The sequence below is a fragment of the Prinia subflava genome, chromosome 2 (genome assembly GCF_021018805.1).
Source record: "Prinia subflava isolate CZ2003 ecotype Zambia chromosome 2, Cam_Psub_1.2, whole genome shotgun sequence".
NCBI lineage: Eukaryota > Metazoa > Chordata > Aves > Passeriformes > Cisticolidae > Prinia > Prinia subflava.
The window spans coordinates 38,680,281-38,752,369 of NC_086248.1; positions in this window are offsets into that span (position 1 = coordinate 38,680,281).

A 72,089-nucleotide genomic window follows, 5' to 3' on the forward strand; every position below is an offset into this window, starting at 1 on the left:
TGACACAGTTGCTTTCCATTTGTGGAAACTGGTTGCTAATCACTGCTGTTTTTCTGACTTCACATCATTTAGATATCTTATCCTTTTACGATAATTTCCTACCTATGGAAAATACAGCACATAAAGGAATAAAAAATATTAACGAGAGCAGATGTAAAACCTATTTGGAGTACTTCAGGAAAAGTTGCTGAAGAAGAAAGAGATAGTTACATTGCAAAAAAAAGAAAAAAGTTTCAGTGATTTAAATTGTAAACTTCCTCAAAGTTCAATAACATAGAATTTTAGATTTCTTTTAGGTATCAGTCATTTTCTCATCTAGTACTTCATGGGGACTTCATACTCCAGGCTAGTATGTAGAAGTATATCCTGCCCTGATTCCTGGCTGTCACAAGCAAGGAAAACAAGCTTGTATTAAGGAAAAGGTTTCAGACAGTTTTTACTGGAACATTGCGTTACTTATAGCTAGTGATGGATAAGAAAAGATAATCCTCATTTGGAAATTCAATCAATTGACTCCATTCTTGATCAAGGACGATAGCATTACACTCTAGTTGTCTGACACAAAAATAATTGATGGACTGGATAAGTATTCAGTTGTTTTCCTGGAACATATCAAGAATGTTCAACGGAAACATATTCTGTATAATGCCAGCCTTATACCTTTGTGGCTCTGTGGATTGTAGCTGCTTCAGGCTATTAAATATCAACCTTCACATTCTTTCATTTTGCAGTCAGCAAGAAATGTTTTGCAAAAGATGTAATAGATGAGAGAGCCTCAAAAGGTCTCTTTCACTAAACTTTTAGAAAGTTCGTGGTTTAAATCATTAGAACATATTCCTTAGTTTAATAATGTCTTCTTTTCCACTGTACTTTCATTAGGTAAATTCTGTAAATTTGATATCTGTTTTCTTACACAGTGTTCTCCTTCTGCTTCATTTTTCTGTCTCTTGTTCCTGCTCTTTTTTCATTTATATTTCATATGAAGTGTAAGGTTTTGTTGTTTGTTTGTTTTTTTTTCCTTTTTCTCACATTTCAAGATTACATTTTACATTCTAATGCTGGGTGTATTTGGAGTTTGGGTACAGTTACAAAGGATTACTTGGAAGTTATTATCTAACTAATACAATCACTCATTGATTATCTCATAGAATTTTACAGAAAATAAGTAATTATTGAGTCAGTACTTGAAATCATTCTCAGAAGTCTGTGAAAGTGTTGTTTGTTAATTTATTTATTTCCTTTTGAATTAATCAAAGCTTGCTGAGTGAAGAAACAAAGATCCACTGACTTTTATTTCTGTTGTGAAGTTGGTTTGGCTGGTTTGGAAGGTTTGGAAGTGTTCTTTTTTGTCTCCAAGGTTTCCAAGAAGATACATTTCACAAAGGGTGAAGGTATTGCAGAAATAATTAACCAAAGCAGAAATAAGTATTAATTATTGCTCTTAAAACAAAATAGAATAATGACAACAATTTAGGGAAAAACAAAGCATAAAAATAACAAAAAAACCAGAATATTAATCTTGTCCTGAGGGTAGCTGGCATTTGAGCTTCCTTTTGCTATTCTCAGAATTTAGTAATTCAAACTAGATTTCCAGGAGAAATCAAGTTGTTTCTGTTCCAGCTGTATATCTCTTCTCTTTCATATATTGTCCCAGGAAGGAAGGTGCGGAAGGAAGGAAGGAAGGAAGGTGTGGAAGGTGTGGAAGGTGCGGAAGGAAGGAAGGTGCGGAAGGAAGGTGCGGAAGGTGCGGAAGGTGCGGAAGGTGCGGAAGGAAGGAAGGAAGGAAGGAAGGAAGGAAGGAAGGAAGGAAGGAAGGAAGGAAGGAAGGAAGGAAGGAAGGAAGGAAGGAAGGAAGGAAGGAAGGAAGGAAGGAAGGAAGGAAGGAAGGAAGGAAGGAAGGAAGGAAGGAAGGAAGGAAGGAAGGAAGGAAGGAAGGAAGGAAGGAAGGAAGGAAGGAAGGAAGGAAGGAAGGAAGGAAGACCTTCAATAAATATTTAGTTGGAATTTTTGTAAATCATTTATATGGTGAAAAATAGTATTTCTTTGTTTTGATAAAATGAACACCCATTATAAAAGTGACAAAATCTGAGACATAAAATGTCTTTTCTACCAGTGTTAAATATGTAAAGAAAAACTGAAATACCAGAAATATTTGCATTCAGAGGAAAATAAAATAAAATGAGGTCAAACTTGAAGTTCCTTTTTTAATTATGAGTATAAGAATGATATGCCTCACAATGAACATGTCTGAAAGTAACTGTGACTAGGCTGAGAGCTGCAGTAGTTATTGCTATTCCTCCTCTATCCAAGCCTCTCCATGACCTTCAAAGAGCCCTTCATGCTCCCTATCAGCAAAACAGAGACAATTATATTTAGAGAAGAAATCTGCAGCCTACAGCACTTCAGCTGTCGATCTCATCCTAAGAGGGACTCCCAGGCTGAGAGTGATTATAACTGTGGGAACACATTTCTGGTAAAGACACCACTATGATGAGACATTAAGCTCATCTCCTGCCTTTAAAGATCTGGTGCATGTCCCTTTTTGTGAGAGGTGTTAACAGCTGAGTCCCAGCCATGCTCTGTCTCTGTTTAATGCTCTCCCAAATCCACTTGCAGCTGGATAAAAGATTTATTTCCTGTGACCCCTGCAGGGAGGGCAGAATGCGATACTGAGCTGTCAGCATATTCCCTGCACTGGAGTGTGACTTCCACATGGGGTCCTGGCAGTTGTCCTGTGTGCGTGCGCACATGTAGGCATGCACATCTGCAGCTTGGTTCCTTGATCCTTTATGGCTTATCCAGTCACTTGTTCTTCTAAGCAAAAGCAGGGTATGGAAAAAAATTGCTGTGGCAATGTATTTGCTATAGATGGAAACAACCGTACACAGGGCAAGGCAAAGGCAAAGCCAGGGTAGATACTAGGAAGTGTTTCATGGAGTCAGCCACTGTGTGTGCATAGAATTCTTCACCTAAGCATTTTGTTTTTTCTTTTGTAACACATTTTTTCAACCTATGCATTGGTACTGACCTATCTGACCGCAAAACACAGCTGCCATTTTGTGTTCTGGAGTGATAAAGAAGACTTATTTCAGGATATCTGCAAGAGACTTCACTGTTCTTTGTAGGTTTTATTAAAGCTAATCTAAAGCAAAAATTAGTGGCTCCAAGATCTTTTACATCACACTTTGAAGTACTGTCTCTTACAAATGCTGCAAAGACTCAGGGAAGGGGTAAAACAAATGAGATGCAGATATAGTTTTGAAAATTAATTATGAGGAAAATTCCAGTATTCTTGAAGACTGAGCTAATTAACAAGGGATGGACAAAAAAGATGACAAAATGTAAAAAGCTATGTCAGAGACTCAGTGTAAGTACATTGCTTAGCTAAGCAAAACTGCTCTTCGATGGAACAGTAAACATTAGCACACCTTCAAAGAACAATAATAAAAATTTTTGAAGCACGGAATTGTTCTTAGTAATTAGAAGCACAGATGTCATTTGCTTCAGTCCTCTAATACTCTTTTCAAAGAGTAATTTTTTCAGGTAGCTGAAAGCATTAAGAATTCTGATGGAGCACAAGAGGATTGCTGCCACAAAGGTTCACTATAGATATTCAATGGCTTCACTGAACTGAACTCAAACTGGGAACTTCTAGTAGAGAATGAGTAAGTGTTCAGAACTAAATATATTCACCTTTCATTTAAATTCTGTGTAATTTTTTCACCCCAAAAAAGTACTTCAGCCTTTCCACTCTGCATCTCAGTATTTAGTCTGGACTAGGCATCAATCTTTATCATCTTTTTCAGTTTCCATTTAGCCACTAGTGACACTTTTAAAACCAACTGTAAGACCCTGCATACACAAGGTGCTGAAGCTGAATCCTGCCAGGAGCTAATTAGTTACTCGAAACTCTTGTTCAAGTTAAAATTTCTGAGAGTTTCAGACTGTGCCAGGAGAAAAGCTTTCTTATTACAAGCACATAATCCTTTTGTTTCAGAGCATGCTGAGAAGAAAAGCCCCCACTAAACAACAAACAACCTGATTACATAGCAGTACAGACCTGGACATCTACATTATGGGAGTGGTCACCAGACAATGCAGCATGTTTGTCTCTTCCTCCCAATAATTAAAACTTACTTGTATATTATATAGTAGCTCCAAAGGAACTTTGAAGGTCAGATTTGTACCAGAGTAGCAAACAGATCATGGTGAAAACAGAAAATTATAAAATATTCAGGATCAAAAATTCACCCTTTAGCTTACTCAGGACAGTCTTGTTATAGAGATGCTCTCGAAGTTTTCTGCATCCACATATTGGATTTAAGTTTCCTACAGCACTGGTGGGTAACCTGCCAAGCCACTAACTTTTCCCGCTCTCGCTCTTCAGATTTTTGTTTATTTTTTACTATTGTCTTTTCTCAAAGGAGAGTAAAAAAAAATATCTTGCCTTAACAGGGAATTTTGAACAGGAGCTTAATTTCAGATTATGATTCATAGTTCAAAAACCCAAAAGAAAGAAGTTACATATGAGAGATGCTTACTCATCTCTGCCTCCTTTTACCAGGTAATTCCCAGCCTTTGCTCAGCACATCAGTGATAATTAGCTCAAATGGTGCCTTACATAGATAGTTTCTAAAAATTCTTTCCTCAGATATATAAATCTTATCAACTAATCTAGAGTTAACTGGTGGTTAGGCATGAATTATTGAAGTAACTAAATATGGTTGATGATCTGCCTCATAAATCACAAGCTCTAAAACCCTCCACAAAGACTCTCACCTAAGCCCACAAAAATAAAGAAGGACAACCTAGGGACTTGCCTAAGAAGAATTCACCATGCCATGAACACTTCTTGATGTTTTATTTCTCTAATGCTCAGGGAAATTCGTCTTTACTTGAAATTCTGCAGCTGTGCTAATGAACCTGGGCACATGAACTGTTTTCTTGGCCCTGTTTCTTAGAGCACTGTAGTTGAAAGTATTTACAGTCTAAGGGAATCTCTTTCTTCTAATCTAATTTTCTAGTGAATGCTCTAGAAAACAACTCCTTTATCCCTTACAAATTCTTAATGGCAGGGCATGATAACATTCTTCTTTTCTTCTGTGCAGAAAGGAGGCATTCACACTGGAAGGATATGTGGTAGAGTATGATAGGTGAGTACATCACACTGCTTAAATATTTTATATTTCCTTTGTTGCAAAAGGCTCAAAGGGATCTATACTCAGCTCCTACAATAACAACGCTGTAGTTTAGGGGCTCCTTGCAAGGCAGGCAGAGTCCTGATTTCATTGCACTGCATGAGTCTGGTGTTCAGTGAAAAAAAAAATTAAAGCAATTTTTATTTTGAAAATCCCATCCATTTAGTACATGCCAAACTAAGATAAATAATTTCAAATGTGTTCTGCATATGTTTTGGGGTGAGAAAAGATATTTTAAGACAGGAAAAAAGTCAGCTATATTTTCAAAGCATAAATCAAATATGGAACAAAAACCAGAAAGAAAACAGAAATTTTAAATTTTTAGAACACAAGTTATATTAAAATGCATATAGTATGAAAAGAACATTTTTACATTTTTTCAGTGCAATGTGCAAGAGAGATTTGCTAGGAGATGAAAGGAAATGTACTACATGATTCTGAAATTAATTTTTCCCCTTAATGGTTGGGTCTCATAGAAATGCACTAGCTGCTGAGGCTGGCAGACTTTTAAAACTCTATGGCTGCAGTTCAGAAATAATTTTTTGGAGAGAATAATTGAGAATATGACAGTTTCTCTACAAATATGTCATTATGTGTTTACTTCACCGTGCGTCAATTGGATTAGTTCCTTATTCAGGGAGAAGAAGCTGAATCAGCCGTTGCAGATTTCCTGCTGCCTCGTCTGCCTCTGCAGCCTGGAAAGGACCCCTCCTGCTACCAAGGAAAGCAGGGAGTAAAAATCCAAATACCATGCCCTTGACTTGGTTATGGAAAAAAACAGGTTAGTAATGAATTAAATAGACCTCTATGGAGACGGCTGTTAGCTGTATGCCTCAATTTACCCATTTTCTGCACAATAGTTTGTGTAGGTGTCAGAGGAATCTCAATAGTTCACCAGTTACTGGAAAACTCTTTGAATTAAATGTTTAGCTGAATGATGGCTGGATTTTTTTTTTTTTTTAAATTCTGCTTTTCCCTTTGCAAACAGCTGATGCCTGCATTAAGCTAAGATCAAATGAAAAATGTATTCAGCATTTCAGAGATACCCAGAAGCAAAATAGCAATATCAGGAGCTAAGCTTTCTTACGCTTCTTTGTATATGTCAACTTATATTATCCCAGGCGATGTATCATCCTACCCAGTGAACTTAATATTATAATGAAAGTGGGTTGTTAATATGGAAAGTCATGAGACTATTTCTTTCATATGCAAAATAAATCACATGCAACCACACCTCTGATGTGAACTTTTGAACGCAGAAGCTGCAAAAATTGCTTTTTACACAGTCCTGAGAGTTTTGATATGGCCTAATACTTTTTTTTTCCCCAACAGATGAAAAATATTCCTGTTCATGGTCAGAAATTACCACAGTAACCTGTGATAGCTGAATTATGGATGGTATGTATGACCCCTTCTTAAAATGTTTGCTCTGATTTCTTTTAGTGTGAAGATGCGGCACAGAAGTGGAAAACTCATTAAAAATATTCCCTAATACCCTAAGAGGGATAAATATTACTGTGAAAAACAATTGTATCTCTCTTACTGTTTCTTTGTCTTTAACTGTCTCTAAGGTACAAATCCTTTTTTTCATTTCTCTAGCTGTGACTTCTTTTTTGCCTCTTTTATATTGGTATCTCCATGCCCTTGTGAAGGGTTTTTTCATTTTTTTTGTGCTTTTTTGTCTGTTGATTTGTTTGTTTTGTATTTATTTAGTTATATCTATTTAATAAAACTAGAATGAGAAAAAAATATAAGCAAAAAATCCAAATAAAGGGGCACAATTAAGCACTGAGCAGACCATGCAGACTCTAGGTAGTGCTACAGGCTCTAAGAGGCTAATTCTTCTTTCTTAAAAGCCAGTTAGTGTTATTAGAGATGTCTGACCACAGAGTAGTAGTTAGCTTTTCTAAAATGATTTTATTTGGGAGGTTTTGTTTGGGGTTATGTATGTTGTTTATGTTTGTTTTTCTGTTGACATTTAAATTCTAAATACAATACTCAGAGTATATACACAGGAAGAGCAGTTTAGTTCCTTATGCCAGATATTTTGCCTGAACTATGTGGAGCAGCTAAGATAAGGTTGCCTTCCTCTCAGCTATTTTGTGACAGTGTTTTTAGGAAAATGTTTCACCCTAGGGTAGTCTACAAACATTTTAAAGAAAAATTCAACCCAATTATGAAATCTGCTCCATATATCAATGTAGATTAAAGTTAACATGCTACGGTGTGGCAACAAAATCTTTTTGACAAGTAGATAAAAAGGAGGAAATTTCTGTGAAAGGGGAGGAGAGGTTCGGAGAGGAGAGGTTCGGAGAGGAGAGGTTCGGAGAGGAGAGGAGAGGTTCGGAGAGGAGAGGTTCGGAGAGGTTCGGAGAGGTTCGGAGAGGAGAGGTTCGGAGAGGAGAGGTTCGGAGAGGAGAGGTTCGGAGAGGAGAGGAGAGGAGAGGAGAGGAGAGGAGAGGAGAGGAGAGGAGAGGAGAGGAGAGGAGAGGAGAGGAGAGGAGAGGAGAGGAGAGGAGAGGAGAGGAGAGGAGAGGAGAGGAGAGGAGAGGAGAGGAGAGGAGAGGAGAGGAGAGGAGAGGAGAGGAGAGGAGAGGAGAGGAGAGGAGAGGAGAGGTTCGGAGAGGTTCGGAGAGGTTCGGAGAGGAGAGGAGAGGAGAGGAGAGGAGAGGAGAGGAGAGGAGAGGAGAGGAGAGGAGAGGAGAGGAGAGGAGAGGAGAGGAGAGGAGAGGAGAGGAGAGGAGAGGAGAGGTTCGGAGAGGAGAGGAGAGGTTCGGAGAGGAGAGGAGAGGAGAGGAGAGGTTCGGAGAGGAGAGGAGAGGAGAGGAGAGGAGAGGAGAGGAGAGGAGAGGAGAGGAGAGGAGAGGAGAGGAGCAGTGTTACAGAAGGATCCACAAATCACGTCTCCAGATCTCTCAGAAGAATCACCCTGCATAGACATCATCACTTAGCAAGCAACTGAAGGTTTCAGTTTTCAGTATAGGCCCTTAACTGACTTCCACTTACCCAGGAATTGAACAGAGCCTGTAATATCAGACCTCAGAATTAACTAACCTGGTTTTTTTTTACAGGTATGGCAAGATTTGGCTCTTCTGACTATAAAGCTCCCCTTCTAAGAGAAAGAGGAGATATACAGCCCAAAAGATATACAGAGCCCCACGTTTAAGGCTGAATTAAAATAAATGTCCTACCAGACTCAGATATACAAGATATACAAGATATACAATCTCCTGTATTGGTGATGATTTTAGCAGTTTACAAATGTACACTTCAAAAAGAGGGTCCTCTCTGAATGCCTTAATATTTCCAGCATATCCCATAATAAGCCTAATGGTTTACCACATAATTGCATCATTAGTAAAATGGTGTTCTTGTTCAGTTACAACTTTCTATTGGCTTAGAGAAAGGATTTCAAATTTGCATTTAAATGAAATTGAGAAAGAGTGATAAAGGCTTCAATTAAAAGGCCACCTGTTTTTGTTAATTCATTTTTAATAGGAACAGTAAATATTTTCAGTTGATGCACTTTCTGCTGCAAGATTAGTACATTCTTCTCTTCTTTATCTCCAGTGTCAGACACCCCTCATTAGAGGAGTCTGTCATTTTCTCTGGCTAAAGGAACCTGTCTCAAGCTTTATGAATCTGTTGGTACAAGACAAATAATAAAGTAAACCAAAGAGCTATTTAGAAAATGCAAGCAAAAACACCCCAACGTATGATCAAAGTAAATTCTGTAAATAAATTATTTCAAAAAATTAATTAGTTTGAAGGCTGGGGGAAAGCTGCTTCCTCAAACAATACATTCAAAGTCTTTCTCCATTGACACTCTTCTTACTGATCTCACTTGGGCACACTGGTATGAAACAAAAGTAATCTTCCATGTCAAAATTATGTAATGCAATTAAAACTTAAGGATTACAAATATGTAAACCACAAATCATGACAAGAAGCTTTTGTGGCGTATAAACCCAACTGGTGTTCAGGGAGTCTGAGCTTCAACTGGCATCTGGAAACAATGAATCTTTCTATAAAATATCTTCCTCTGATGCTAATTTTTCACTTTTTTGGTCTTGTCTTATAGGTTTACAGATCTAGTTTTGTTCAGCTGCCATTAGAAACATAGGAGCTCATCTTGCTTTTCTGATATTTTTGAAATAATTTGTTGTCATAATTGCTTCTGTTTTCCATTTACTGTAACCATAACTACTAATTTGCTAACAACCAGTACACATCTGTTGCAACCAAAGCTTAAAATCCAAAATATCCACAAGAACAACTTGCAGTGGACACCCTTCTCTTTGTGGAGGCAACATAACATTAAATAAAAATTGAAGCATTTCATTAGTTTGTGCTTGCTTACTGTTAGCAGGACATCAGAGTAGTAAATAAATGGATTAAGTTTCTTGTAACACAAGCCAGGAGAGATCTTCACAGTTGCTTTTCACTCTCAGATGCCTATTAAGGGAAACACAGGGGTCCAATCCCACTTTTAAAAACTTTATCTTTGATTTAAATTATGACTGTTTTTTAATGCTATGTGGTTTTCCACAATGAACTTAACAGGAGATTATGTTTTCCATTTCTGGTTGAATAAAGAAATAAATTAACAGAAATGTAAATAGAAGATATATATGTGAAACTGCAGGTTAGGAGATTTACCCCCTATTTGTTAAAAGTTAAACATTTACAAAAGAAAATAAATACTCCACAACTCTCTCTCATTCCCTCTTCTCCTCTCTTGTTTCCCTTCCCCTGTATGTATTTCTGACTGACATACTCATATAATTTGTTTGTTTTTTGTATTTGCTGGATGTAGGAATATATCAGGAGTTCTAAATAATTGATTTTTACTTGACTCAGTTCTACGTCTTAACTGGTAGCTGCTGTAGTTGTTTTCTTTTAATGCTTGCAAAGCTGAACTAAAAATATCTCTTGAAGTCAAGTTCAGCATGACTACATGTTACAAATGGTTTGGACCTAATGTTCTGCCATTAAATAAATATTTCAGTACTTTTCTTTAAAGCTAGGTTTATTGGGTTTGCGTGGCAAGGCTTTAGTAGTTGGAGGGGCTACAGGGGAGGCTTTTGGGAGAGGATCCTAGAACCGTTCTCCATGTCCCACAGAACAAATGCTCCAGCCAGAAACAGAACAACCTGCACAACGTCAGAAAAAATGGGGAGTGAGACGATGTGAGAGAAACTCTGCAGACACCAGGGTCAGTGCAGGAGGAGGGGGAGGAGGTGCTCCAGGTGCCAGAGCTGAGATTCCCCTACAGCCCCGGTGCAGACCATGGTGAGGCAGCTGTGTTCTGGCAGCCCATTCAGGCCCAGGGTGGAGCAGAGATCCACCTGCACCCCTGCCATGCATCCATCTGGACCCTGTGCCAGGGCAGTCGGGTGCCTGAAGGAAACTGGGACCTGCAGGATGCCCATGCTGGAGCGAGCTTCTGGCAGGACTTGTGACCTGCCCACAGAGGACTCACGCTGGAGTGGCTCATGGTAAACTGCAGCCTCTGGGAAGGACTCATGCTGGAAAGGTTCATGGAGAACTGTATCCTGTGGGACTGACTCCACACTGGAACAAGGAAGGAGTGGGAGGACTCTGCCCCCCTGAGGAGGGAGTGTGAGAGACAACTTGGGATGAATTGACCACAACTTTTCCACCTCCCCCTGTGACATTTTAGGGAAGAAGGTAGAGAATGCAGGGGCAAAGCTGAGCCCAGGAAGAAAGGAAGAATGAGGAAAAGGTGTTTTTAAGATTTGTGTTTATTTCTCATTAATCTATTCTGATTTGTTTGCTAATAAACTAAATTAACTTTCCCCAAGTCGAGTCTGTTTTGCCTGTGATGGTAATAGGTGAGTGATCTCTCCCTGTTGTCATCTTGACCCACAAGCCTTCCTTTATGTTTTCTGTGCCCTGTCCAGCTGGGGAGGGGAGAAATAGAGTGGCTTTGGTCAGCACCTGGTGTCCAGCTGGGGACCAACCACCACAGAAAGCTAAAGAAACTTGAAAAAAGCATATCAATGATTGATTTCAGCTCAGCTCTAAGGGTCAAAAGACTATAAATAATTACTATGCCTAGAGAGCAGACTGTTTTATGCTCTCCAACCCAGTTCAGAGGACTCAGTGCTCTTTCTCTTATTCCCCTGGTAAAGCAGTGTATGAGTTAATTATTGCTGTAGCTGTTACAGTTTAAACCAAATGGGGAAAAGAGACAGCATGAAAGTCAAGCTGAAGTAGTGGGAAATAGCAGCTTTTTACTCAATGGCCATCTGCAGCCCTACAATATTGACCTGATCACTGGAAAGGTCACAACATGCTCTGTGACTGAAATGTCAAATGCAGAAGAATATGTACTCATCTAACTCGTGTAGAATTAAATATCTAGGTATATGCTCCAATTTTAGAAGTGCACATTACCTTTATTTAAAGGTATTAAAGGGTGGAGCCAAGTTCATTTTTTTTCAGTAAAGAACTGGATTCAATAAGCAGATAGGTTTTCTGTAGCATTTACCACCTACCTAAAGGGAAAAGAATCTATCCTATAAAAACATAATTATGGATATCACCAAGTGGAAAACTTGTAAACCTAAAGGCACATTATTCTATTCCATTTGCATAAATATTTATTGATTTATTTTTTAAAATTGCTTATACAAATAGGTTTTAACATTTTTAACTTTCAACAGAAATAAACAAGTTTTGTTGACAAGCATTTTTTCCCACAAAGAACGCTTTATAAACCTGTTCTCAGACACAACTCTACTATCTCAAATTCTAAATAACTAATTTTTACCAGTAGAAAAAGACAAGTATTTTGGAGATTAATCCTCTTTTTTTGAGGGGAAAAAAGTTTATGGCTATCACATAAAATATTTAGATATTTGGATAATGGTACATTATTCGTAGTGGGGACAGTGAACTATTTTTAGGAAAAAATAACTGGTAATGAATGGAATTCATGTGCTTCTAATTGTGACACCTATTGACCAACAGAGGAAAATATTTAAACATCTCATTTTGCTGATTTCTGAAAAAAAATCTGAAGGATAACTTGTAACAAATTGTTTAAAATGCTGGAAAATTCTCTGTCAATGAAGACTAAAGTAAGTTCAGATCTCTGTTCCTTGATTTTGGGTTAGGGTTTTTTTTGTGGTTGGTTGGTTTGTTCATTCATTTATTGCAGTTTTTTATTTGTCTGTTTTGTTGGTTGATGACTGAGGAATCTTGTTGTGGATTTGATGTTGGGCTGAGATCCCTTTTGGGACTGATGTTCCCTAATGTTACAGCAGTGAATTTGTAAGCCTCGCCTGAATAACATGATGGGATAGGAATTTATCCTGGTAAGTTAACATGACAGATAAATCTACCATTCTGTGGCTCTGCCAACTGCTGCTTATCCCATTCCATGGAAAAGATAATCCCACATGTAGTAAGCATGCCACTGTCATTGGGTTGGTTGGTTATCATTGTACTATTCTTCTCAGCTTCTCTGCCCTGCTCTAAATCAGCAAAGAAGCCAGGAACAACATATGACATTGAAACCACCCTTTGGGCATCTGTCCATCTCAGGAGCAATGCTAACTAGAATTGGAATTCTAACCTTACTTTTTTCTGCTTCTGATGACTTCTTGATTTATCCTTGTCACACAGGAGGTTTAAAACATCTGAAGGTTGGTTTAACATACTCTTAAAAGTAGTGGAGGGCAGGACCTAGGGCAGGAATCATAATATTTTGTTAAATAGAGGTTAATGATATTTTCTTCTGCGAACTATTTTTCCCTGGAAACCTTATTTTGTCCTGCCATACTGTTCCCATTTTAGCTCAATTCCTTGCATATGTACCATTGAAACTGTTCAAATTGATCCGAAACATGGGTGACCCCACACTTTTCTTTGTTCATGTAGTGGGAATAACACACACCAGAAGAGTTATAGTTCAGCCTGCTATTGAATTCATAAGAAAACTTTACAAAGAATTTATTTAATTAATGTAATATCCTTAAGCCCAGTTTCTGAATATGTCAAAAACATGTTGTACCTGTAGATGGTTCAAAAAAATTATGAGAGAAATGATTTGCACACTGTTATGTTTTAATTTTTTTTTAATAGAGCTTAGCTCCACTTTTTTTAACAATAGTTTATTATATCCCTGATTTACATCAAAGGTGCAGGACACCTCATACATCCAGTTTGGGATTCAAAGAATCTCATTATCACTTCCAAATTGTGTTGCTTGCTCAAAAAAAATTTAAAAAATGAAAAAAACCCAAAACATAACATTTTTCCTTCAATAATATGGGAAGTAGATAACATAAATTCTTTAAGGTCTGGTGAATCTTCAGAAGCTATTATGATAATAGTAAAGGAAAATGGTTGTCAGTTACACAAGCAGTTTAACATTGATGGCAATTCCAAGACACAATCCACTTGTACAAAAACAGGCTCAACTTACATTTGAAAAATTATGTGATGGAAATAAAAGGAGAAGTAAATTTTAAGCATAAAGCCATTTGCAAGAAAAATACTTAGATATCTAATCAAAGACAGAGCAAGGGAAGGTGAACAAGAGTATGGATGGTATTGTATGTGGATATAAGACAGAAGATATATATAGACACATAAAATTATTAGTTTATATATATATATATACATTCCATATAGGTGAAAAAATATGGGATTGTCATATTTTATGCTGTCATAATTCCAGCATAATTCCATACATTTTTCTTGAAAATCCAGAAAACATCTCAAGTATAAAAACTCTTATAGCTAGTGCAAAGTTTATTCATTACCTATAGGTGATCAAAATTACACAAGAAATTAATTTAATATCATGATTAAAATCGACTTTGGAAATAAGATTTGCTCCTGAGCTCAGTGAGAACTTAAAGAGTGCAAAGATTTTGGTGGAGACCTTGCCCTAGTAAGCATCATTTAATGTATTGCAAACAAGCCCTCTTTTCCTGTCAGCTTATAGTGTGGAATATGCACAGCATTAGTCAGCTTCTGTATTAAACTATCTACTTTTCTGCACTTTTAATCAAATTCCCTTCTCCTCAACATCCCTTTCGAAAAGGAGATGTTTTGTTTTAAGCAGCCCTGAGGTTGGAAGTGTTGGTCTTTGCCTAATATGAAGGTCAGTTGAAAATAGTGCATTATCTACTCTCCTGCAGCATTCATAATATTTTGAATTGTTGAATAATTTAAATGTTTTCTTAACACAACCAAATAATTTATTATTAACACATACACACACATTTCATGTATTTTTTAATCAAACATTTAATGCTAAGAGAAACCTCCCTTCCCTTACTCCACACATAATTTTTTGGATAAAGGAGATGGTTAAGCTTTCTCTACATAAGATTCAATCTAAAATTACTTGACACAGGTAAACATTTACACCAGTTTAGGACCACACCCGATACAGATCTAGGTCCAAAATGAAAGGAGAGATGGATGGAAATTATGTGATCTTGGATTTATTACCTGTTGTGGGAGTGCCTGCTGCACTGGATACTGTTAATGGAATGGCAAAAAAGTCCGCTTAATCTCGCTGGTAAATCTCCAATTTATCCCAGTCGTTGAGGTTGTCATTAACTTTAACATTTTACTTGGGGGTGTCTAAAGGTTCAAATGAACTTTCATGTAGAATAAAGTCAAGTGAATTTATGAAAAAATGATACATATATATGTATATATTTTCTTCAGAGTCATCAATATCAGTCTGTAATAGCAGGAGTTACTAAAAAACTGTATTTTTCCGTGGAAATTCATAGTGAATTTTAAGTGCAAAGTTCTGATAGTTATCGTACTGAATTTAACTGAAAGTGTAAGAGGGGTCTTTGTGTTCATTTTTGATACCTGGTACAGTACTCCTGCCTACTGAAGTTCATTTCCTTTCTTATCTTTATGATTTACAACCATATAACTTATTTTCTATTAAGGCTTTTCTAGCAGTTGATCATTTTGTATCCTTAGTTCATGATGAAGTAGAACTTAATTTGATCATCACGAATTTTAATTTAAGCTAAAATAAAATTTTGCCTTGCTAATATTAGTTTCCTTCAATATTCTCCTTTAGATTTAATTTTAAAATATAATTTTAAATATAATTTTAAAATAAATTCACTGTAGAAAAGTGGTGTTTGGAAATGATATATATGTGAAACTGAAAGCTTCGAGAACTGCATATCCTCTCTGAAACAGATAGATCTAGGTTCCACCAACTTTCCTAGGTCAAAGAAAAAACAGAAAAAATGGTTTTCTTTTCAGAGTGGAAAAATATTTTTATCATATTACATATATAGTTGCTCACCTACTTATTGTTGTTATTATTGCTCTTACATGCATCTGTATGCTACCATATATTCCATTTATTGTTTTAAAAGATATTTTTAAGTTTTACTATATTCCAACATTTTTGTAAAAATCAGTTCATGCATATTGGACATTAATTTGAAACTTGGCCTTAACAGATCCATTACTAAGAAGATATCTGTAAAAATTATTCAAATGATATTTAAAATCTGGTGAACTTGTCAATGGAGATATTTTCACCATACTTATAAAACTTCAAAATAAATGTCTGAGAGTACAAAACTAACTTTGTATAGAAAGCATAGAATACTTTCAATCATGATGATCACTTTATAAATGTGCCTCAATGTTTCAGCATATTGAATGTTGATAAAGTGAAATGCTTTTCATAATTCTGAAATTGCTTTGGTGGATGAACACAAAATAATTAAAAACTTTTGTTACACAGCTTTTAAAACCAAACAAATTTTTTTCAATATTGTACTTTACTGCATTATGCAATATATGAGGCAAGCAATTAACTTCAAGCAAATACTCATTTTCATTTTCTATTAACTCTGTAGTCATAGGGATGTTCTCCAAAATTAATCTCAGGGGTACTGGTTGCAAATGATGATATGTTGTCAAAGTTCAAAACAGTTGATTGCAGTATAACTTTTCTTTCTTCAATACTACTAACTCAGTTTCATTGATGTCCTGAAGATAATCAGGCAAAATGTGGTGTTACTCTCTTTCCAAGTGTGCATCATGGAACAATGATCACAAACTTCATTGTATTTCTGCTAGATACAGGGCAAAATATACAGTTTTCAGCAAATTAACTGGGCTTTTTTCATATTAGAAAACGTTGATATATTGTTTTCAATATACAAAGCCTTTGATTTCTTTCCTTCTCTGGATTAATCTTGGAAAATGACAGCATCCAACTTTTTAATCCTGAAGTAAACATTATGAAATATTATTGGCAGATTCTGTTGCATCTGCTCAGTTTTCTTATTTCTAATTATTACTAAAAAAAAAAGCTAAAATATTCTGTTCCTAGAAGTTGTGGTAGAATTACTGTTAGATGAAACTGATTAACCTATTTCCTTGCCTCATTACCTACATTACCTGAAAAGCAGTATTCACTAAACTTTGCAATAAAACGTATGAGCAGCATAAACAGAAATAATTTTCTGTTTCTTATAGCTCCTAATATACTGGTTTTTAAATTGTACTTCTTCTTTAATATGTCTATGCTTTCATTCCAAATATGTAATTATGACACACTCAAAATGATGGTAGGTTTTTTTTGCTTGTTATTTGAGTGATATATAATTTTACAACAGACTCAGTGTTTATATTAAAGACTACATTAAACACAAGGCATGGATGGCCAGATGCAGAGCAAACCTGCCACAGAAGCAGAGTCTTGTTCAAATCAGAGCAGGCATTCCTTCAAGCAGTGTGACAAAGTGCTTCTGTGCTTCTGAGACCAACAGCAGAAAATGGGAGGATTTACCCTGTGTCCCAGCCCCCTCAAACTGATGAAGTAATGCCCATGTGCACTGAGAAGGACAGACAGATCCCTTTAGCATAAATTTGTGATATAACTTTATTTTAAACCTTTGGGTTCAACCCAAAACCCTTATGACCCCTCTAGGTCTTCTGAGGCTGTGCTTATGGTAGCAGTTCTGCCTTGTCAAAATCTGAATTTTAACAGCATCTTCAGTTTTTATTGATGCTATTGTTATCCTTGGAACCCTGATCACAGTTGGTTTTAGATATTTTTATTTTGAAGAGGCTTTCCAATATAAATATTGTTAAGTGATCAGGTACACTCACTAGGCAAATAAAAACCAAAACACTTTCCTTTTTTCTGAGGTCCTTTACAGTGGAATGAGAAAATCTGACAACAGTGCAGGGTCAGATCCAGCTGCTGTCTGTGTAGAGAAGAGCAGTACATTGTCTCCATGAAATCAGAGGGCCAAAAGCCTTCCTCAATGACATGAGATACTGGTGAGGATATAGTTCCCTTCCTCGTGCAGTGGCCATTGCTATTTCCCCTGTTCCCATGCAAACAACAGAAACAAGTTTTGTACTGGAGAGTACACATTCAAATATAAGGCAAATAAAGACTTCATTGGATAAGGAAATGACACTGTGGTGATTTTTCAGCTTAGGATTTGTAAGTCATGTGGGACATTTGCATCTCTTCTATACGTTCAGATGAGTCAATATACCACTAGAAACACTGGAAAGCTTGCACGTGTGAAATCATGAATTTTTACATCAATATGAGGACAAGAAAGACAAAATAATAGTGATCTGTGTCACAGGAACTAAATATCTGTTAAAATATTTATGACTGTGGTTTTTTTAGTACTCATTATCCTGTTTTGCTTTTTATATTTTTAAAATATATTCATTATGAATTATGAGATTTTTTTCTCATTTTGCAAGAGTCCTAGCACAAGATCTAGGCTCTGGCTTGGTCCATTTTGGCTCCAAAATACAAGGATTGAAGTTATGAAGTCCACAAAATGGTATTTTTATCCAGGCGTGAATTTTATCCTGTATAACTAAATGTACAAAATACTAAGAACAGAAAAATGTCTTCCACTCTGAATTACCAGCAGTAATATTTAGAATTACAGTCATCTTCTGCAAATATAAACATTTCTATCACAATATATTTTAAGTAATCTTTAGGGGTTTTTTAATGTGTGCTTTCTCTTTCCCTAAACTTAGATTTTGAGAATTTTATCTAAATGAAGAAAATTATATCAGTGATTAGATACGTGGGGTTTTTTTGGTTTTCACTTTGTCATTTATTTTGTAATTCTATTGTGTTGAGTTACATGTATAAGATGCTCTCTATCCACTAATAATTTATCAAATGTTTTAATTATCTATTTATTATTTATTACACTTTTTTAACCAATGGAGAAATTTATTAAAGCCAAGAGCGTGCCCTTGTGGCCAAGAAGGCCAAGGGTATCCTGGGGTGCATTAGGAAGAGCATTGCCAGCAGGTATGGAGAGGTGATCCTGCCCTTCTACTCTGCCCTTGTAAGGTCACATCTGGAGTTCTGTGCCCAGTTCTGGGCTCCTCAGCACAAGAGAGACCTGGAGCTCCTGGAGCAGGTCCAGCATATAGTCCAGACTGAGGGAGGGATGCCAAGCCATAGGACAAGAGGCACTGAGCAGAAGCTGGTGCACAGAAACATTCACGAGAACATGAGGCAGCCTTCTTAATTGTGTGAGTGACCGAGCACTGGAACAGATTGCCCAGAGAGATTGTGGAGTCTTCCTCATTGGAGATAGTCAAGAACCACAATCCTGTGCTGTAAAACAACTCTCCTTCAGCAGGAAGTTTGGATCAGATGTCCCACTTTGATCCCTTCCAACCAGACCCATTCTGTGATTCTGTGATTCTTGAAATAACAGTTGGCTGTAGCCTGTACAGATCTTCTTAAAATCTGTGAAAAAACTCCCAGAACTTTAGGGCCCTGATTTTTAGCACAAAGTACACAGCATTCATAGCTTTTTTGGGAAGTTTCCAAGAAACTGAAATATTCAGAGCTTTTCAAAATCACCATATTGTTGATTTAGTCTTGAATTCTTTTGATCAAATTGACAGTGATGGAGTAGAAACTTTGCTGTTGATAACATATTGAGATATGTGTTTTAAATTTAATTAAGGCTTGCTGAAAACTACAGATAGTGGGTTATATGAATTTCATGAAAAAAATAGAAGTTAGAAATAAGGAATAAAATAAAACTGTAACATGTTCTCATTCCTTTGTCAAGAACAATCAACAAAAACAATTTTGGAAGTTAAATTAAAAACAGATAAAAATATAACCTTGCTACCCCCAAAAAGCCAACCAACCTCTCCTCCCCCAAAAAAAACCCTAAAAAATTAAGCAAGAGAATGAAATGTCTGTCAAATAAATAATCACATGCATTGAGCCCTTTGTTAGGAAATACCAAGAAAACCTCTTAGAGGACATCAGATAATGTAATGAAGCTGATAATGAATAAAAATTATATCTTTCAAAAGTAGTGAACTATTTTTATTTCATAAAAAATAATTTTAAAATGCAAGGAATAATTTTAAAAGCCTAAAAGTCAACATTTACAATACTGACTAATACTGTACTATTAAGGGCTTGTGTTTTGAAGCTTTGCAATCAGCAGTAATTTAGATTTGCAGCATATAAAATAATGAAAATGTGATCTCAATTATTTTTCCATATGTAATTTAAGTACAAATCCAGAAAGGCACTTAATCCCTTCAAAATTAATGATAGGAGTATAACTGGGATGGTGTTTGGTACAAGAAGCAGCAACCTGTGTTAAGGTTCCACAGCGGTGCTCGGGTGGGGAAAAATCAATTGTCTCAGAAAAGAAGGCCCATAAATCCCATAAATCATCAGGTTGAGTGAGGTACAGCTTAGATGGACTGGAATGGGTGTGAAGACCTGTCTGAAATTCTATGGACAGGTGTTTCTTGAAAGACTTGTCAGTGCTTGCTGAGCACTCCACTGCTTATTGACAACTCTGTGTCCTTCCTCAAAACATGCTCTTTAACCTATTTGCTAGGGTAGGAAGTGTAGGTTTTAAGTAATTAGTGAAAGGATAAATTTCAGAACCAATTTTCTCTCCATTAATATTCTAAGTGTAGGAATACTGCATCAGGAAATGAAAATTTTGCTGTCATTGCTTTTAAATGGATACTGCCCTAAGAGCTGTGTTTTGACAATTCAAGGAATAAGTTCCAGGATGGTGAACTTAGAAATTAGGTGAGGAATGTGTACTGCCAGAGTGTCAGTCGAGGCTGGGCATAAAATAGTATCTAAATTGTCCTGGAGAGTAACTATGAAAAAAGCTAACTCTTCCCCGGACAAAAGCAGCACAGTTATCCACCCAAAAATATTTCTAAGCATACAGAGAAAATTGTGGTATCCATACTGAAACCAGAATACCAGTAGAATCAGATTTTTTTTTTTAAATTAAGCAGTAGTCAAGCATAAGTTTTTAGGATAATCATTAAACACAGTGAAATGCTTTAGAGATGCGAATCCTTTGGGAAAGATTTCTCCTTTTTTGGACAGCTTTGCCCATAATCCTACTGAGCCAGCCAGATCAGTGAACAGATAATCATCAATTATCACTGGTAACATTTTTAGAATTCCCTTATGTTGTCTCATTAAAGCATTTTAGAGGTAAATTACATGTAGTATGGATGTAGAAAAAATACTTCAGTGCTGCAAATTTCCATGGCTTGATTTCTTCCGAGTCTTGTGTTTGCTGTGCCATGTTTTGCATACTCCTTCTTTTTTCCATACGCATAACAATTCACAAAATCACAGAATATACTGAGTTTAAAAGGACTCACAAGGATCACTGAGTCCAGTTCCTGGCTCTGCACAGATCCATCCTCAAGAATCACTCCATGAGCCTGAGAGCACTGTAACCAAACTTTTCTTGAACTGTGTCAGGCTGGTGCAGTGACCATTTCCTGGGGAGCCTGTTCCAGTGCCCAAACACCCTTTGGGTGAAGAACATTTTCCTGATATCCAACCTAAACCTCCCCTGATACAGCTTCAGGCCATTCCCTCTGATTCTGTCACTGGTCACCACAAAGAAGAGATCAGTGTCTGACCATCCTCTTCCCCTCATGAGGAAGTTGTAGACTGCAGTGAGGTCTCTCTTCAGTCTCCTCCAGGCTGAACAAACCAAGTGACTTCAATCAGACATTAAAAAGCTTCCTCTCAAGTCCCTTCACCATTTTGGTTGCCCTCCTTTGGGTGGTCTCCTATAGCTTAATGTATTTTTTATACTGTGGCACCCAAAGCTGCCCCCAGCACTCCAGGTGAGGCTGTCCCAGCTCAGAGCAGAGCAGGACAATCCCTTCCCTTGCCCGGCTGGTGATGCTGTGCCTGATGCCCTTCCTGGCTGCCAGGACACTCTAATACATCTGGGACTGCTCCTGGTTCCTTCATATTCTTCCTTTCCTTTCTCTTTTCATTGTCTTTTTATGACTTTGTGTGTCTTTTTGCTTTTTTGTATTTATCACTCCTTCTTCCTTCATCCAGACAATTCTTGTGATATTTGTACAACAGTTGACACTAAATGATATACAACAGTCAAACTTCACTTGAAATTCAACACTGAATACTTCTGAGATGTGCTCTGCTCATACTAGCTCAATGTTATTGATCAATGACAGCAAAGAACTGTAGAACAAAAGGAATGAAGGAATGACAGAAATCACACAGAATGCCAGCAGAAAGCTTCCTACAGACACACGAGACATTCAGTGCCAGTGAGCCCAGGTCACTACAGTGTGCATTTCTCCAACTGATTTTTGTATATATAGGCACAAAATTACAGGTCCTGTTGAACAGAAGTCTTAGCAAACAAGTAGAGAGTTACATGGTTGTTATTACAGTCATCCATAAGCAGAAAAAAACATTTGTAGTATTTGTCAGAATATTCTACTGTATATTCTTCTATATTTCATTTCAAAAATTATATTGGTTCTCTGGGGATAAGCATGTATTATTAGAGTTTAAATATTTCTTTGAGTGTCTTCCTTCATATATTACCACTTCTGTTAACTTTATAGGTATTTTTTAAACAATTTTAAAGGAACCATATGCATTGAGATCCTACTAAAAAGGGTGCAATATTTTCAAATGAAAAATTAGATCCCCATTCTGAGATTATTCTGCCTCAGCTTATGGCATGTATTGAATTTATAACTGCTTTTTTTTTCTGTCAAGCTTTTTTCCAATAATGAGTATTAAAATGATTATATGAAAATAAATTGCATTACACAGTATTGTAATGTTTTCAAAGATGACATTACATTAGTCTAACACAGGTCAATTTTCTTTGGCCCTCTAATAGCATGGATAATACCTTGCTTTGTGGGTGTTTTTGCTCTTGTTATTTCTGATTTTCTCTTTTTTCCTGGAAGAAATGTGCAACATTTCCCGGCACACATAAATAAGGTCTGTTTTTAGATTGTATTGCGGGCACCATGTCTAGGTTTACTTCAGCCGCTAAATCTAATAAACATCTACTGGGATAGTAATTTTTAAGTTCAAGTTCAATATCAAACATGTCAGCAGTGCACTTAGCAAGAAGCAGGGCAGCAGTTTGAAGAAAATGCAGATCCAGTCACCAGTAATTTTTATCAAATTATAAACCCTTGTTAGAGTGCTGGGATTTCATCAGCTGACATTACCAAAATAAAAGCAATCTTTCTGCAGGAGGTGATTGCTTTTCTTAGGCATAGGTAGATTAAGCATCAATTCATTTACATACTTTTGACACATGCTCTGCCATGCACATTTTCATTATCTGCATTTGTAAAATGAATGCTACATTTTGCCCAGTATTATCAGGAAGTTTCATGCTGATCAGAAATCGAATGGCATTCATATTTATTTTCTTATATCTACTGATGTCACTTTTCATTCAAGTTTTTTTTGTTTTTTTCTTCTTTTGAAATAATCGCTGATGACTTAAAAATTATTCCTCATATTTAGAGGTGTGTAATACTGTGGTAAATTACGCATGTGTAGTTTAGAGGGATTAGTTCTATAGTAAGATACTGAAGGTCTGTGTATATTTGGCAGGTAGATTAAAGATACTGAACACATTTTTCAAACACCACAAATTATTTCTGAGCTAAGATTAGAGAAAGATGTGGATCATGTCAGTAAGTCAAATCCAAAATTTAAGGTATAAAAATTTTGGTGTGCTGATGAATCCTGAAGTTACCTTGTTCCACTACAAATTTATCAAGTTCTGATTTAAGTAAATGGTTTGATGTCGAAATTCAAAACAACTCTTAATGTAGTTTTTCACCCAACTTGGACTAGATTCAGAAAGTGTTTTCAGCAGTCGCATTATGACCTGGCTGGAGTACCTTTCAAATGAGGAGGGACTGAGAGAGCTAGAACAGCTTATCCTGGAAAAGAGAAGGCTTAGGGTGATCTTAAAGTGTATTAATACTTGATGGGAGGGAATGAAGGATCCAGACTCTTCTCAGTAATGCCCATAAACAGAACAAGGGGCAAAAGGCAAAGATTAAAATCCAGGAAATTCTACCCAAACACAATAAATAACTTTTTACTTTGAGGGTAGTAAAACACTCTCATGGGTTTCTCGGTGAGGTTGTGGAGTCTCCCTCCTTGGAGACTTTCAAAACTCAATAGAACATTGTCCAAGGCTTCAGTTGGGCTGGCCTGCTTGATTTCAAGATATTCTTTCCCAGCTCAACCAGGCTGTGATTCTGTAACACACCCACACCCACCCCAGGAGACAGTATTTCCAGTAGCCTATATCTAACCAAAATGTGAAAGACCTCTGTGCAAAATATCCACATCTGACTTGCCTGGAGTACTGGACATACATGACCCAGTTCTGATACTTGCTCTTCAGGTATATTTTAAAGCTGTATTTACAGCATATTCCAGATTGGATCTTCCAACCTATTTATTATTTATTTGTCCTTCCCCGTGAAGCTCTTCTGTGTGTTTCAGGTGTTATAATCTGTATAGCTACGGCAATGGAAAAATAAAGATAATCAATTACCTACTCATTTTAGATGCAAGCTAAATGGAGAAAAATACTTAATAGACTTTGGAAGATAATCTTAAATTCTGTTTATCTGCTCAGAATTTGTTCTTAAGTTTCTTAATTTTCTGCTGATGATCTCAATATATAATAATGCACCAAACATCTGCAATATTGCTTAAAAAATTTTCAAGTTTGCTATCTACAGTGGCTGTATCTACATCACCACCACTTTTATATTTTCATGTTCAGCTTGCAAAAGATTCAAGATATGGCTCAGTACTGAGGCTTTGAATCATCTCTGAAAGATATCTGCTTTCACTAGTCCATCGTGTTAAAGTAATATGACTTAGCTATTGGGAACCAATTACTTCATTAAGAGAGATTAGAGACATCCTGTGCTGTAATCATGACATCTGCACTTAGTCTCTTTCCTTCTAGTCTTGACAGGGCTAGAGATTGTGACACAGGTTATCATTTTCTTAGGTGACATGAACAATATCTCCACCTAGCTCTTTTTATTTGTTATCATTTTCTTCAAACACCTAACTAAACAATCTTCTCCCATAAACACAATTTGGGTATGCCTATGCTCTCCACTAAATAAACTGGAAAAAAAAAACCCAAAAAAAACCCACTAAAAATATATATGGCAGAAGCTCAGAATGACTGAAGTAGGAAAGGACCTCAGGAGAAAATCTAGTTCCAAGATCCCATGCTGAAGCTGGATAAAGCTAGTACTAGTTGCCCAAGATCTTGTCCAGTTCATTTTGACTGTCTCCAAGGACTCCACATCTTCTCCAGACAAACTGTTCCAGCTCCTGATTGTGCTAAAAATGCTGTTTTCCTTATCAAATGGATCACAAAGAACACTTTGAGTTGTTGTTGTTGTTTTTTGGTATTTTTTTTAATATCTTTGTATTTCCAATTCTATTTCCACTTACAGAAATATGAAGCTATGTTTTCCTTACGACTTTGAAATAAGATTTCATCACTGTCCAATGATGTTATTCTTCAACCTGTCCTAAACTAAATGGAGCACCAAATTTTTTTATGCTCAGAGTCCTGAAACCAAATCCAGCTTCTTACAAAATGAATTATATTTTCTCTTGCAAATCAAATTTAGTAAAGTTGTTATGAAGTTATCAGGTATCTTTTGTGCTGGCCTTAAAACTTGCAGGTAACTTTCAGATGTGTCCTCCTTCTTGATGCAAATCTATATAACTTCTGATGAGTTCATATCATTTTTTCATATATTTTCTTTCTTCTCGGGAGTTCCCAAGGCTGAGCTGTGGATAAACTGCACTGATTACAGCTTCAGTAATCCGTCTTGGTCCATCCCTGTCAGCTAGATAAGTCAAAGCCATTTCACTCCTTTGCCTCTCCTTTGGTTGAAGTTGCAAGTCTGTTATTTTAAAGTCTTTAGGGAAAAAAAAAAAAGGGTAACATTTTTTAGCCTGTGAAAGACAGATTTTTCACAGGGATTTGTTTTTTAGCTTTCTTCATGCTTTCTTGAAACTGATTTTTCTATGACTGATGTTTGCGAATTGACTCTCTACTAGTTCATACAGCAGGTTTCCCTTCTTCTGCTCTGCCAAGGAGCAGAGTTTAAACTTTTTCAAAACTTCAAGAATAAGAATAATCTCTCCTAGCTGTAAAAGTCTGCATAAAGAGTAAATAAACTGTACTCTAGATGTACTCCATTCATGACAAAACTGGCAATAACAACATTAAACCGATAGTATTTGTGACATAACATCTACATAAGAGTGAACAAGGGTATTTCTTAGATTTCTTAAACAGATTTCTGCTTCAGGAAGATACAATAGGCTCATGTAGATTTTACACAAAAGTCTCAGCAAAAAATATTTTTAAGCATTTTAAATTTGTGTGGTAAATCTTAATACTTAAGACAACAGCATTTATGTGGCATCCTGAAATTTTTGTGACAGAACTAAAAATACAATGGTACCAATTTTCCAAAATATGAATGTGAAATTCAAACAAAAGAATACCATTTTTATTACAAATTATTTATTTAACAATACAATATTCTCTTCCTGTCATGTACTACTAAAGCTATAACACAAAATAGGGAAAAATAATTCATTGCATATTTTCTTTTACTTTATCAAACTTAACAAGTAAGAAACTGCACAGAAGTGCCATCTGTTATGAAAAATGAGAAAAAGTATAACAATTAATCTGAATTTCTGGGGTTTGGATCACATGGATTATTAGTAGAAAGGTGAAGATCACCTAGAATAGAAATGGTAAAATACTTTTATATAGTTCCATGAATTAATTTGGGAATAAATAGATCATAGTCTCTCAGGATTTATTTCTGGAAAGGGAAGCAGCAGGCAGATTTTGGTGTTTTTGTCAAAATAAAATATTTTCTCATCTTTCCTGGTCCAGAAATTTTCTTCACATAACCTCTGTGAGACTCCGATGCAAACATGAACATAGATAGAAACCGTCTACAGCAAGAAAATATCTCAGTGTTTTCAATAGATTTAAAAAGACTTTTGTATTTATAGTCAAATGAATGATCTGTGCTAAGCTGGACTAGGTAAGGAAAGAAATCTTTATAAAATGCATGATAAAACATAAAATAGCTTTCTCAATTGAATCATATATTGCAGAAAACTTTTCCAGCACTGCATTCTGGATTCCTGTTGCAGAAAGTTTATCTTAATTCTGGGTGTTTTCATTAAATGAACTTATATACAAATGCATCCATCAGTAGTCCTGGACACAGAGATTCTGCAGTAGAGGTGAGAAAGGAGGGAACAAATATCAAACAATATAGCAAAACTGATAAGGAAGAGACTGACAACTTTTTATAAAGGTAAAAGTCTTTAAACAGTCATGTCCTTGCTAAGTAAAATACCAGCAGACTGACTGTGCAATCAGTATATATTGGATGGCAGCAGACCTGTGCTGTTTCAAATCAAATAGGCTACCTATTTTCAAAGCTGAGTGACTTTGAAAGTACTTTAAATAACACAATTCTTTTTTTTACCACATTTTTTGCTACACTTCTTTAACTAATATAATCAGGCAATGCTGCAAGGAAGATTGTCCTATGTAATTTGACACTTCAAAGATAAAATCATGTTCCAATATGATCTATAATTATAAAGAATTAATTTTAATTTCTTCAAATATTTTGGGAAAACTTCTAAGCCTAATATAATTGTATTTATATAGAAGAAACAAGCAACTTCAGAGGCACTGAGCTCAACGTTGTAGCATTGAAGGTTGGGTTTCATTTATAACCTCAGTCTTCAAGCTGAAGTTTCTCTACTGGATATGTTTTGCAGCCAATGGAAAGGGAGCAGCTGACCTCCAGAGGGTGATTAATCTTTAACAAACTACAAATTGCCCTTAGATACTGCCCTCTTAATTCCATAGAATGTGAAGCAGCTATGCTGTCCATTATTGAACTCTTTCCCTATATAAGAAAAAACAGCAATGTAACATTCAGGTAATAGAACCATGGATGACTTCATTGATCAAAGAGAAGCATCAGAGATTGTTGGAGGAACATTTCAAAAGGTTTTCTCACTCTATTGAGGACAACTGTCATTTGAGCGCAAAATCATTCTTTCAGAATGTTTCCTGCTGTTATACACTAAAACCTAGTTATTATACTCCTGCTTAGCAGTCCACAGATTGTTTAATTTGCAAGAAAATTCTTTAGGAGATAAAATGGAGTTGAAAGAAGAGATCTATTCCTTTAGTAATATTTTTTTTTCATTCTTTTACGAGAACTTCAAATTAATCGTTTCAGATCTTACACTTCTACACTGGGTATCTGTACATCGTAAGGGAGGGGACGGAAGGAAAAATAGAAGATGCCTCTAGAAAGAAAAAGAAAACAGAAAAAATTAAAAAGAAGGAAACATTGCTAACCAAAAAATTTCCAATCTCTCAACCTTTGAACAAAAGCCTGTTCCACTAAACCGTGGGCTGAACTTTGATATCTCTGAGGCTAGAAGGTTCACTGAGGTTTTTATGATATAAGACTACAAGGATAAGTTCTGAAAAGAAACCTGAAACGTCTCAGACTTCTCATTTTGATTAATCTGTGATTTCAAACAGTCTAGCGCATGTTTTGTCCCTGTAACATATATGGGATAAGTAGGATTGAAAAAAACCCTAAACATCCAGGTTCTCAATCAAAGATCCAGGAATTCAATTCATATCAAGGAATTAGCACTTCTCAGCCCTCGCTGATTTAAAGTAAGAAAAATTAATGTAAACACTGAATTAAGGAAAAGGCATTCTTAATAAACTTCAATATATTGAAGCTTGTGAATTAAATATAATCACTGATTAAAAATATAAAATAGGTAAGGAAAAATAATTAACCAGATAAGATAAACTGATGCCTAATATTTTTCCTTCATGAGATCAGGTTTTCTTTTAATAAAAAATATTTACTTGAATAGGATTTCCAAACAACAATAAAGAATTTTGATTTTTTTCTTTTAATAACTCCCAGGTGAGAATATTATCATATATGGAATGATACCTCAGAATATGTTGTAGGGTTTTTTTAAATTATATTGCAATTCAACATATTGGGATCCAAAAATAGGAGTTGGTGTTTTGTGATATGTTAAATCTTTAAATTTAAATCATTTCAGTCTGGTGTGCTAAAAAGTAGAAATAAAAATGTTTATTCCCATCTCAAATTATTCATGTTTTGCTAGTCATCAGACTTATCCTGCAAATCCTGTGAGAGCATTGCTCTCCATGAAACCATTGAAACTTATAAAGCTGTAGTGTTAATAATGGGAAGAATCAGAGTCAGGCCCCTCAGTTCTTCACTGTGGTTGGTTTGCAGCTGAACCTTTGACTTAATCTCTTATGAAAACCTAGATGGGCCTTGGACTGCACAACATCTGCCACCACGGGCCTATATAGATGGTGACTCATGACGTGCGAAGGAAAAAGATCCATACCCAAAATAAAGAAACTGTAACCTCTTTTTGCAACTCCATATCCCAATGATCATGAAAATTGAGGTGTTATGTTATAAGTTGGCACAAGTCAGCAGAAAATGGTTTCTCTATCTGGGATAAGGCTGGAAAAAAGATGCATCTCAAAACACAGCTCTAGGAATCAGTGAAACTTATTGCCCTCAAAATCACGATATTTTTCTTGAAATCTTTTATTAAAGACTACTCCTAAAACTTATATTATTAATACATTTTGAATACTAAGAATATGTGTTCCTTATAACTGAATCTCGTCTAGAATATTTGCATTAAGGTGAACCTAATCACTCATCAGGTGCCTAAAAAAAAGATATACCTTAAAAGCTGAAGAGGCCTAGACAAGTAGGATAAGACTCATAGTATATACCAACTATATATTAAACTTTTGGTAGAGTAACTCTTACATGAATATTAAAATTATGATCTTGAGTATATAAATATTTTCTCAATTCATAATTTTTGCAGTGTAGTCCTCCACAATTATTCTGTAACCTCAGCAATCCTCTGCATGAAAGCAGAAATTAGAAGGAAACAAAAGTTGTAGTTCAGCTAAGACATTTCTATTAAGATGAGACCCTAACGTTATAGATTTAGGGGCACAGTCATCAAATGTTTTTTGAAATTCTATTCTTTTGCTTGAATCAAAGTCTCTTAAAAAATGCACAAGTAGTTGAAATTGTTACTTTATCAACCATAAACAGGTTTACCCTGCTTTTTGATCCTGTTGCACTTTTGTTGTGAAGATAAAATCCTTCCTGTGTTGAACACAGGAAGGATGGGTTTCAGTCAGAGAGTGAAGTACCTAGGCTTGCATGTCTACAGACGTTAAATATGTGTGTAGGATTTATTTGCTTAAACAGAGGCATCTAATGATGTTTGAAACATCCTTATGCAACCCACCTACTTTCTAGTTCCAGAAGGTATGGATCTCCTGCAGTTATTGTGGTACAACTGCCAGCCCTGGTTATTTGCTCAAAATATATATATGATATTCACAAGGTCATTCAAATGGTACTAGATGAGTTTTAGCAACTGAACATCATTCTAGCTGTCAGTGCTTGAAGAAAACCTAGCTGATAACATCAGCAGAGTAATTCAGCTCAGCTGAATGTAAACATCTAAGATGTGATTCAGTTACTTATCCATAAACCTTTGCTGTCTTTTGAGATAAACCTACAGAAGACAGATGCCTTTCAAGAGGGACAGCTAGAGGCCAACCACAGTATCCTAAGACATCTAAAACTACCCAACTGGTTTTAGGTAATTGGATTTCTTATTATACGGTTATCTATGAAGACTTTCAAATTCCTGGAACAATAACTGCCAAAATATCAACCAATGTTGCAATGATGTCACAAGAAAGACCTCCCATTAGAGTCTTCCTGAATTTTCTTCACTCTGCTACAAAGAACAAAATGAAATATCTTTTCTCTACTGAAGTAACATTAGTCTTTATGCTTTTAGATTTTTTTGTCAAAGGATATAATTTCTAGTGAACAGAAGTTTAATTTACAGTCCAAAACAAAAAATAAACATGAAATAATATGGTCCTGCTCCTGCTCTCAAAAACACAGAATAATGATCTCTGTTGCAAAACACATTGCTAAATATTGTTCTGCAACATTTATGGATTTTCAGAAGATGCGTACTGTTAAAGTACCATTCTTGTACTGCAAAGGTTTTTAGCCTGTATACATGTTTTATTTTGAGCATTTAAACATTATATAAGTTGGATGTTTGCTTTTCAAATTACTCTAGTTGGCTTCATGACAAAGCAACTAAATCTTTGAGAGTTTGCTTGTTGTAATGTTTCAGTTGTAATTTTAATGGGATTGTGCAAATAGACAGCCTTTCCTGCAAGCAATATGCCCCTGGAATGTGGTCCATCTTTGACACAGTAACACAAACATCACGATGAGCTGAAGTATGATTATACTGAAGAAGGAGTATGCAAAACACACTGGTACATACAGCTGTGTGCTTCAGCCCATGTAAATCAGTGAAGCCAATTTTAGTTAGTGGATCCCTACCAATTTACATTAGCTAAAACCCTGGCCCTGCATTTTCTTCTCAACAGTCCTGAACATCAACATTGCTTTTATTTTCTTATGAAATTCTATATTATAATAAAGTACTTAGGTATGTTTAGCCAATCAATTTGCTGGGTAAATGGAATAGGCTTAATGCTGTAATTGTGCAATTAGAGTTATTTGGTCTGTGTAGAGCTAGCCATTCTTAGATTAGCAGATTGATAAGGATACAAAGACAAGGCCAAAGTATTTTTTTTAAACTGAAACTTTATTTCATTATCATGTAATTGGGTTAGGTTTTATTTTATTATTCCATATTTCAGTGGGTATGATAAATTTGAGGTGCCCTGACAATGATGCTCATACTAGGATTTGCTTTGTCCAAGGTTTATCTGGGGTAATGTTACTGCCCCAAGATTTGGTTTTAGAGCACAGCATTTAGAACAGCCCAAATATCACATTTACTGTGGAATAAAATATATAGCTTTAGCACTTAACTTTTGTGTAGAAGTTCTGATGCATTGTAACTTCAAACGTCAGAAGAAAATGTAAATGAATGCAAAGATTAGTTAAAGGTTTTGTTTTCTGTTGCTGTGCTGGTCTTAACAGAACTTTATACAAAACATGAGAAAGAATGGAAAAGAAATATTTTGAAAAGATGAAAAAAGTATTCAGCAATTATATTTTATTTCTATCAATAATTCTTCACTGTGTAGGAGGATTATATCACAAAATATAAATCATCTGTTTTACATTAATGAAGAATGGGATTCCTGCTTTATTTATCACTGTTGCCTTTTTCGTGGTGTATGAGCAGTAAAATAAGTTTATCCAGTTATAGGTATTTATTAATACCTATAGCTGAATATTAAACATCTTCTGGATAATGGCATGCAATTATCCCTGACATTAAATTGTTTGAACAGTACAAATGATACTTGTGGCCTGAGCCAACTGGTACTCTGAAACAAAATTCCCGGACATTGTTTGGCATTTAACATTAACCAGGGATATTTCTGAATATACAGTTTGGATATGGCAACTCTCTTTTCAGGCTAGGTTGTGCTAGTTGGCACAAAACATCTGAAAATGGTCCCAGGGACTGTTTAATTTATTATACTTGATGTAAACTATATGTCTTCCCTAAATTGTTCAAATATTTCATTTTTTCTGTTTTAGAGTGTGGGATTTTTTGTTATAACAAAGGTTTACCTGTGCCAATAGGTTATTTTTGACGGTGGTAGCATCAATGCTTAAGGAAAAAGGACAAGAGGTTATTTCCTGGTATAAGTTCTTAGGTTTTTAAAATCTGAAATATGACTTCTGAAGAAGGAGGTTACACCCATACATCTCATATTTCATAAGGCTGTGCAGTTTCTTCTTGAACCCATGCTGCAGTGTCCAGTCACAGGGCATTCTGCAGTGCGTGTGCACTGTATGCCTAATTTGTTCCCGTGGTCCATCACAGTTTCATCATGTTCAACTTTCCCTTTATGCCAAACAGTGATTGCTCTATCCCTGTATGGTGGGTTGACCCTGTCTGGATACCAGGTGTCCACCAAAGCCCATCTATCACATCCCTCCACTGGACAAATGAGGAAAAATACAACAGAGGCGTTGAGATAAGGACAGGGAGAGATCACTCACAGCTATCATCATGGGCAACACAGACTCATCTTGGGGAAACTAGTTTAAGAGATTACCAAATAGTAGATTACCGAATGAATTACTCAAATCAGAGCAGGATAATAAGAAATAATAATAAAAACAAGCCCTTAAATACCTCACCCCTTCCTGGGTTCAACTTCACTCCTGAATTTTCTACCTCCTCCACCTCATCAGCTCAGGGTAGGGGGAATGTGGGTTATGGTTCCATGCATCACACATTCTCTCTGGTACTCCTTCCTCCTCACACTCCTCCCCTGCCCTAAAGCAGGATCCCAGACTGTTCACTACATCCTCACATGAAAGAGTACCCATAAAAGTATTTATTCTATTTTTTTTTCTTCAGTTCTGTACACATGGACATGCATTCAGACACATACTCACAAATTAATCACAGCTCAACAAGCCGTTGAGCTGCATATGTGGAAACATTTCTTGCCATAGTAGAAAAACAGCACCAGCTCCAACAGAATGTTTTAATTTATATCCTATATTTTAATTTATATCCCATATTTGAATTTATATCTCTTTACAAGAGAAAACAATGTGAGAAAATAGATTCCATGTCTTTAGGTGATCAGAGAAAGATTAAAGAAACTAACACTAGCTACTTTAATGGACAGTGTTTTAAGCATAACAAATCCAGTACTTTGATTTTCTTTGATAATGCTAATTCAATTATTAGATTTAAGAAAGTGCTGCTCACCATGGATAAAAGTTCATCTAAGCAAGCTTAGAACATGCAGAAAACCAACAGTATCTGTCTTTATGCTACTTAATATCTGCTTATTAGCTGGGGTTTATGCCAAAGACCAATTACACATGTTGAGTGATTGTTCCAAAAACCCAGTGAGTTTGTTATGTTTTTAAAATCATTCTCTCTTTTCTCTTTAAATATGGATTCAGTTCCACAGAATATTGTCTCTTTCTTCTGTGTGTAGGCTTGTTATGCTTTTACTTTGGCCATTAGTTTATCTTCACATATGTAAGGGATGCTGTGCCACTTTACTGCTCCTACAAAAGCCCAGAAAGCACTCTTAGTGTAGGAATAATCTGCTTCTTCATTTGATAAAGTGATTTAATGTAATTATCAGGTTTAATAATTTCAGTGATGCTAATTTGACTTCAAGCATATCAAGCATTTAAATTTTCTTCATTAAAGAGAACTGCTTTAGTAGAAGGAGGCTTTGCAGAACATCCAGTTTGTAGGTAAATACAGAAAGGGAGCAATTAATTTCTTTAAGATTTAGTGACAATAAAGGTTCTAGTGTAGAAGTAATTTTGTTACTATTAAAAGAACTTATGCTCATACAATTCCCTCCCTCTAATGATCTTTGAAGGCATTACAGCTTCCTTACAAAGATGAAGCCACTGCTTTAGCTCAGATCTGTGATTCTACCACAGCTTCTTGAAAAACCTGTGAATTTAGTACATTCTAGCATTCAAAAGTGTAAATCACAAACACTCTAAGCAAAAATATTAGATAATCATGCATCATACAGAATAAAACAAGGCCACCTTTTTTTAAAACTCTTTTGTCCTTTACCTTTTAAAAAATAAAGGTAGTGTAAAGCATAAAATATAAGAGGGGAAACATGGAATATGTATTCAATGCCCAGTGCTTCCACTAAAATTAAGATTCCTTTGCACTTAAGAAAAACTGAGAAGTTGGGGGTTTTTTGTTTTCCCTGTAAATGAGGTTTTCCTTCACTCTGACCAATTTAGCATGTACATCAACCCCCTTGTGATCTCTTTATCTTACAGTGAATAATCTGCTGCATCAAATTCATCATAAGGCTTTGGTAGGACATCATTGCAGTGAGAGGGTGAAGCTGACTGCTCTTTGTAATTCTGGCAGCATAGGAGACAGTGGGCTGATGGCTCCAGGAGAAAGAATAAGCCACTGAGCAGGGAGTGGTAAATACATGAATCTCCAACACTACTTTTGACTGGTGACAAAAAGAAATTCTTTTTTCTGTCTGGTATGGCTAACTAAGCAAGGAAAAAAGCCCAGGATCTTCATACAACATCCTTAGCCCCAGGCAACTTGAAAGTGTAAATCATAAACAGTAATCAAAAGAAGAAAATTCTCCAAAGTATTTTTTTAATTAGCAGTCTGAGCTAATATTGACTAGACATTAGGAAAGAAAACTAATAACAATAAAAATAACAATAATTGTGAGATATCTAGCTGCAAACAACAGGATTAAGTGTAGAGAAATAATGATATAGGGAAATCCTCTGGCTTTATATGAAAGGAGAACATAGGCACAGTGGTTTTCAGTTTATCTTAAAATAAGGTCTGGAGATAAGATAGGCCATAGTCTATCACATTTAGTGAAAACAGTCATGTGGTTGGATTTCCAACGTTCATGGACAAAGATTGTTAGAAACTAGAAGAACTGAACTCAATAATACTGAATGAATAGAACTCTAACTTCTTCTATCAGGGGAATATATGGCCTAAAGTTTTTCCTTTCTTTTGTAGTATTAAATTTGAAATATTTTTTTATATTTCAACATGTTTTCTCTATCTGCTGGGTACACTATTGCATGGAAAACATTTGCTGTATCAGATTTTTCAAAGATCAATAACTCCCAGTGTTTTCTGTCCTTGAGATTACTATCTCAATGAAAATGAAAATGAAAATTTTCATTGTATTGTCTTGCTAATACTAAAAGGTCTATTAGGTTATTTCTTTGTCTTCAGAATGTCATATTCTGAGGAGAAATGATCAGGCTTAATAAAGAAATCTATTTAGATTCTCTATTTTGGTCCCAATTATTTCAGCTCTCTTTCCTGCTGGTACTGTTTAGACCATTATATTTCCATATTAGTTATAGGAATATTTCAGTTATAGAGGTCAGTCAGTTATTAATATGTGCTCGTGTGTCATCTGTAAACAAAATATTTTTTGTTTCCAAAAGAAATAACTTAAACACTATTATCAAGGATCTCTGCAGTTTCTACCACTGATATGGTTAATCTTTAATCCCCTGTAGAGTTAATTAATATAAATATGCATATTGACTAAACTAGAGCACTGTGCTCATAAAAGCACAGAGCCTGGCTGTATCTGCCAGTCCCAGAATGCTCAGGTTGTTAATATTTAGGTTACACAACCCGGTTTCCAAAAAGACACAAAAGATATCACTCCACCTATCCATCACAGATATACTAGACTATAGCCTTGTTATCCAGTTTATCACCCAAAGTTCGAAATTGAGGGAATATGTCATTCTTCATTTCTCTATTCTCTTCTTTATACTACAAGGCCTTTCCACACAGTTTTCTTAATTTCCCCTAACAGCCAGCCTTCCAGCTATTTCCAGATTTTTCTCCTCAAGCTGAATCTGAATGAAAGATAGTATGCATAACTAGAGCTCCATGTTTCTCAGGAAAAGCAGCAGGTCAGTTAAAACAACAAATCTCCTTGAGAACTGGGATACCTATTAGATTATTATATGTTTGACTGAAAATTAAGACTTCTATCTGTGAAAATATGAGGTGAAAGTCAATCAAGTGCTTGAAAAACTTCTTGATGGGCTTTTTAAAGCAGTACATCTAGTCTCTGAAGAGAAAATAAGCCTTTCTATAAGTGAAAATATGTTCAGTTCCTTGAATCTTGATGGCAAATAAATGGTTGGTTTATGGATAAAGAAAACCAACTATAATTTATAAAATTGTGCTGTGATTATAAAGAAAAAAAAAACTTAGTACAAAGAAAAATAATTATACTTCTGTCAAATCTAAAAAAATATTGTTTCTCATAGGATTTTTTCTATCCCTGAGTATTAGAACAATGTTAATAAGTCAAGATAGATTATTTGCTGCAATTCATATGGAAAAATAAGTGGAATACAGATGGAAATTCTTGAACTGATTTGGGCTTTGAGGAGCTTAAGTTGTGGTGTGAGCACTTTTTGGAGATAGTTTATTCATATCTAACTATCTAAAGGCATTTCAAAGTGGGACATTATTCAAAACTAGCCACATATTAAACGGAAAAGAAGATACAGAATAATTTTTATTGGAAAATTTTCCTATCTGTATTTGTATTGTGTTTACAAAGAATCATGTTATTTTTTTGGAATTTAATTATGGTTAAGAGAAAAAGAGAATTAAAAAAAAAAACAGGGTGTGAAAAGGAAGGAACATAAACCCCAGTGCACAGCATGAGAAAAATGGAGCAAAATAATTTTGTCCAAGAAAAACATCTCTTTCAAAATTCATTAGTACCAGTAAAAGACAAGCAAGGGAGGAAACATCAAGTGATTGAAGTTATGTCTGCTAAGCAGGCTGTGCAGTACATAGAGAAGACCTGTAGTGAAACCCCATAGAGAAACAGCACTGAGGACCCAATGTGCATACTGTGCATGCTTCAGGGCAGGGAGAGGGTGGGGGAGAATGGAGTATTTAGGATTAGCTCCAGTCTGAATGCCCATTAATGGCTGTAGGATTCTGCATGTGCTCCTGGCGTGTTTTTCATTTAGTTTCATCAGAAAGGCATCCAGCTCATGCACTCCAGTACCTCTTTACAATGACAGCACAAGTACAGAAAAAATTAAAACAACTGGAAGATTTGTTTCTCAGATTAACTCCTAAACACAACTAAGGCATTAATATAAACAATCTATGCAATAAATAGAGGGCAGCTCCTCCATAAAGAGAATACTGTGGAGCTCAGATTCGGCTCATTTTATCTTTAAGATGTCCAAAATTATCTTACTGCTTAAATCTGGTGAAATCAGACAAGGACTTCAGGGCAGGGCTTCCACTCCCTCACTTGGAGCAAAAGAAAGAATCAGAGCTTTTTATATTCAATGAATGAGGGAAAGGCTTATTGAATAACAAAGGGCTGTGTTGGTGCAGGAAGTAAGAAGAGTATTTTTTTCTGCAATTGGAGAAGAAACAAATCTTTGACATTGGTGTTGCTCTACACACAATTTTTAGGCATAATTAAACAACAGATTCTATTTCTGGAAACAAATGAAAAGAAAATGAGTATTATTTAAATTATAGAAAAAAAATCAAGAAATCCTTAATCTTTCTATTCACAAAAGAAAATAGAATTTTTTAAAACCTACCCCGAATAAATTCTAATTTAGTAACTTTGTAAACTTTGTTCACAAGACCACTGAGGTGTAATGTTTGAATGTAATTCATTGTAATTGTAATCCATTGTAATCCATTGTAATTCATATAAAGTTTTAGCTTTTACATATAACCTTACAAGGTTCTCTGACCAGAGAAAATTGCTTTAATACTCACTGGTTTGTATATAAATCAAATGTTGGCAGCTCTGGATTTTAAATTCTCTGTGACTGAATAATTCAGAAATTTGAGACTGATATTGAGATTCTTCCTTGGCCCTACTCTTTATGTGTCCAGTATGAACCAATCCATATTGACAGAAGAATCAGCATGTATTGAGGTCATTACAAGACCAGACAGTAACTCTTTAGTCATGTACGTAGCAGATTTCACTTGATATCAGAGCCCAAGGGATTTATCTCACCTCCTTCAGACTGGAAGATGTTGCTTGTTGCAGTCTGAGATAGTCCTCAAATGTCCCCTCTGTAGTCAGCAGAGATAAAGAGGCATTTCCATGGAGTATCTAAAGTCATTAACATGAGCTTCGTTCTGGAAGTGACATTTTTCTCTGTTTACTGTAAAGGCACCATAGAGAAACCAGCTTTGTCTTATACATGCAAACAAAAACAACAGCAAGATGCCCTGAGAAGGATACCTCAGACCTGTGTGCAACTCTCTGCCTCGTGGTTGTTAGGCTGAATTGGTACACCAGCTCCAAGTTGTACATAAACTTCATAGAAGCCCATTTTTGATTGCTGGCTCTATCACTGGACCATAAATAACATTTTGGGCTCATTTTGTCCTCGAACAGCTCTGCTTTCAGTAGTGAAGTACATATTCTTGGTTCCGTCTCCACTTGCTGTTATCTTCATTTCCTCATGTTCTTTCAGTTCTTACTGGGGGGAATTGGAGGGTGTGGGAGAAGAAAATCACGTTCTAAATTTATGCTTTGTTTATTTGAGCTACTGTTTGTATATAACTAGTTTAATCATGCACAACATTCACCCTTCATTACACTGAACATTGTTAGAAGTAGATGCCTCTGAGCACAATAATGCCTAATTTGCATTAATCTAGCTTTGCTCTATTTTTTTATAGTGATGCAAACATGTGCCACAAATTGCTCTCATTTTTTAAATCACAATAAATTCATAAGCTACATTCTCATATTAAGTAGCACTTAATTTGCTGAACTCCTCTAAAGTAACTAAAAATGTTACAGTGTTCTCAATTCTTCAAGAAACAACAAAAATATCTCAAAACAGGCAACAAAACAATGCATGATGCAAACAGGTAATCAATTATGAATAAGTTTTCACAAAACACAAATAAATAAATAATTATACTTAAATCCTGTTTTTTAGAATTTCTTCCCTTTCCCTCTTCTCTACTTTCCTGCAGGTACAGGACAGCCAATATAATTTACTTTGTTAGGGTGTCTAGAAAAAAGCTTGCAGCCAAATATAGCTACCACTGAAATTAGTATTAATTCTGTTTTCCATTTAACTTCTCCAATATATAGTGCCTCATTGTCATTCATTACAACTGTTAAAGTTGTACTAGAAGTTCTCTTGTGAGTTTATTTTTTGTCTTTTTTTTTTTTTTTTTACTTTCAGAGAAGCCTGCACTCCTTCAATGTATTTAAGAGTTGGTGATGTTGTATGACTTGTATGTATTAGCCCAGGAACCACAGAAGTTGTGGAGAAAAACGAAGATCCACTCAAAGGGTGGATCAGACACTGAGTTGGGTACTCAGCAGAAGAAAACAGGGTACTTTCCATCTCTAGGTGTCCTAGATTCTCTTTTTTATCCAGTAACAATGGTATTCACTTCCTCTCGGGGTTTAAATAAAATGCTACAGCAGGCCTGGGAAGAAAAGATCAGCACAAAAGACCTTATAGTAAGTATTATGACCATTAGGTCTGATGGTTTTATTTTGTCTTATTGTTGTCCCTGATTTGATCCAGCTGATGTAGAATTTCATCTTAAGCAGTGGCCCATCTTAAAAAAAAATAAAAATAAAAATAAAATTTTAAAAAGAGTCTGAGAGTATATCCAGCTATATCTGATATACAAAGTATCTTTAATCCTCATGAAAATGCTCCTTCTTAAAACAGGTGTGTTTTAGCACAATCTCAGGCAAGGGACCGAGTTAAATCTGCATATTCTCTAATCACCAATCAAAATGGAGCTGTCAAATTTTCCGGCTTCTTTCTGTAACATTTTCAGATAAGACACGATTTCTTGTTTGATTGCTGGTTATATATGTATATGTATGTGTATATGTATGTGTATGTGTATGTGTATGTGTATGTGTATGTGTATATGTATATGTATATGTATATGTATATGTATATGTATATGTATATGTATATGTATATGTATCCTGAGGAAGGGGTGGTGCTGAAGCAAGATCATGTTTCTGTCTATATTCTCTCTTAAGATGCCTGGACTATGGTCTAATTGAGGTTAACTCTATGTTCTACTCCTAGCTCTGGAGAACTGTGCACATCTTTAGTCACCTGCCCATGCTGTGCAATCACCTCTGAACCTGTGCCAAACTCCATCCCTCCAGACTTGGCTGCAATGCAGTTGTTTCAAAGATAGCACTGGAACCCCAGTGAGCTACATCTTGTCATCACAGGGACAACCCAGCAAGACAAAAAAAATCTTATCTGGGATGGGTACTCAGACCCTTCCATGCATCCCAAACATTCTGCATCAACAACTGTATAAATGAGTTTGAATGTTCACATACTCAGAGATTCCTGCATGGGAAAGATCCAAACCACAGCAGAATTTGCTGCAAGGGCCCTTGCTGAAAGGTGAAGGGCATTACTCTGCACACTGTCCTCTCCTTCCTGTCCTATATTGATTCTCAAGGAGAATTTTATCCATGAAAACTGTCAGAATTCCAAACTGGAACAGCTTTCAGAGGAGATTAACCTTCTCCATGGCACAGCAATTTTCCCTCCTGAGGAAAGCCATATTATTTCAGTCTGAAGAAAGTGTCTATTACTTTAGAATTTAAGAACCCACATGTTTCTTCTCAGAGAGAGAAGCAATTACTTTAACTGCTGTGCTCAGCATGAAAATGTTTGGAAAAAATGCCTCTCTTAATCATATTTTGACATCTATAATTTGAATGGGGCTAAGTATATGAAAAACTAAAATATAAGTTAAAAGTATGTACCTATAATAACTATCATGAAACTGTAAAATATGATGTATAACTTATTAATATTTTGCTGTGTGGATGTACATTTTAATGTAGTATTCTACATTGAAACTGTGAGGGCCCTTTCTCATTAAAAAAACAGTTTTAGTGAAAGATATTCTCATACACAAAACCATACTTTGACTATCTGAGTAACTATGGGCCTTGATTTATTATTCATTAACTGTTCTTTGTTAACAATTTAACAACTTCTGCAGTGATAGAGGAAACTCCTCAGTCTTTTTCTACATCTTACAAAGAGGATTCACCCTGTAATCTTAATATTCAGCTTTGAATAAAGGGTTAGATTACCACAATACATGTTCTTTTATCAAGTAATATATTTAACTTTGGAGGTCCTTTTGTTTCTTCAGTCAGTTAAAGTACATGGAAACACTGACAAAAAATAGCACTTGAAGAGGTGCTTTGTCCTCCATTTTCCCTCCAGCAAAGGAAAGGATAACATAACTGTATATTTGCAAAAAAAACATCTTAAAGGATTTGCCTTTGGTTTGGACCATAGAGGTAAAAAGTGCCTGGGGTGTAGCAGGTGTAATGGGGCAAGACTTACCCACCTGTGTGCCAACCTGGTCCCTTTCCTCCTGAAATTCTCACTGCATTTTCAGAGGCTGGTACAGTGCCAGACAAATGCAATCTCCCAAGGAATAGGGGACAGTCTACTTTAAATTATCAGCCACCTTTCACAGTTCCAACACTGCTGAGAGGAAAGCCTGTGGGAGAGGTGTTTAATACATCACAGTAGATCTTGATGTCGTGTCACCCATCAGTGTGAGCCCTTCCTAAGCTTCCTAGAAATCTACCGCTCAGTCAGTTAATTTTCCTTTCTTTTGCCCTTTCTTCTCTCTCTTATCCCTTCATTTCCATTGAGGAAACTGATAGGAAGTACAGAACAGTCTGGGGTTATGTGTAAATAATTTTTGGTGGGAGGACTATAACATGTATCCCCCTCTTTCCTGGTTCCCTCACAGCCTCATCCCATTGGACTTTTCCTTTTCAGAGAGTTTCCTCTGTGAATGGTTTCTACAATCACAACTGCTGCAAAAACACTGGATGACCTCAATCTGCATTACCTTTTGAAAGAAATCACTTAATTAAAGAGGATGGAAAAGGGGACAGGGGATTGTTAATGACTTGAATATTTTGTTCTACACTACAGCTTGCTGGAGCCTGTGAGTGAATTAGTATAATTCAGTCTCTAAGTGATTAACTTGGGAATCTTCATGAGCAGTAAATTCACTGCAAGAATTAGGCCAAAAGGTAAAAAATATATTGAAATTATCATCAAGTAGAAAAAAAATCACTCAATACAAAGTTTATGGCCAAATAAACATTATTAAAAGGAGCATTGAAAAACACATTAATTTGAGGGCACCTTCCCCCCTTCTTGTTTTATTTCAAGAGAGTAATGGGAAGATTAAAGCAGTAGGAGAGATATAAATGTCATACTAGCAATTTATTTTAATGCTATTGAAAAAGATCTCTAAAAACAAACAATCTGCAGAGACAAAAAAGGTTTGATCTGAATCAATGTTGAGGAAGCAGGACAAACGTCCACATTAGAATTTGCAAAGCATAGTTTTTGGAGAACCCATTAAAAATAATTTTACTAGGGTTTCTAAGGACTCTTTGAAGCTCAATTCTGCCCTCCCTAAAATGTTTCCTTAATGCTAAAGAAAAGCTCGTATGATGTCCAGGTAATTCAGTTGACAACTGTGCAGAATGTTGCCATCTCTTTCTACATCTTATTTGGTGTCAGTTCAGAAATTAAAAGGTGTAACCTGTGAATAAAAAGACAAAGCTATAGCTTTAAGAAAATGTCTAAATAGTGCATATCTCCAAAACCTGAGGTAATTTAAAACAGAGTAAATCTCCTTTCCACCTCAATGACTGTTGACATATTACTGATTTGAATTAATCACCTTCGGTGACCCAGATCTTCCAGATATTTAATTTAACAGAAATAAGTTTACTGTTGCGTTTGTAACTCACATCATAAATTACACTTCTACAGATTCAAGCTGGTTCTGTGTTTTGCATAAAAAAAATGAAAGCACATTTTTATATATAATATTGCTACATTTTATTAGAAATGTTCCATGAAAGAGTTGAAGCTTTTGGACACTCTGAAGACTACATAAAGTGATTCTGTGGAATTATACCCCACTATTGAAATTAGATGCGGATTGGGACTTCAGACCCACTCCCTATAACAGGCAGAAGACATCAGAATAGGTTTGCCTTTCGTTTTCTGCTTAATACTCTCATCTGGGTTTAGGAATGGCAGTATAGGTTTTGTAAGCAAGTATTATAAAAGGAGAGACTTCTAGCTGGCCAAGTTAAGTCCATGCTCACTAGGTTTCAGTCTTGTCTCCTAATCTTGCTTCTGCCTCCACCATTATTTCTCTCTTGAGCAGCTTGTCTGATCTTTGTGTCTCTACAAGAGCATACAGATCTACCGCCAAGAGAATTGTTGGGCATCTTTATTAACATCATCATGCTGCTCTGAAAATATGGTGAGCCATAAAACTGCAAAATGGTTTTACTGTCATTGTGTTCCCAGAAGTGGCTAATCTCCCATAAACAATGATCATAGGTGTTATATGAGTCAGAGAGGTGCCATCAGTACTGTTTCTTATGAAGCCAGGTTGCCAATTTCATTGTACCTATATTTTGACCACTTTCTTGGCTGCAGGTTTAAAATAGCAAGATTTAGGCTATTAAATATAACACTTTTATTCAAGGAGTTCTTCTTAATAAAAGAAATAATTAACACTTTAAAATGCAAAAATAAAAATAATTATTTATTTTTAATGTAATAATAAAACCTCCGAATTAAAATATTTAATGAAAATAAATGTGCTTTTTTTGGTGCTCTAAAAAAGCTGAACTTCATTCTTCCTTTACTGTTTTACTTTCTCATATTAAAAAAAATGAAGAGGGTATCAAACTGACAGAACTTTTAAAAGTAGTCCATTCTGAGAAATTTGGAGTATAGAACGGTAGGACAGGAAAAATTATTGTCAGCTACACTATTAATGAAACAAATCCAGATTTCAAATCCCTCTGTCTAGCAGTTACTTCATTAAGAATTCAGCTGTTTCTTGATTTCCGAAGTGATCCTTATCCTCCCAGGGCTCTTACCCTGCAGGTTAACAAGGCTGCAAGCATCAAGTCCTGGTTCAGCAAAGCACTTCACCAGTCTGTAGGGGAGTGAGGTGATAGATCACATATGGCTCAAACATCCCCTAACCCCACTTGTTCAGAGTATATTGATAATAACATCAGTCTTACAAATTAGACATGGGAAAAAACAATTGAATCATGCTACCTATCTCTCTGGAAATTTGTGACTTAACACACTGGGATATTTGTAATGGGCTATTAAGTTTTAGTTTGGGCGTTCAAGACATGGAAATGTTCATCTGAATCCCATTTAACACATAAATCTATTGAACTCTTGGGAAAGCTGGGGGTTTCTCCTTCAGTTGTTAAACTTAACTTGGCTTTTATCATTTTGTATCATCCCTATAAATCTACATGATGTAGCAACCCAAACTGGTCTTTCCAAATATTTTAAACACTTAGGAGTCATTATATATATACATTATTTTTGAAACAGCACAAGAAATGAATAAGGAACTGTTGTAAAGCAAAACATGGCAATGTATCATGAAAAATAATTGCATATAAAAATAATTTCATGTATAATTTAAACCAAATGAATCACCTTAATTAATAATTTCTGAACATACACAAATGAAATTATAGGAAAGAAGTTTTTTTATAACAAGATTTTTATGGCTTTCTTGTCTGAACATAAAAACTCTAAACCAAAATAATGTTATTGAAATTGTGCTTTTTATTGTATCTTCTTATACTCTATCTTAAATACGTGAGAATTTATATATGTATATTCTCATATATTTCTACCCTGCTTTAATGCAAAGTAATTATACAAATTAATTTAAAAAATTAATAAATCCTTTAATTCAAGGAAAATTACCATAGAGGCATAATTAGACATCCAGTCACTTTGAAATGATTGTATCTTTTCTTTGAGCACTCTCCTGTATGTACCTTAATATCTCCTTTGTAATGCCTTGCTTAGAATGGTATGGAATTTCCTAAGAAGGTCACACTTCGATTCTACACCACAGTATTTTTATTTTCTGTTGCAACACTTAATGGTTTTTTGCAAGCATGACTTAAAAATGATTCAATTTTTTCATACCACACTGTATGGAAAACATGCTTAAAGGACTCTCTTACACATTCATTGTTTTCAGAACTACTATGTCCAATTTACTGCTTCTGTAGAATGCCTGTGATATTTTTGTGTCTTTCAGAATCAAGGAATGGTTGAATCACTTAGTTTGGTAAAGATTTCTAAGATTACTGATTCCAGCAGTTAACCCTGTGCTTGCAAATCTACCACTCACCCACATCTACACATCTTTTAAGCGCCTCCTGCAGCGGTGACCCCACACTCCTCTGGGAAGCTTGTTCAAGTGCTTGACAACACTCTGTGACATTTTTTTTCCTAATATCCAGTCTAGACCTCCCCTGAAGCCACTGAAGTCCATTTCCATTTTTTCTCTTGTTTGTTACCTGGGAGAAGAGACTGGACCCCTCCTGGCTACAACCTCCTTTCATGTAATTTTAGAAAGTGTGAAAGTGATAAGTCTCCCTTCAGCCTCCTTTTCTCCAGACTGAGCAAATGCAGCTCTCTCAACCACTTGTGCTCCAGACTCCATTGCCCTTCTCTGGACCTGCTTCAGCACCACAATGTCTTTCTTGAAATGAGGGGCCCAAAACAGGACACAGGACTCGAGGTGTGACCTCGTCAGGCTGGGTACAAGAGGAAAATCGCTTCACTGGTCCAGCTGGATACACTATTCCTGATACAGGACAGGATGTTATTTGCCTTCTTGGCCATCAGGGCACTGCGTGCCAGGGATTGACCTGCTGGTTCTTCCTGTTTGTTCTCACATCATTCATTGCAACTAGAAGGACTGAGGAGGACACTTGTGCCCCTGATCCCTTAACTAGTTGTCCCAAGGCCCTGAAATCCCCCTTGATTACCCTTGGACTTGCAACTTCATTACTGTCTACTTGAAAAACCAGTAATGGGTGGCAAACTGAGGGCTCCACAAGGAAAGGAAGATTTCTTATCACAGCTTTAACCTGGGCCCCAGGGAGGTAGCAGACTTGTCCAAAAAGTCTGAATATGAGACCTTCTCTTCACATTAGAAGATAGTCTCCTATGATAATGACCAATTTTTTTTCTCTATGGAAGCAGTTTTGACACAGAGCATGGACTGACTTAGCCTCAATGTCACCTGCATGCTAGATGAATCATCATACTCATTATTGTCCAGTTTCATTTCAGAGTCGTTATGACTAGGTACCTGGGAAAGGGAGGAGCAGTCACAAAGGAGACATGCCTTCTGTGTCTGGGAAGGAAACTTTCAACATTGTCCCCTATTCTTGCATTTAATAATTTAATAATTTATTTTAATAATAAAAATGTATGTTTTACCCTTGTTCATTTCTATAACAATTCAACTTTTTTTTAATACATTACTTCTGAGGGGCTGTAGTCAAGATCAGTGACCTCTGCTGTCAGGTGTTATGGGAGCATATAGGTGTTTCCTGATGCTGGTTCTAAGATAATTAAGTCTCCTTGTATTACTTCTCTGTCCTCAAAGCATCTCTTTAGTATTATCTGTGAATGTAATTAATGCTATTTACTTCTCTCCTGGGTGAGAGAAGATATTAATCCCTTACTTAATACACATCCCTGCAGCACCGTGCTACACACCTCTTCCCATCTGGATATATTGCTGACGTTATCCTTTGTTTATGCTCTTTCATCCTCTTTCAATATTTCAATGAGACAGTGTTTCTATCAAAGCCAATTTTAATTAATGTTGACAAAGATTTTTAACATGCATTGCAAACCAAATATACTGCAGCTATTGTTTTTCATGTCCTCATTTTTCTTTGCAGTCCTAGTTACAAAATAAATCAGATTTATCTTCTCCCTCTTTGTTCTTTCTGCATCTATTCTGCCTCTTCCTCCTAGGTGCATTAGCCTATGGAAATTGATGGTCTTTTCTCTTGCTACAAGCTTTACTATTTGAGGAAGAACAAGGACAAAGCAAAGCAAGACAGTGAGCAGGATGGCCCCAGTCCAGCAAAGCAATGAAACACATGGCCATCTTTAAACCCAGACATAATCTTGCTGGAGTCAATAGAAATGCTTGCATGCTTGAATGTAGTATCTACCAGCTCAAGGCTGCTGTGCTGAATATATAAAAGGATCATGTGCTAATCATCTCATGTTTCCTTTTGTATTCAAAAATAGTTTCACTAACCTTTCAAAGACCTCTTTATTCTTTTTGATATTTTAAGCAGTGATGCAATGCATATTTAAGGTAATATGTGTCAACGCAGTAGGATGCAAAATATTCAGGTTTTCTGAATTATATACTTTCACTTGCCTCCATTATTTCATAACCCTCTTCTCATCAGAACTGAAAGTATTTCAACATGATATTAATATCACCTGTTTATACAGTTAGCTTATTAGTACTATTTATTTATTCACTAAAAAAAAAATAATCAGTATTTCAGTCACTTTTGAAACAACCTTAATTTCACCCTTCCTCAGGACATACTTAATTTCTTCAGCAGCAAATGCAATTTTGCTTTGCACCCAGCAGCACAATGGTTCTTGTTGACAAATGTTAATTATTTGTGTGGGTTTTCTGTTCCCGACATTTTTGGCTCTGAACTTAGAATCAAAGCAAAAAGTAGGGGGAGGAGAGGGGAGGGAACTTTTTCACCAAATAGCAGAACAGCTTTTTTTGTGAATGTTATGGGAAGCTAGAAGGAGAAAAGAAAGCAAGTAAGTAAATGTGGTAGCCTGAGGGAAAGCATTTCTAAGGATGTGCTCTTACATCCAGCTGGGACTGGTCTCTTCTTTAGCTCAATGGATTAAAAAAAAAAAAAAAAAAAAAAAAAAAAAAAAAAAAAAAAAAAAAAAAAGTGAAAACAACCCTATGGCCCCACACCCCCAGAAGATACAATGGGATTTCAGCACTCAGGGGTAATCTCCCCACCACAATTGAAACACAGCTTAACTAGCTTTAAATCAGACTATCTAATCAACTGAAATCCAATGAAAAATAGCTTCTGTTATGCCTTAGAAGCAAAGTGTGGATGAGGAGATTAGCAGGGGTGAGATTAATCACTTTAGAAAGAGAACTTTAACTACTTTTTAATAACACAGAGTCCAATGTGGTTGAGAATATGGAAGCTCAGTTAAAGCCTTTTAGAAAGTAAGAGCCATCAAAGCAGTTTGGAAATGTCTAGCTGCTCAGATACAGTAGTGGGCAGAATTCATTTTCATCTGGGCTTGTCTGAGGTGATTCGTTATTATCATTCTATAAGTTTCACGCTAGGCAGAAGGAGAAAGAAAGACTCAATAGGTTTTTTGTCATTAATGGTTGTCATTTTGATTAAAAAAAAGAAAAAAGAAATACTATAGCTTAATGGGTAAATGCAAATGACCTCAACACTGCAGTTTTGTACTTCAAAGAGAAGTAAATTTGTTTTGAAGTTTATTTGGTATATGAATTGCTGTCAGAGATAAGCAAAAAGTTTAGAACTCCCGAGGGCTCTGATAATGCTTCAGAAAGGAAAAATATCGAGAATTACCACACTTGTGATCAAACATAATAAAAATTAAGGCTAATAAGCAGCTTTTCTAATGTCAGTCTAAAAGGTGAGGCAAGGAGGCTTGTGGAACATAACATTATCAGTTCAAAATTCACGAGGCTTGTTATCTTTGATTTTTCAAAATTTTTTTCAATGAATATTGCTCCCACCCTTGAATTAAAAATATTCTTCTTGCACAATATCACATCCAGATTTAGCTTTTACAATCAAACTCCTATATGTGGGCAAAATTAACAGCTATGGTAGAAAGCTTTCTTCCCCACAGTTCCCTTGATAGGCAGAATCAGGGTAGTAGCTCTGAAAAGATAATTTAAATAACAATTGAACCATTGTACATGAATGACATTTCATATAGACTCTTTGATTATCATATTCCATGCTCCTAGGAGCTATAGGGCAAAAACAGAAGACAAGATTACTCTTTCTATGCTATAACTTTTTTTCTTAAAAATGTCTCTCATTAAAGAAATATAAAAGACATGATTTTACTTTTGAACTATACAGACATCTCTTCGGTATTAAGCACAGATACATGTACATTTTTAAACATTACATTGCATTGATGTTTTTGAATGTCATATTGTAATTGGGAGATACTGCTGTCTAAGTAAATTTATGCTGATTTGTATCTCTTGTGAATCTCTCCTGGCAGCAAAGTTGTGGGTGTTTATATCCTCCTCCCTCAACAATACATACTGTCCTGCAAAACTTTCCGACAAGGCTGACTTGTCAGTACTCACTAGCAGCTCAGCAGTCGATGCCCATTCAAAGGCTGTACTTTCTCTGACTTTGCTTTTTAACATCAGACATATACAACAAGACACAGCTCATTGTGTGTTTGCTTCAGAAAGAGAACCATGCTGTCAACATGACAAAATCAAGTACAAGACAAGCCAGGACACTGTAAAAATCATTTATCCTCAGCTGCATGTAAAGATAGCATAAAACAAGGAATACAAGTTTTGACAAGGCATTTAAATACTCACAACTTTCTGATATCAACCAAGTCAAAAATATTTTATCTTAAGCTCTAAGATGAACAGGAGTAACTGGGACAGAGCCTGGCTGTCTCTGTGATGATTCTTATGCTGACAGAGACACACAAAGGAACTGCTATGAGACTGTATGGGCAGCTCACTGCTATCCCCTGGCTCAGCCTCCATCCATGGAGCACAGAAGGGAAGGGAGCCTTGGCTGTAGCTTGGTAGAAGCAAGCAAAGCAGTTCCAGAACACCTCAAAATGCTTCTGATGTTCTAGCTAACATCTGAATAGGGTCATCAACTGAATCCTACATAAAGATTTTTTGACATTTTTAAGTCTGATACATGATCTTTATCTACCCTCTGTGACCTAGGTGATGGCTCAACAGCTGCAAATGTCACCCCAGGCAGAAACATCAGCCAAGGCAGACAACTGCATTTTATTGTCAGTTTTCTGCCCCACATCAAATCTGCATGCAAACTCAAAAAGTGTGGTACAGTCTTCTACCATCTCATTTTTATCTACTCGCGTTTTGCAAACACACGTTGTCTTGGCATGTTCACCTTACTTCACTTGAAGCATTCAAGGTATCTGTGTATGACTTTGTAAGTTTCACTGATTGCTGGTGGTGATAAATTCACAGAGGTGATGGAGTAAAATAGGCATTTCATCCTCGTTTCATAATTCAGACCTCATTTTGGCTGAACTACCTTTTGGAAACCTTTCTCTTTCTCCCCGTTAATTACAAAATAAGCCTTGAGATTACTTTTCCCGCTTTTGCAACTGACCTGGGTATCTAAAATTGGACCAGATGAAGTTAGACCACAGCCTCTGCATATAGGCTACATATTTTAACTTGAAGAGCTTTTAGTTAGATAAATCAATACTTACAAGTCATGAACGTATTAGGAAGTAAATAAAGCTTGGTTTATTCCCATTTGCCCTCCAGAATATGTTTTGAACTGGAGCTACTAGTCTTTTACATATGTGCTCTATCTTTCAGTGTTCTTTTAATTAGTTATCCGTTTACAGTAAATCTGCTGTGTATGCATAGTTTTTCAGATAAATGTTCAATATTTCTATCACATTTCAAGAGCTCAGAGGGCGAAGATGTGGCTTTCTGTTGCTGTGAGCAAATTTGTAGATTTATAAGTGAATTGAGGTTCATACATGATTGACAGTGTGTTTTCAAATGTTGTTTAAATTCATATCCATGAAGTAGTTTCTGTGTGCAAAATTAAATCTTTCCACTAAGCAATTTCCATGCTTGTTTGTTTGTTTGTTTGTTTGTTTGTTTTGTGGTTTTGTTTTTGCTTTAGTTTTGGTTTGGTTTTGTTGGGGTTTTTTTTGGGGGGGGAGGTGATTTGGTGGGGTTTTTTTTCCTTTGGTCAGCTGTTTTTTTTTTGTTTTGTTGTTTTGGAGGATTTTTTATCTATAAAATACTCAGCTGTAACTTCTCAAGTTTGCAGTTAGGGCATTTCAGTATTCCATCAATAGTCCATGTGGTCTTCTTTCCCAAGATAAAAACTATGATGCCTAGCATTCTATATGGGGTGCATGCAATGAAATCAGCTTGGTGATAGAACATGGAAAAGTAATTACTGGATTATGTGTTATTTCTTCTACAAAGGGTTCACAAAAATGTCTAAGAATCTAGGCTTCTTATTTCATCAGACAAAAAAAGTCTAACACTGACTTCTTTGTAAAGTCAGGTTAACTATTGGAAGTTACTCTTGTTTCATCAGAAAAGAGACCTCAATAAACATTAGTTACTTCAAAACAAATTATGAATTAAACTAATCACAGAAAATACACATTTGGAGGAAAGAGAATCAGTTATTTATGTATGCTTCTTCCTGTGCTCTTCAGATCACCTGATGAATATCACAGCCTAAAAAGTCTCTGGAGGTAAAATCGGTTTGGTTTCTTTCCTTAAGAGGCTGAGGCAAGGCTAATAATGTATACAATATTTATTTCCTTTTACTAGACCTTTATAAAGATCTCAGTGAAACATAGCAATAGAAATTAAATTTATAATTTATTTGTCAATGTTTTATTTGTTGGTATTTGAAACCTTGTACTGCTTGTTGGAGTGAGGGCACAGAAAACTCCAGGTCTCAGCTCAGGTAACTACCCTCCACCTCAGGAAAATTTCCTCTTCAGTGTTTGTTAGAGTGAGATTTTATTATTTTCTTTGTCCTATTCTTTTGTGTCTTGCTGTGCACAGTGGAACAGCTTCTATGTCTCATTTTGCACCTTACTGAGCTGTAGTAGGAAAGCCACTGCCGGACCATCTCCTTTTGTCACATGGTTCTTAGGCCATTTCTTGTTTATATCAAGTCAGCACTTACACACGGGTAATTTTGACACAGCTAACAGCACTTAGTGTTTCTCCACAGGATACTGCTAAAACTAAACACTTTCTGGGCTTATCACGGGGATTTCAAAATTGTCAGTATAAACTCTACCTATTCAGTAGATATACGTGTTACTGTGCAGGTTAGGAAGGAAAGTTTGGGGTTTGTCAGTGCTTATAGAAATACAAACCTGGTTTCCATTGCTCCCTTCTTGAATTTTCCTAGACAGAGGATCGATAGCACAAGCACGCTCCAGCTGAGAAAACTCTTTAAAAATGTGTCTAAAGGCAGTGCCTTCTAAACTGAGCTGTCCATTAGGCACCCAAGTGAGATGACAATTCACTGTCAGAAGCTGTTAATTGAATAAAGAAACAGTAATATATTTTCCAAAAAAACTTCCCCTCATCAGTTTTTTTTTTTCACATTGACAGTCATGTGAATATTTTGTAATTCCTTTCTATCCACATTATCAGTATTTTCATTGTATTTTCATAAGATGCTAAAAATTAACAAAATATTTTGCTTTCACTGAAAATTCATGTGGTGTTTTCTATAAAGCATCAGTGAAATCACTAGTAGAAGCATTTCAGTCCCTACTGATGCCCTGTGACTATATTTATAGCAGTGAATTGGGCATGCTTAGGTTTGTTCTCTTAGACAGAGTCTAATAGACATCGCACGATCCACATTCAGGTTGCCTGTTGGCAAAAGTTTCTGCCATCTCCAGACTCTTTTTTCATATCCAGGGAATGCTTGAGGAAGTGGTAGCTTAGGTCAAAACTATTCCAGTGACCACCTAAAAGTTTTCAGTGATGCATATAATAAACATCTAGCACCTGGAAAAATCCATGACCACTGGCTAACTAGTTTAGACACAGAACAGAATAAGTTTTTTGAGATCTTGATTACTAGGTATTTCACACACTAGAAAAATGTTAACACAACTGAAGGTATACTGGAAAAAACCCAAAACAACCCACATATCTAATACGTATCACTTGATAGGATTCTTAAGACAAACTTCTTAAGTAGTTTGTATGGTTTAAGATGATAAATTTATGGAAGAGAAACCCATAAAAGAATATCAAATACAGAGAAACAACACATGGTTTGTAGTAGCAGTTGCTGAGTTGAACATAGTTTGAACACATTTAGAGGTGATAATGTGATAATTTACCTTCTTGCATATTCTTCATTTTCAGGTTCTAAGTAGTTTTTGTTTGGTTTTGTTTGTTTGTGTTTTTGTGGGTTTTGTTGTTGTTGTTGTTTTTCTGATTATGTGAGAATACTTTATTGACTTCCTTTTCACCATTCTATATGAAAGATAATAGATATAACATGGCAAGAATGACTCAGATCCCATCCCTTCTTCAGGCTATGGATTTCACACAGGCTATTGACATTTTGTTTGTAATTCAATGAATGATGCTGCAACCACTTGGCATTCAGTCACTAGTGATGTCCCCCAGGGCTCACTATTGGGGCCAGCCCTGTTAAATATTTTTATTGATCTGGATGAGGGGATGAAGTGTACTCTCAGGAACTACAACACAATTGTGTGGGAGTGTTGATCTAGAGGAATCTGGACTGATGGATTGACAGGCCAAGATCAACAGCATAAGTTTCAACAAGACCAAGTGCCAGGGTCTCAATAACCCCATGAGGTGCTGCAGACTGGGGGAAGAGTGGCTGCAAAGCTGCCCATTGGAAAAAGACCTGGAGGTGAGGGTCAGCAGTCAGCTTAACATGACCCAGGTGCCCAGTGGGCCAAGAAGCCTGGTGGCATCCTGGTTTCTACCAAGAACAGTGTGGTCAGGAGGAGCAGGATTGTCCCCTGTACTCAGCATTGGTGTGGGCACACCTCAAGTGCTGTGTCCAGCTCTGGGTCTCTCACAACAGGAAGGATATTGAGGTGCAGGAGCATGTCCAGAGAAGGGCAACAGGGCTGGTGAGGGGTCTGGAGAGTAAATCATATGAGGAACAGGTGAAACAGCTGGGGTTGTTTAGCCCCTAGAAAAGGAAGCTCAGGGAGAGTCTTATTGCATGAAGGGAGATTGTAGCAAGGTGGAGGTTGTCCTCTTGTCCCAGAAAACCAGTCACAGGACAAGCGTACATAAACTCAAGTTGCACCAGGGGAGGTTTAGATTCTACATGAGGAAGAATTTCTTCTGGGAAAGGGTTGTTAAACATTGGGATGGACTGCCCAGGGAGATGGTGTAGCCATAGTGTGGTCACCATCCCTTGAGGCATTCAAGAAAAGTCTGGGCATGTCACTTAGTGCTATGGTTTAGTTGACAAGGTGGTGATCAGTCAAAAGTTGGACCTGATAATCTGAGAGATCTTTTCCAACCTAAATTGTTCTCTGATTCTGTGATTATCTGTATTATTAATGCATACTGTATAATTCTGGATCTATATCAGTCTCAGCAGGTTTAAGTCTCTCTGGAAAGTAAAAATCAGCAGGCTGCAGTAATTTTTTTTGTTTAAAAATAAAATTTTTAAAAGACTGAGCAGAAGGGAGGAAGGATAGTCTCTTTCAAATTACTGTACAGTGCAATAATCATGATGCACCTGGTGGTAGTAGACATAAATGTCTCCCCTAAAATAAGCAGAATATGGAAAGGGGAGATAGACCACTCTTCTGTAGGTTCATGGAATATTAGATACAAACTCAAAACTTATCCTTCATTAGATTTTCAGGAATGGCTATCTCTTCTTCAATATGATCAAGTTTTACAGATTTCATGCTTATCACATTTATTCTAGCCCAGACTTGCAAGACTGACTCAACAGAGGTCTTCAAAGTCTTCTTGATGTAACTGCCTCAGGTTCCTTAAATTAAGACCCCAGATTATGGCTATGTCCATGTTGCTTTTAGGAATATAGCATTAAAATTCTAAGTTGTTCCTTGTGCTTTCCTATTAATCCTACTCAGAAATATTTAATTGAAAGCAAAATTCAATTAAAAGAAAATATTACTCCTGTAAAGTCGTGAATACCTGCATGAATCTTTAAAAAACGTTTTTAAATATCTTCAGTATCATTAACATTTGTGTGTGATTTGTGGCATAAAGGTCACATCTTTAGAGGAATTTTGAAAGCTCTTCATAATATTGCATGCTCATATTTCTTCATAGAAAATGAAACCTTTTCCTGCAAAGTTTACAATCATCCAGTTAGCCTTTTGGACTTGCTGTTGGAAAAGTCAAATGAGCAATATGCTTACAGTAGTCAATCAATCTCTCTGTAATGTGAAAACTTGATAATAATTTAGTAATTTAACAATCTTCCTATACTGCAGCCAGGATTGCATATTCTTTTTTTATGTATTTTTTCCCCAAATACAATGCACCAGTCTACAATAGTATGTCATTTAGTGTTAAAATAATAGACTGATAGTTTTGCAGAAAATATTTTATTTCATTAAAGGATAACATGAAAAATATGACTTTTTCCACTTTGACTAACACATCATCCTCGAACCTTAAAGTTTTAGAGCTATCAAAAGGTAATGAAACTGTCTGAATGTCTGAATGCCCTGCTAAAAAAGAAACATGGACTGCATTATCGACTGAGAAAGGAAGAAAACATATTTACTTGTAGAAACCCCCACCAATCTATATCTAGTTTAGACATTCCGGATTTATGTCTAAATTTTGACATTTACAGAGACATAAAACAAACATTGTCAACTGTACTCAAAACACTTTTAATTTGTTGATCATTTATAGCTCAGATTTAATTTACCATTTTTGCAATGATTTAATGACATTTTCGGTAATTTTTGCTTTTGACACTGAAACAGCATGGGGTTGATTTACTGTGTTTTCAGACTTCTGCTTTTATGTAAACACATTAGTATTTTCACAGCATGTTTGGAACAAATGGAGCAAATTCTGATCCTTCTATACCTATAAAAAACCTATTAACTTTATTGAGCAGCAGAGAGCAAATTTGACTGAATTGCTGGAGTAAGTCAAGAGGAATCAGGATAAAAAATGAAAAACTTTTGCCTATTCTGGAGGACAAGAGAAACCAATTTCGTATAGCAATGAAGAAAATGGAATAAACCAGCAGCCAAGACAGCTTCTTTGTCTGACAGCTTTTATCTGTTACAGCTTTTATTACAGGTAGGTTTACCAGCTTTCATACCCATAAAAAATAAGTTCACATGTATAGATGGCTCAATACAATGTAAAGGTGCTGTACACATAACATTTTTCAAAAAAAGTGATCCCTAAATGTTCTCATGGACATAGGCAAAATAATTACAAAGTGAAATAAAAAAATAGAGGGAGGAGAAAAGAAAGTAAATATGATAAGGCAGAGGATTTGTTTTCAAAGGAGACTTGAGATTATAGCATCCCTATGAATTATAGCTTTCACTGGTAACAAACACTCCTGCTGTTGCTGAAGGAGTTTTTTCTATCTGCATTGCTTGACTCCGTTATGCCACTGCAAAAGGCAAAAGAAACATCACATGGATCTATTTCACCTTTTTGGCAAATAGGATAAGTCCTGAAAGGGAAGGGTATTGGGATGTGTTTAGTGAGAAGTGACATGTTGGATCTAATTCTGTTCTGCTGACTGTGAAATGCCAGCAAAGTCACTGTTACACAGATGAAGCTAGCAGGAGATTCTGCCTTTTAGTTCTGAAAATCTTCTAGCAGTGTCAGAGAGCAGAAACTGATCTGAAATCTGTTTAACTTATCTCATGTTCTGTTCTTTTAGCTTTCCTCCAAATGTGTCAAAGAGATATATTTTTCTGGACATTATCCAGCTTCCATAGAAATGAATGAACTTTTTTTTTCTTTTTTCTTTTTCTTTTTTTTTTTTTTTTCTACTAGTGGTCTGTGGTCTGAAGTGGAGTCTTGCAAAGAAATAAACTGACTGACAGGAATATTTGCTTATAGGTGAGGCTTTTGTGCTAAATCATAAGACCTTATGCTCTAGGGTGCCAGTCTTGTAAATCTTATCCATTTCAATTGGATCAGCAGGAATACACTTAAAGACATGGAATGGTTCATTTTCAGTAATCTCCTTTCTCTAATTGTAAGTTCCCTGCTATTGCACTGTAGGTTTTAAATAACAAAATAATTGGCACATGAAATAAGTCTGCAGTTGTGTATGTAAGTTCAAATTCAGATAAATATCCCTTGTCCAAAGAAAATTTGAGCAAGCATTTGACCCAATAAAATTTAGCAACTATTTGAACCCCTTCTTACATGACTGGACACAGAAGTTTTCCTGCATCATCAGGAAGATGCTGTATTTGAGTCTACCAACAGGTAAATGCTACCTACAGGCAATATTTCAGTTCTAATTAAACCAATTTTTAACCTTCTATAAGGAATAGGTGGCTATTAATAGGCAAATCTGTGATTTATGTGTACAATCACCAAAGTTGTACATAAAAATTGGGTTGAAATTAATCACTTAAATTTGTAAACATTTGAATTTGGGAAAATCAGACCCCCATACTTTAGAATAAGATGTAAATTTTACAAAGTGTGACTGAACCAACACAAGTGAGGAATTTTAATTTGAGGATTTCTCCAATTGTGTACTTAATGTTATGCTAATTTTTTTTTTTTCCATTAGTAGCTAAAAAGATCCATTGCTTCTGTTTTCAATGGGCTTGTTGCTAATGAAAAGATCTTTTGTTCCATAGCAAAACTGTACAGTTCAGGCAGAATGATAGCATGCTAGCTCTTTACACTTTGGATGCTAAAAAGCCTCAGGCAAAATATTTTGCTGAAAAAGGCAAGCCTGGCTTCATTCATTTCACAAGTACTGCCCTCTTACACTAGCTGTGACTTTGTCTCTTTATTTGATGATTCACTGAACCCAGATATTTGCGTAACAGCCTATATCGATATGAACTAAGTGTTAGCCTTCTTTTTGAAGTGATCAGTTGTGAAGAGTAAGAATATATTCTTTTGTCCTGGGGCATCCTTCCAGCAGCTGTTGTTGAGGTGATATAAATAAATCACAACACTATTGCAAAATGAAATTAATAGATACAAAATCCTATGTCTCCCTCTTTTTGAAAGGTGACTTTGAGCCTGAAAATTCTATGTTGGTTTAATGAGGCCTCTGTTTATCCACCCAACCAAAAAGGATGGGAAACTCTTCAGGAACTACTATTGATTTTAAACATCATTTAGACCAAAGAATAGATTTCAAGTGATCTTCTGCTGTGATAACAATACCTGTAAACTTAAAAAACAGCTTTGTCTAAAGGAAGTCTAAGTCTCAACTTTGAAACAAAATATATAACAATTTAAGTTTTGTTTAAACCACTAACCAGTAATAATATTCCAGCTGATACATCAAAAAAGCTTTCTACTGAATCAAGAATTTTGATCTGATTTTGATATTCTGCTAAATTTTCAGTAATCACAAACACCCAATACAATCATTCAAAGTCTTGTGTTTGGCTTGGTTTCAAACAATTGTTACGCTCTGTTTTGTATTTTGCATTTTCTTTCATTTAAAATTTCTTTTACAATAAAAAATAAATTTATAATATGTTTGTGTTTATTGTCAGCATATATAATATAGAAACACAAAGGATTTACAGTTAGTTCAGAAACTTCATTCCTGACAATAAAAAAAAAATAGCAAAGATAGTCTTATTCTGCATGACTGCGACTGCATCAAAACAATCTTTAATCACTAACACATCTGCATTTGTTCATAAATACTTTATGAAAAGAATTGTCTTCTGAGTTTGCATGGGGTCTGTGAACAACCCTTCTCACAGTAGATGATGACTTACTACCCATTAGATTTTTAAATATTGCTAGGGAATTCTGTTGGATAAGTACAGAAATATCTCTTTCTGAGCAAGAATAAGTTAGGAGATTTATGAAAGTTCATTTTACCTGAGATCTGTGATAGCATGACGGTATAATTTAGCAAAAAGTATAGCTGTGTGTAGCACATTGTATAGCTGAAACATTTTCCCAAAAAGGGCCTGGGATTACCCATTTTACAGTGAAGAGTTATCGATTAACATGTCTTAGTAGAGAGAATAAATCCCGGTTTCCTACATCACCACATAGTCACCTTAAACTTACAAACATATACTCTTCTTCTAGTTGACCTTGATATCATTTACATATTTTATTAAATAAGTTGAGCATTTATTCCTAGGTGAATACTCACTAATCTCTTTACATATGAGGGAAAGGGGAATAGAAGCTGTCTTCTCTCGCTGTGACTTGAAAGAAAAGAGTGACCTCTGCTGAAGCATGTCACAGAACTCACATGGCAGGTGACACCTTCATGCTATGACTCAAAATTGTTGCAGCTGAGAAGATGGCATTTTCAAGATGAATTGGAGGGAAGAGTTTTTGCACTGTGTATTTTGGGTATCACCCCCCTGCAGTAAAATGCCTGCTGCAAATTTCTTTCCAAGTCCTTCAAATCCCCTCAAGCCCTGTGTAAGGAGCATTGGACCAGATTCTCGCTTGTTGCTTCCCCTGTGTGATGTAGCTGCTGATTTTCTGTAATTTCTTCATGATTTTGCAGAAATTTTTACAGGCTTTTCCTCTTGCCTGCTGGCTGTGTAGGCATTTACAAACTTACATAGGTTCTTGTTTCAATTATTTATAGTTAAATTTGGTTCTGGGAATACAAAAGCATACATTTAGAAACAAAAATTTCTATTTACTGTTAATTTCATCAAGGTCTAAAACAAACATCACAGAATTGTACATTAGTGCTTGCAAGGAGGAGGATGGGAGTGATTCTAGGCATTTTTGATTTTTTGTTTTTATTTGTTTTACAATTATTTTTCAGTCTCTATGACAACAGTGGGATTGCTCCTGTCACACAATCTTAGTATAACACCCCATAGTTTCTACGTGCCTGCATAGAAGCCACATTTCACCAATACTTTAATTTTACATCATTATTTTTTGCTATCATTATTTTTCCTTGAGAGATAAAGTCTCATTCTGAACTTGTCTCCAATAGTTTCACATGGATGTCAGCCTCACACAGGAAAAAATTTCAGTTTCACTCACAGCAATGAAAACAAGATCAGAAATAAGGTCATGCTGGAACTGACATAATGGCAAGAGTGCTCATCACTCAAAATTTTTTCACAGTTCTTCCAGCTGTTTTCCTTCATGTACAGTCATACTCCTTCAAAATATATGCATGTAACCCATAAATACACAGTGAGAAAAATTAGGACATGGCCTCATCTGAATGGCACTTTTAGTGAAAAGGGAGAAATAAAAGAAGTACACATACTATAACACATGCCAGTGAAATATGGATGGAGACACACTTTTCATTAAAGGGTCTGCCTTCTCCTGAGCCTGTGAGAGGAAAACTTAGCCACTGAGAGAAGAATTTAATCACATCTTTTACAGCCAAACTCTATCTTGCACAACTTGTGCATGTGCACATTTGCTTGAAAATCCAGATGGTGAGAGAGGGAAACACTGTACTATCGAACATACAAATTATTCCACTGTCACTTTGCTTTATGGCTTTCTTCTGAAATCTATCATGGTTGTTTAAAAATGAAGTGGCATCTGATCTGAACAGGCATTCATGTTCAGCTTAAAAATTGGAGGTATTAGCATATGTAGTTACAAATGTATGTGCAGTTCTTATAAGTAGCAATGATATCCATTAATCTCCTTATTTGTTCCATTTGTGCTACCGAGTATTTTTTTTACCTTCCATCCAAATTTTAACAGCTATCCAGCAATACATTCAGCTGTACATTCAGCTGAAAGGATCTGTAAATACGACCATCACTTGGATCAGAAATATTCCTTAAAACTGGTTGTCCAATGACTTGAACAGGTACTGTTTTAACACACATCTTGGAGACACCATATTTCAGACACACACTGTGTCTGCAAATAATATTGTGATCTCAGAAAACTTTCTGCTGAGTAACTTTGGGCATGACAGTGAAAATTCTACTGTTGGAACCCATGGATTCTCCACAGAGAGAGAAAAGTACAGGGGTTGAACTAAAGCCTTCAGAGAAATTAGAATATATAAAGCCATGTATACATAAAGTAGAGGTTTAAGTTTTGACTTTAAGAAAATACACTCCAAATGCCTGACTGCTAGCATAAAGTTCAGAGCTTCAGGACTAGTGATATAATTTTAGACATAACAAAAATATAGTAGAGTGCTGCTCATAGATTTAAATACAATTTACATGCAAGTAAGATAATTTTTTTACGTACAATAAGATAGAGTTTTTATGTTAGTAAGATAGAGCTTTTTACATTAATAGATATGCTATATGATATGCTATATGCTTAAGGTTTTGATACTGTTTTTTGTAGTTTTTCATGGGTTTTCCTAGTTTTACGAACTTTAAGAAATAGATTTAGATTGGATAGCTTACAGATAAAGGCATGAACATTCATTTATGATTTATGGATAAAAGGTCTCTGGGTTGGGAGTGGAGGAGTTGATCAATCAGTTTCCGATCTATTGATCCAACCTCTGCCATCCACAGCCTGAGGGGAGAGCCCTGCCTGGGAGCTGAGATGGGATTTATAAGGTACTGTCTACTGCAGTCCTTGCTGCTTGGGACCCCTTCCTGCCACTCTGGCCCTGCTGCTGGGAATGCTGCTCGGGGACAGGAGCTGGAGTGGGAGGTTGCTTTGCTCTGAGACTGTGATTCTGTGTAAAATTCTGTGCTAAATTGCTGTTTACCCTGGTGTTTCATCTTTCTGAGATTTTATGCTCGTAACTGTTGTAAGACCACTCATTCAGAACTCTTTTGCCTTCAGACCTATGCATTTATGTAATGAACAACTCTTCATTAACTTTAAAGTGTCTCTGGACTTTTAAGATCTTTTAACCTGTAGAAATGGCCTGTTGCGTTCTACCTCCACTGTCAACCCTGCATTCACTACAACTTCTGAAGTTGCAACTCCTCAAGCTGTGAGAGGAGTGAGTGATCCTCTCCTCTAGGAATTTCCTGGGAGAAAGGAACCTTGTAATGTAAAAAGGGACTTAAGATATATGGAGAACTTTTTCTCTCATGTATGAAATATTTAACAGCAGCCTATTTGTAAAATTAAAAATAGTAGATTATTACTTAATTTTCATGAGTTATCTATCTTCTACTCTTAAATGGTTCTGGGTTACCAGGAATATTAAACAAAGCAAAGACATATTTTATTTATAAAGTATTTTTCAGAATATGAGCTGGTAAAACACAAAGGCTACCAGCACTATCTAAAGCTCTCTTCAATTTTTATGTTTTATACATTAGTGTCTCCAAACGTATAGCCCCTCAATCCTGTCAGATTTATGCATTTTAACGTGCTGCATATTTTCCTTAAATACCATTTCTGGCAGAATCTTTTTATTACTAAAGAGTTGTTGTTTTCCTCTATGGGAAAGCATAGTCTTGGTCAGGGTGGTTATAAAAAAAGCTTTGGGAACATAACTCTATGTTTTCCAGTAGCAGCAGACATGGAGTAGATATAAAGCATTTATTGCATATTAAAACTCACGGTTTTAAATCATTATCAAGGTCTTGACTTATGACTTAAAAAAGCATGGCAGAATTTTTTTCCAAGACCATCAATGATGAAATGTTTGAATCTTTTATTCATAACATTCCTGATTTTACATGAATTGCTTCACTTCATAGAAGACTATTGAAAGGAATGCAAACTTCTTGACACTAAGAGAGCTTTAGCAGATTAGCAATTAATAAGCTTGTTGCTACATCTCATTGGCAAAATTCCTGTTACTTTCAATGTGAGCATGATCAGGCTCAAAGTCATCTGAAATTTCTGTGAATGTAAAGGCTGCTTATTTCTTTCAGCTACTTTTGAACACTAATAAGGTTGATTTTGTTGGAACTTATTACATCCTTACTGGAAGCAGAATTTGACCTCAGCTGAAAAGATTGCCCCCTTCTTTCACTTTGTTTTGAAAAAGAGCTACATTTTCATAATAGTGTCCGGGTACGCGCACAAATCTCATTACCCAATAATAGGATTTGTCTACATACCTCCTGCTCAGTCTTTTGGAAATGTACATGTCCCTCAGCATGGGTTATTTTTTTTTCCTTGTTTCCATTTACATATGTCTATGAGTACAATAGCTTATATTCTGTATAACAGTTTCAGTCAAGAAAAAGTAGCTAAGTATATAATCAAGGAGGAGGCGGCGATTTCCTTAAAGTACAAAATCAACCTTGGAAGCTAAACTCTCACTTTTGTTACAATGATTGAGACATTTGAGAATAAAAATATGCCACAGAGGTGAAGCAACATGTAATGGAATAGCTCAAATACAACAGCAAAATGCTAAAGCAATGTTTAATTATAGTCTGCAGTTCAGATAACCTCAGACTGGATCCCCAAAAGTTGTTTTAGGAAAACTTGAGATATTAACACTTTAAATTGGGGATATGCATTACAACTTAGTCAACTTAGGGTTTTTTGGTTTTGTGTTTGTTTTGGTGGATTTTTTTTTTTTTTTTTTTTTTGTGGACTGGCTCTTTCAAAGTAGTAAAAAACAGTAAAGGAAAAGAATTGAAAATAACTTTAATCTTTACTACCTTATTTCCAAGGATTAGCTCCATAGCTATTCTGACTAAACATGTTATAGAAGCTGAATAAAGTGCTTTATTCAGAATGTAGAACAGTAAGTTTTTGAAAAGCCCTTCCAGTTTAGGGGAAAAAAAGCACAAAAACCCATAAACATAGTTCTGCCCTCCCTCTCTCCAAACAACAAGAAGTAAACCATAAGAAGCAACATGGAATAGAAAAACAGATAAACTGAATGGCAATAAATATCCTGATTAATCCTATATGCTGTGAATCTCTTAGGAAAGGCTCATCTGTTGAAAGATGCACGAGAAACAGCTAGAAATCAGGTCTGTTGATAGAAGGTTGTCCTTTGCTTTATTTCTCCTATTTCTTTATCACACCACCAATCTCTCTTCTTATGTTTCTCTTTCTTTCTCCTTATTAAAATAGTTGCTTAATTTATATAAAGAAACATTTCTTTGTGACAAGACATTCTTAGTTTACTTTTGTTTAATTAACCTTCTGGAAAGTTAAGGTCCATCCGTCTTTCTTGTTGAAAAGTATGGGTAAGATGTGAGGTCACTATTTTGATATGAGGTTTTGGTCTGTGTGCATGCATTACACACTTGATACAGAAGGCTAAATTTTCACTTTTCCCTGAATACAGGCAAGTGTCCTAAGTCTTGTTGCTATGCAGTTTAGCCATAGCAACAAACACAAAAGCCACTGTGTTGTTACTTCCATTATCCCTTCCAGACAGTTTGCCTAGTAAAGAAAACATGCTAGATATAGCACTGTCAAAATAAGTGCAGCATTTTCTGTGAGGGATGTCAAACATTTCACCTTTCAAAAGATGATACTGTGCAAAAATGCTAAGCAAGAAGGTGAGAGGTTGTAGCTGAGATATCCACACCCTTTTGACACACAGGTAAGGATGTAAAAAGTAATTGCTGTACAAGGAGAAGTCAGGTTTTCTATGTTTATCAAATATAAAAAATAACATGATACATTTTTTTTTTCTTTTCCAATATAGTGGCAAAAATTTTTCAAATAACCAATCAAAAAAGGGGTAAAACCCTAGCCTTCAATACTTAAATTTATGATATATGTGATGCATCTTTGCATAACAAAAGTTGTTATCCCTCTTTTCTAGTCAATAATAGCTTACAATCAACATCGTACTGATACACAGAGTTTGTGAGATAATATCCCATTCTATTGCAAAGATATATAAAGGATTTTCTGTAGCTGAGGTAGGGAGTGTGAGGGAAGACAAATAGTTTATTCAGCAGATTCTTTCACAACTTCCCCCATGATTTCCTGTAAGTCATGCAAAGGTAATTTTCATTGGGACAGAGAAGTTCAGCTTTCCATCTCTTTCTCACTTTAAATAGGACTTAGATTTCTGTCATTTCCTTTATGGAAAAATCTTAAAAATTGCCTAGGTAACCTTTCTTTTCATGCTTGTAAAATAAGGCAATTATAAAAATAGTTATTTCAGATAGGCACTGTAAATTTAAAATTCTTAATAACAAGTTTCCATGTACCTTAGAAAGATTCACTATTGTTCGAAGTATCCTTTCACACTACTTAGGGGTAAAAAACAAAACAAAACAAAACAACAACAACAACAAAAACCAACAAAAAAAACCCCAAACAAACAAAAAAAATTCTTTTCTTAATGAGTTAGTCATCCAAAATTTTCTTTAAAATCAGAAAGGAAAAACAGGCATCTCCTGAGAGCAACTCATTTGATCCTAATGTAGATAAATACCTGGGATCAGTTATATGAGTTTTCTGTTTGGAACTGCCCATATTTCTCTATTGACATTGTGGGGAAACTGAAGGTTTCAGCAGAGCAGATGAAAATTAACTGTTAAAGCTGAAATCATTTACATTTAGACCTGCACAGTTAGATAGGGTGAATAAAGCCATTTGTTCCTCCTTTCTTATAGTGGGGATTCCATGAATAAGTTCTTACTTCACCTGGGGTTATGCTGAAGCACCAGAATTCCTGGAGCAGCAAACCATCCTTGTGAGTGCTGCCTACTTTGCTTAAGAGGGACACATGGAGTTTTAGGCATGCTGATGTTAGCCTCAGATTGAGAAGTGTGAGCAGCAGCTCCTGCTGGGATGGGATGGGGAAGTCTTCTGAAGACTTTGTCTTCATTCATCTGGGAACAAGCCCAACTCTCCAAAACTTTTAAGTTGTTTTTCCATCTTGATGGTATTTGAATTTTTTTTTTTTTTCTCTTCAGTTTTTCTATTACTGAGAAAAATCTAGATGTAATTAAACATTCCAAATAATGGAAAATTACTGAGAAATCTAAGAAAAATCATTCAGGTCTTCTCCTGTGTCAGATTACCTGTGCTATTCAGGAGGAGGAATGGGCTACATCATAGAGACAAGAACAAATTTTCAACTCTGCAGCTGCTTGGATTCCAATTCATTGCATTACAGAGTAGAAACTTTTCCCTCTCACACATGAAATGGATGGCAGTGAAAAATTGTCACAGGATGGCTTCATACATGGTAACTTCTAGCAAGCTTATAATCACCTTGTAGTGCTGCAGCAAAAGTGGTGAAAATAGAACTAAAAATTTGACTTCAGTGTACATTTAATGAATTAATGTGACCTTTCTTTCTTTCTTTCTTTCTTTCTTTCTTTCTTTCTTTCTTTCTTTCTTTCTTTCTTTCTTTCTTTCTTTCTTTCTTTCTTTCTTTCTTTCTTTCTTTCTTTCTTTCTTTCTTTCTTTCTTTCTTTCTTTCTTTCTTTCTTTCTTTCTTTCTTTCTTTCTTTCTTTCTTTCTTTCTTTCTTTCTTTCTTTCTTTCTTTCTTTCTTTCTTTCTTTCTTTCTTTCTTTTTCTTTCTTTTCTTTCTTTCTTTCTTTCTTTCTTTCTTCTTCTTTCTTTCTTTCTTTCTTCTTTCTTTCTTTTCTTTCTTTCTTTCTTTCTTTCTTTCTTTCTTTCTTTCTTTCTTTCTTTCTTTCTTTCTTTCTTTCTTTCTTTCTTTCTTTCTTCTTCTTTCTTTCTTCTTCTTTCTCTTCTTTTCTTTCCTTCTTTCTTTCTTTCTTTCTTTCTTTCTTTCTTTCTTTCTTTCTTTCTTTCTTTCTTTCTTTCTTTCTTTCTTTCTTTCTTTCTTTCTTTCTTTCTTTCTTTCTTTCTTTCTTTCTTTCTTTCTTTCTTTCTTTCTTTCTTTCTTTCTGCCTATATATTACATTCTTTAGCCATTTTCCACATTTTCTGTCTCTGTGCTGTTTGTGCTGTTTCTTCAACTCCCACTATTTCAGCAGTTCCTCCTTCACAAGATTCTTTTCTTCTTCTACTTTCCATCTTTACCCTTACTTGAGATTCTCTCTCTGACTCTGTATACCTTCACTTCACATGCCCTAATAACTCATATGGGTCTTCTTCCTCTTTATTCAAATGATGCTTTTTCCAGGTTTCCTTACTAATCAAAGTATGTTTACTCCAGTTTCCATTTTTTCTCTCTTCCATTTATTGGTAATATGTCAGGCATACTCAATAAAAATACAGAAACTGCAGCAATAAAACAAACTCCCCAAGGTTTTTGCCTACACCTCTTTACAGAAAATCTTAATTCTTACAAAATCAAATTCATTACTTCAAGGTTTACCTATATATATACAGAAAGCAGAATAGAGTGAAGGTGGGAAAAGCATAAAAGATTATGTAGTTGACCATTAAATACCCTATTAAACCCCCATCTATTTGCATGTAGAAATGCTCCAATGCAGATAAACATTTCTTATATAAATCTAATAATTTTCCATGATGTGAAAGAAGAGCAAATATAAGAGAAAAAAAAAATAACCAGCCAGATAGTTCAAACAGAAAAGTCTCAGTAGAGTCAGCTGGACCTTTTTACTAAGACTGACATTAAAGTTACCTGTGGACCCAGACCACAAGAATGTATTTAATTAGAACTTTCCTTGATATTTAAAAAATTGTTCACATTTTATATTTATAAAAACCAAGAAGCAGAAAAAAAAAAAAAAAAAGGTACAAAAACCCCGACAAAAAACCAAAAACTCCAAACCAAAACAGCAATAAATCCCCCCCCCAAAAATGCAAACAAAACAAAATAAAATGAAAGACAACAAAAATACTCCAAAACAAAATAAAATCAAAACCAAATGCACCAAACAAGTTAGCAGCCTCTGATAGCATAAAAAAACACATTCAACACTATTAAAGCCTGTAATTCTTAAGGGGTATCTTTGGAATCCTGTACTTTCCAGAAAGGTTTTCCTGTAAAACAACTTGAAACTGAAAACTGGAATAGAAAAACTAGGATAGAAATAACACTATGCAGTATAAATAATAATAGTTTAAAAACTCACTACAGGCAAATTAATTTCAGTACTGAAATATAGAATTGAAATTTATATTTCCACTGATATAAAAGAAAAAATTTCTTTCTTCTTGGCAAGTCCTATTTTGTGTCATAAAATCCTTCAACCATCTTTGCCACTTTTCTTGGTTTAAATTTGTGTTTTATTGGTAAGAAAATTCTGCGTGCACAGTAGGACCCACATTTACACACAGTAAGGACTACATTTACAGTTTTGCAAATGTAGTTATAAATATGGCCAGTCTTATTCCATGATACTTGTAAGCTCTTCATCACTGAGACAAGATGCTGGTAAGTTCTCTTTTGCCACTTTTAACAGTGACCATACTTAGTCAGCTCCTTTATTACCTTGCTTTTTTTCATCAACTTATTTTTGCTACTATATATTAATTGAAATTCCCATAGCAGCCTTTGATCTAATCACATTCTTCACATAGTAAGATAAGACAAATACAAATCACACATTGGCTAAAAAAAAAAACCCAACAACAAAAACATATAAAAAGAACAGTTATTTCCTTTTTCTGGACGACTCTCTTACCTAACATTTCCTTTTTAAATTGAGATTGAAAGCTCCTAAGGAAATGAAAGTATCATATCTAGCTATCCACAAACTTATTGACATTTAGACAGATAGATAACATTACATTATACTGTCCTGAATTCCATTAAATAGCAGTAGTCAAGCTCAGGAGGACAGGAAGGGATCTTGTCAGAATTGATAACTTTTAAGCATCTTGCATATGAGACCATATGTTGGCTTGCACAGTTGTCAAACCGTGAAGATGAACAGAAGACACGGTGAACAGTGTTCCTTGCTGCAGTGTGCAGGCGCTTTCCTTAGCATCTGTTTGGACATGCTTTTGACACCATCTAAAACCAAAATACTCCCTCCTTTGCCTTTGCAAGGATTGTGTTTCATACAAATAGCCTTTTGAAAGATTTTCTGAAGCGTCTGCTTGACACAAAACCTGGAGGCTATCTGTCAAAACAGAAGAAAACAAAGAGAGAGAGTTGGAGGGAAGAAAAAAAAGAAAATATTTTTGCCAAACAGATGGGATTGGCAGTTATCCTAAAAGAAAGATGGGTTATGGCTCTGTCCAGTACTAGAGATTTAAAAATAATTGCCTCAACTATGGATATTTTTGTCTGGTTTTTTTTCCCTCCCCTTAGAGATGCAAACTAAGTTGTAAAAATAAGGCAAAAAGGAGGGACAGTTAAAAATGCTTTTAAAATGTTTTTCAATATCTTATGTCAGATTCTTCTTTTGCAATAACTACAATAATAGAGTTAAATTCTGAAGTACTTAGATGATAACTTGGAGTCCTGCAAGGAAGTCTATGAAGAAAGAATTTCTGTATCTTCACTGAGGCACATACCTTAAAAAGTTTTCATTTGAAGAATCATCAGTTTAGCTCCAAAACAAGACTTTTATACTTAAAATTAGGTTGATGTACTGAGGTTCATGACTGCAATCCCTACTTAGCTCCTAACCATCCTGAGTCTGTACATGCTTAACTCTCCAGTCGTAAAGGTCTGAAGGTGCCTAACATTCTGGTTTTGGGCATATCTAAAACTGCTACCATCTTGACAGCACAAGATGTCTCTGCAATTACCTCCTCACTTCAATACTCTTATTTTTATCCCTGAAAGCACAATTTTTATAGATGTATTTATATGATAGATCAATAGATGGATGGCAGATAGATAAAAACAGATAAAAAGAAGTCTAAATTCGCTATACTACCTGAACCAGACACCAACACAATTTTATTTCAGTCAGTGAAACCTTCTGGAAAGAGATCTGTGTACTGATCCTTGCACAAAAGCTAGTTAACTAATGCCAAATGAAGCCATCATTGGTTAAAATATGTAAACATATTTTTCCCTTCTTCAATCCCTTCTCATATCTCCATAAAATACAGACTATCGTTGGAGCACATCCTCCATCCTGTGCAAGACAGGGAATAATGCTTACTACTCACCCAAATGAAAAGTCTGTTCCAAATTCAGGGTCTTCTGAAATTTGATTTTTCTCCCAAATCTTACCCTAGTAATATAAAGTATGTACAGACCCATTTACTTATGTGTCCACATATCCACCCTGCCACCATGCCCGCACTTCAAGGAGTCCACTTTGTTTGTTTATTTATTTACTTGCCTTTGGCAATGGTTTTCTTAAAAGAAGGGAAGCTTATGTTGGAACCACATAGAAATTGAACTGTGGAAGGTGTCAGCTTCCATTTTCAAGTTTTGAAAAACATTTTAATCATTGAACTTGCATGTAGAAAAAGATATTGCTGACTGCTTTCACGAATTTTATAAAGGATTAAAAGTAACTGGTGTGCTAGGATAGTTGCAGACTATACCAGTTAATAGGGATGTGTTCCTACAGACCAGAGGCAGTGACATTATCTCCTGAGGACACTATGATTTTAAACCAAAACGGAATTTTTATGCTTCAGATGGTTGAATGACTCAGCCTTTCACAAGAACAACACTTATTCTGGACCTTCTGTGTTTAAATGTTACATGTCACATATAAAGTACGTGTAAAGTTAGTAATTCTTTACAGAACTGGTTTATAAATAAATACAGTTTAATATTAAACAAACCTACTTTAAAACTGATATAAAAGAATTTCTGTTTCATAGGAATGTAATGATTTAATTCAAAGAATTAATTAGATGTGTATATGCACATCTAAGAAGAAGAGAGGTTTTGTTTCCCTCCATATGTTTTATGCTTCTGACATATATGTAAAGGACTTTTTTGGCACCTTTTGATAAGACATTTTTGGCAACTTTTACATAAGATAAAATAAAGTTGTAGAATAATGCTATCATACCTCACTAAGTGTTCAAAGATTTCAGGTATTTCAAATGTTATGTTAAGACAGCAGAAAAGTCATATGTGCATATTAATAATTACCTCTGGTGATAGTTTGATAAGAATTCTCACCTGAGGTTTTCTGACCTTTCCAGGATTTCCAGGCACTTTACGAGCTGAAGTGACATGCCTTTAAATGAGAAATATTTTTGTAAACATCAGTTTTGCTTAGGTTCAAATCCAAACCTTGTTAAAGTAAATAATACCGTTTTGACTGACTTTCTTGGGCTTTGACTCAAGCTCCATGAGTAGATTTTTACTCCAAATGAACAGTTCAGCTATATAGCCCTCCGCCCCTTGAAGATCACTGTGTGTGCCACTTTTTAATTTGCTAGCCAGGAACTCGTCAGTCACCAACCGTGTCCTACTTACCCTCCAAATGAAGGGGGTAGAGTACCTACTGCAGTTGGCAGCTGCTGCTGTTGCTTCAGCTCCTAATTTCCTAACAACCCTTGCTGAAAATGGCAAAGAAACAGAAGGAGGAGGGAAATGGCTTTGTAAGAGAGATTAAATCTCAGCCATATGCCAGTGTTTCTGCAGTAACTGTAAGATACTGGCCAGAATGATTCTTGCTGGTTTTGCTTTCTCTCCAGGAATTTTTAAATCTACCCAACTTTGCAGTATGGACTGGAATGTTTGGAAATAGCAAACAAGTGGTTTTTACTGTAACAGTACTCAGAGATATAATCAAGGGACCTATGATTCCAGGAAAACCCAGGAAAAGACCTCTAGGGCATCTGTGGTTGATTTAAATGTCTAAATATATATACATCAACATAGATTTCCATTAACATGTGACACAAGAAGACAACCATCCTTTCCAGGGTGCTGTTTCTTTTTTATGTGGCTACATTTGTCATGGGAAAAAAGAAACACCACTTTAGCGGCAACTCTTATGCACATTTGAGTGTTAGAATAAATAAAACATCTCAACTGAGGTCAGATAAAGTGCGCGTGTTTTCAGACCAAATGAAATTTAAGTATCCGAGCTCTTCACCTTGTTGCCATTCAGACATTTAAAATAATTGTGTCCAAAAATTAGGCAGATGTGGAGGAGGAAATGACTTG